Below are 72,089 nucleotides of genomic sequence, written 5' to 3'. Positions count from 1 at the left end.
TTGTAATAAAAAAACAAATATATTGTTGTTTTTCAGCTGTCCATTGTCCTATTACGAGAACTTTTAACACTAAACTGCCTCATACTTTAAAAAAAGATTTTATGGAAATGAATGTTCAAATTCCTTTACAATAATATCAACAGTTCGACAATGAGACAAATAAACTTGTGTTGAATGTGTTAATTTATAAACACCGTTTTCTTTTTGAACTTTTGCCTTATTGTGTTACAATTTTAGCTTGATATATTTCTGCTTATAAACCACAATCTTTCAAAACGTCCAGGTTATTACATATCTATTTTAATTTTGGATTTTGCAGAAACTCAAAGCAATTGGTGTGCTATAAACGATGAATAGTAAGAATTAGTTCCATCGAGGACTTTGGTAGATTTGAGCGCAATTATAAATGTGCAAAATATTCTCAAGCAGGTGCACCATGTGGTAAGGAAACATTGAACCTAATATCGCTATCGATATTAAATTTGGTAAGTTACTTAGGAACGTTCTAGTAAGAACATAAGATGATTACATATTTGAAAGGCTGCTTGTGTACGTTGAAACTTTAACGCACGGTGTTAACTCTTAAACATCTTAGAGTCGCGATAATTCTTTCCCTTGTTAATTTCCTACTTTGATACTTTCTCTTGCTGACAATCGTTTAAACTTGTAACATTTTACAAAATATATAACGCTCAACTACCTTTAAAACTTGTTCATCAATACCACTAGTTTCATTTTTTATATGTTGTGTGTGTGTATATATATATATATAATATTTACTAACCAGTAACCATGTATACATAGGGCTTTCCCATAGTAATGGTCGGATTTCACTAGTGAATTGTGGAAATTCATAGAAGATATATTAATATTACTTGATCTTAAATTTTAACTCAAACAGATTAGTTTACGTTGATAATAAATCTCAAGTTATGAACCATTTCTAGCTATATATACTCTAACCCTAAGCCCAATATAAGTTTAGTCCAATATATTTGCAGCTTTTTCTTGTCGCTTTTGACTTCGCTTCATGGGTTTATTTTAACAAATGAGGCGCAATAATGATATTGTCAGAGTAAAACGAGTTTTCACGCGACCAGACAAAATCGGCAAGCGCAGTGAGGTGTAGCCATCTTGAAGCCAAAATATGGAACCTAGTTCCCTACTCTCCCTTGCGGAAACCTTAAGGATTTAGGAAAAACATTTTTAGTGAGGGAGTACTTCATATTGTTTTTAAAAGTTTGATTACCTTTTCGTAAATAAATCGGCACCAGATTATGTTAGTTTGCTGCTGTTAGGTATCAAAATTAAATAAGAATAAGAGACATTGTTACATAAATCTAACTATGTTTTAAAGTCAAACCATTTATATGGATTAATGTGAATATTAATATAAGCTAATGTTATAAATAATAATATCAATAATACAACTAAGTACTAATGTAAGTAGGGTGGTCGGCGGAGTTAGGGATTTTAATGCCACGGAAAAATATTACTGGCTAAGAAACTAGTGAGAGTGGAAAAATGTCTGTCAGTCTGTCCGTACGTTTTCTAGAAAATAAATTAACCTGTAAGACTTAATATTGTTTATGAGTTTCATTTCTATATATGAAACACTGAGTTTGATGATGGTGTGTGCAATTGTTTGAAACTTGTCTGAGCGTTAGCAGATTTTTAAAATAACTCTTATGGTTAACCATGATGGCAACGAAAAATAGCAGAATTAATAAATATGCAAGCAGGCTGAGTGCAAACATATGAAATTTTAAGACTTATACGTAGTTAAATATATAGATATTTCATACAGTAAATAAATATTTGAGTATAAAATTAATATAAAAATAGAATATTAAGATGTGGTTTCAATGTACTTCGCATGTTGTACCCTCCCTACCTCACCAGAACTTTTATTATTTAAAAACTGCTAAGAAACCAAACTCAAGATATGGCAATCGAAATATAAGTCAATTAATTGTCTCTTTATTAAAATCAAAGTGCCTGTCATTTGAGGGCAGCATAAATACAATTGTTTATACAAATAAATGCACAAATTTATCATCGTCCATTTAAATTATAAGTTCTAAAAGGAAGAAGGGGTTGAGGTTTGTGATATGGCAATGAATGACATTATTAGCACAAATTACCATAAAGTATTGCTTTGTACATTCCATTTACATTATTGACGCTTTTGCCTTTTACTGGATGAATACTCATTAATTATTCATACTTCGCTTGTTAGATATCGATTATTTCCTCATCAATTACAAAGTCTTTCCCAGTTTATCTTTCAAGATCAGCGACAAAGAGAGATAAAGTGTTCCAAAGTTACAATGATGTTAAACAAAATCTCAGTCACATTTTGATAAGAGTGAGATTTCGAAATAAAATGTTGATAGTGATATGGTGCAGTTAAAATTACTCCTATGTTCAGCAGTTTCCTTTAAATATCATATAGATTTGGAAACTAAGAACATTATAGACACCAGCATGTCTAAGAGCTGTGATAAGGTAGTTTCAGCTATAGATTCCATTAGATTAGGACCTGAAATTTAAACTAAATTAATCTCACGAATCCAAGCAAGTGTATTTTTATCAGTATTGAATACCAATTTAGCTTGTAAATTAAATAATAAATCATTTACAAACTTACAGTTGCATTCTTTACTTTTAACACAAATAAAATATTCCACTCGGTTACATGCGATATCTGTCTAATATAAGATACAATTAGAGATAAGTTCCAAATAATTATTATTTAGGCATTCCATGGCTCGGTTAAGAATAATCACTCATGATGGCAGGAGTTTATTAGCATAATAAATACATGAGTAGCACTAAAGGTCTAGGTTTAAAAGAAATGTTTCAGTGTTTTGCGTAAATGACACGTGTTTCGAAATTCGCCATCTTAGAGTACACAAATAACAGTAGTATACTTTGGCCGTTCCTGGGACAACGCACCCGAGACCGGTTCTGGGACAAACCGTGTGAGACCGAATCTGTTAGACAGAAAATTGTTAGAGAGCGACTAAGAGTGTGAGTACGGGTAGTCAGAACCGCGCCGCGCGAATCACCACGCATGTCATCGCTGTCCCGCCACCGCGCAGACACCACGCGTTGTTACTGTAAGTATACAAGCAATCGGCACTCGCCTCGTCAGCACCGCACCGCGCGACTGCTGAACCGTCACCACCACCGCGCCGTGTGAGACACCGCGTGTTGTTTCTATAAGTATACAAACAATCGGTACGCGCCTCGTCACTGTCCAGTCACCGCCGCGCCGCGCGAGACACCGCACCTTATAAATTACTAGTTTGGTATAATGTAAGTGTATTGTGGATAGTATCAGGAATTAATGAAGCAGAAAAGTCGGAAAGAAATCCTGCTTCGAGCATTAGAGGTTCATAAACCTGTGGTTAAGCGATTCCCTAAGAGAAAAATTGTAACTTTGGGTATTGATGATTTGTGGGCTGCAGACCTTGTTGTAATGATTAGGTTTTCAAAGGAAAATGATGGATTCAGATACATACTTAATGTAATTGATACGTTTTCAAAATATGCGTGGTCAGAACCATTAAAAACTAAAAGCTCACAAGAGGTTACTAAATCGTTTGGTAAAATATTAAGAAGAGCGAAATTGGTTGGTCACAAACCCCCGAACCTTCTTCACACGGATAAAGGACGAGAATTTGTTAATAAGGAATTTAGAGAGTTTTTACACAAAAATCAAATAAAGTTATACCATACTGAAAATGAGGAAAAAAGTGCCATTATAGAGCGTTTCCATAGAACTCTCAATGAAAAAATGAAAGTGCACTTTGAAATTCAAAACTCTTTTAGATGGGTGTCACATTTACAGAAGCTTCTACGTCAATATAACAGTAAATTTCATAGCACTATAAAGATGAGCCCATCAGTAGTGAATTCAAGCAATGAACAAACTTTAAGAAACAGGTACGCAAACACTGGACGATGTCTAGTATTCAGACCCAGACTTTCGGTTGGAGACCGTGTAAGAATTACTATAAAGAAAGATTTATTTGGAAATAAATACCGCAGAAATTGGACAAGAGAAATTTTTCGGATTGTGGCTGTCAACAAAACTTGCCCTGTTACCTACAAAATCGCAGACCAGTCTGGTGAGGAAATAATAGGATCGTTTTATGAAAAAGAGTTACAAAAAACTATGTTCTAGTTTAGAGTCAAATGTATTAATAATGCTCTCATCCTTCCTTCCACTCATCCCACACACCCACCCTCTTCCTATTCTCATCCATCCATACCTCATCCTTTTCCATCGTCAATCGCCCATACAATAAGAGAGTAGCCAGCTCTATAATAATGGTGTTTTCTCCTGCTAGCAAGCAAACAGCATTTCTCAATGCTACGGATGGTCTTCGAAGATCATCAGTCAAGAAATGTTCGAATTGTGGAGAAGAGGTTACGGCATCTAACCTATCCCGCCACCAAAAAACAAAGAAGTGCATCCATACCTCATCCTTTTCCATCGTCAATCACCCATACAGTAAGAGAGTAGCCAGCTCTACAATAATGGCGTTTTCTCCTGCTAGCAAGCAAACAGCATTTCTCAATGCTACGGACGGTCTTCGAAGATCATCAGTCAAGAAATGTCCGAATTGTGGAGCTGAGGTTACTGCATCTAACCTATCCCGCCACCAAAAAACAAAGAAGTGTATGTCAGCGTCAAATCCACCAGCTTATGCTTCTTTCAACGGATTCAATGAAAAACCTCCTTCGATGAAACAAGTATGTTCAAGGTGTGGTGCTGAAGTCAGGAACTCCTCCATGTCCTGCCATAAAAAAACAAAGAAATGCATGTCCACGTTAGACAGACAAACTCCGGATTTTGATATGTCTATGTTGGAAAACTACGCTGATGCTGTGAGTGACAATCAATTCCAGAACGTGATTGCTGATTTTGATATGTCTATGTTGCCAAAGTCCTATTCAAATCTCAGACCTGAAGAACAAGACGCGATTTCTGATTTTGATATGTCTATGTTGCCAGAGTCCTATTCAAATCTCAGACCTGAAGAACAAGACGCGATTGCTGATTTTGATTTGTCTATGTTAGACACTCCAGATTTCTATTCCAAAATTAGAGCTATAATTGGTCCATCTACAGCTGACGCTCCAAAGTTTGAACCACCAGTAAAAAGGATACACCCCGATTCATCGAAAATTATATCAATACTTGGTCCACCACCATTTGAAGTTCCGGATAAGTCAGACTATTCACTGCATATACCATATAGTCCTGTATACCATTCACCACTACATATCCCAGAGAGTCCAACATACAACGTGCTTAGTCCGACCGATGTACGTGCTCAAATAAAACCCCAGAAGAAACCATGTCCAAAATGCAGTAAGGAAATAACGGTTTCCAACATGGCTCGGCACCAAAAATCTCAGAAATGTGCCAACTACCAGCATGGTATGACATATAACGAACGTCTGAAAAAGATGGAAATCAAACCAGCTCCTAAAAGTAAAATGTGTTGGATTTGTGAAACACCAATAGAGTCATCCAACTGGAACCGTCACAAACAATCGAAACGCCATATCCGTTTGTCAGCACTTCATGAAGGTCCTCGATACAGGAGTGAAATATTACCCATTACGAGACTGACACCAAGACTGCCGGCACCCACTCCAGACATCAACATGCTGGTAAAGAAATACCCAAAACGACCAAGGGAAGTCAAACAAGTACCGAAGGTCAATACAAACGATATAGCTCTTGAAGCGATGATCCGAAAACCGACTAGACCACAAAAGATTCCTACAGGTGTAAAAAAGATTATTAGTGAGACACCGACTAGTACAATTAATAGTGAGAATTCGATTAGCCCTACCATGGAAGAGAGACAGCTTCTGTCTGAAACAGAATCACCTTCAACACCTCATCTGGTTCTGGTACGTACTCCAGAGGAGTCGCAGACAATACTTGATTAAATATCAGAAGTTCAGTCGGCATTCACGGGAAGATTGAAAACGTATGTGGTTATGAACAAACGTGGGATCAAAGATCCAAAAATGTTTCTTGAGATATGCAAACCACTCGTTGTTGAAAAACTTCAGGAAGCTGTAAAAGAAAAAAATCTTAAGGTAAACATGGTTTATCATGCTGAATTCAAGAAAATAATAAACGATGTGGAGGTGACTCAAGTCATGAACTTTAAAACGAAAAATTAAATTCTTTACTCGACAACGTCTCTGTCTGACTATTATAACTCAGCAAAACTTAAGATGTTGGTTGAGATGGAGGAGTTTGAGGCAAACGGTTCTCAATGGTCACTAAAAAGTGTGAAAGACTTGGAGATCAGAGTCAACCGATACGTTCCTTTTCACGGATCCAGCTATGTGGTTCTACCAAAACAGATTCAATCCAAAAAGGCTGTTATTAATGTAAAAAACGAAGATCAGAAATGTTTTATGTGGTCTATTCTGGCAGCTTTACATCCAGTTAAGGTTCATCCAGAAAGAATCAGCAATTACGAACCTTTCAAACGAGAGCTGCTTCATGCACTAGCATCTTGCGAATGCCCCATGAAACTTGATGATATAGCAAAGTTTGAAAGACGTAGTGGAATTTCTGTTAATGTCTATGCTTATGATGACAAGTTCGATATATTCCCGCTGAGAATAACTGATAACGAGATGGAAAAACATGTTAATCTACTGTTTATCAGAAAAAAAACAAACACTCACTACTGTTGGATCAAAGATATGTCCCGTTTGGTTAGTTCACAGATCTCACGAAATGGACATAAGATGTGGATATGCAATAGGTGTTTACAACACTTTACGAGAGAAGATTTACTCATCAAGCATAGAGAAGACTGTAACACACACGATGCTGTGAAATTGGAACTACCAGAGCCAGGAACTGTAATTAGATTTAGAGATTTCAATTGCTCAATGAGAGTGCCCTTTGTGTATTACGCAGACTTTGAATGCTGTCTAGCACCTATTTCAACATGTCAACCATGTAAAGTGGATTGTAATGGTAATCACCAGTCGTTCACTATTAAATATCAGAAACATAATGCCATTTCCTTCTGTATGTATGGGGTGTCAGAAGACGGCTTTTCCAAACCACCAATTAAATACTTTGGAGACGATGCTGCACATGTATTTGTAAAATCATTGATTGAGGAGTCAATAAGGATTAATGAACTTTACAAGAGTGAAGCAATAGTCCCCATGCAGTTGATGACAAAAGAGCAACAGGAAATGTTTGAATCTACTACTACGTGTCATATCTGTGGAAATTTTCTTGGTGATGATCGTGTTAGAGACCATAACCATTTGACGGGTTTGTTTAGAGGAGCAGCTCACAACAAGTGTAACATCAATTTCAAAAAACCTAGGTTCATTCCAGTTTTCATTCATAATTTAGCAGGTTACGACACTCACCTATTCATTAAAGAGTTTGGAAAGTTCGAAAATCGCATATCATTGATACCCAACAACGAGGAGCGGTACATTTCATTTACGGTCAGTGTGGAAGGTGGAATTGAACTACGATTCATCGATTCATTCAAGTTCATGTCACAAAGTCTCGATAGGTTGGCAAAGAATCTGACTAGATCTCAATTCAAACACATCTCAACATATTACAATGGTAAGGACCTCAATTTATTGCTACGAAAAGGAGTGTACCCTTACGACTACATGGACAGTATAGAAAAATATAGTGAAACATCACTACCTAGTCAAGAAGAATTTTACAATAGACTGAATAAACAACACATAACAAATGAAGATTACAAACATGCGTGCGATGTATGGACCGCCTTTAACATTCAGAACATGAAAGAATATACAATGCTATATAACGAAACCGATGTCTTGCTGCTTGCAGATGTTATGGAGAACTTCAGGGATGTATGTCTCAATACATACAAATTAGATCCTGCATGGTATTTCACAGCACCTGGGTTGGCTTGGAACGCAATGCTAAAAATTACAAAAGTCGAACTGTCCCTATTGACTGACATCGATATGGTACTCATGGTTGAAAAGGGTATTCGTGGTGGTATTTCACAGTGTTCTCATCGATATGCGAAGGCAAACAATCCCTACATGAAAGACTACGACAAATCGAAACCAAACAACTACCTCATGTACTTGGATGCAAACAACCTGTATGGGTGGGCAATGTCTGTAAAACTACCATATGCAAACTTTCAGTGGAGCAGTACAGACATCGATGTAATGAAAGTTAGTGACGATTCACCCACAGGCTACATATTAGAAGTTGATTTGGAATATCCTGAAGAACTACACGACGTACACTCTGATCTACCTCTCGCTCCAGAACGTAGAGTCCCACCAGGATCGAAAATGGCAAAGCTTCTGACAACTCTCTACAGCAAAGAAAAGTATGTCGTACACTACAAAAATTTAAAGCTTTATTTGAGTCTGGGTATGAAACTAAAACATGTTCATAGAGTTCTTAGTTTCAGTCAAAGCAATTGGTTGCAGCCGTACATTAATCTGAATACCATGGAGCGTACAAAGGCGAAAAATGATTTTGAGAAAGACTTTTTCAAACTTATGAACAACTCAGTTTTTGGGAAAACAATGGAAAATATGAGAAATCGTGTGGACATTCGTTTGGGTACTAAGTCCAAATTAGTGGAAAGATGGGTTAGCAAACCGAACTTTAAGAGTCGAACCATCTTTACAGAAAACCTAGTTGCAGTACATTTTAGTAAGAAAAAACTTTTGTTAAATATACCTATTTACGTAGGTATGAGTATTCTAGACATATCAAAGACACTGATGTATGATTTCCACTACAATGTAATGAAAGAGAAGTATGGATCTAATATAAAAATGGTGTACACCGATACCGATTCCCTGATATATGACATCAAAACTAAAAACTTCTACGAAGACATGAAACATATAATTGGATTATTTGATACAAGTGACTACCCCAACCAATATGGGCTCCCCCACGTAAACAAAAAAGTTCTGGGTAAAATGAAAGATGAGCTTAATGGTCGAATCATGCGAGAATTTGTAGGACTACGATCCAAGATGTATGCGAGCAATATAGAAGACAACCATTATATAAAGAGGTCTAAGGGCGTGAAAAAAGCTGTAGTTGAAAATGAAATTACCTTTAGCAACTATAAAGACTGTTTGTTTAGTAACATCGAGCACTACAAAACGATGAATACAATTCGGAGTCAAGCACACAATCTCTACAGCGTAGAACACCATAAAGTGGTACTTTCATCAAAGGACGACAAGCGTTTCGTACTCGAAGACAATATTCGAACCCTAGCATGGGGTCATCATAGAATATGCGAAAACTGTTAAATTTTAAATGTATGTAAGAGAACATACTATGGAAATTCAAGTGTATTGCAGAGAGAAATTTGAAGACCAATTTTTACCTAGACCGTTACGGTGTCTTATTGTAGGACCGTCTGGGTGTGGTAAAACGAACTTGTTATTGAATTTCATTTACAAAAAAGATGGAGTTCCGTTCAAGAATCTATACGTGTTTAGTCGTTCAATAGAACAACCTGCATATGTAGATCTGCGTGAACAATACAGTAGATTAGAAAAAAACCTTAGAAGACACATTGCGTTTTTCTATTCTTCTTGTCAAGATCTCATTTCTATCGATGACTGCAAACCAAACTCACTTGTGGTATTCGATGACTGCCTCCTAGAAGAGCAAACTAAAATCAAAGACTATTTCATTAGAGGACGTCATAAAGGGATTTCTTGTGTCTACCTGAGTCAGAGCTATGGTCGGGTAGATATGCAGGTCATACGAAACAATGTTAATCTGTTGTGTCTGTTTACAATGAACAAGTACTATACAAAGAGAGTGTTCCAGGACTTTGTAGGTTCTGACATGACTTTCAACCAATTTGAGGCTCTCTGTTTTGAGTGTTGGAAAACACCTCATGGATTCATATCTATTAATACTACAGCTAAACCACAAAAAAGGAAATATATGTGTAATTTAAAAAGGAAACTAAGTGTTGAATAATACTTCGTTGTAAAACGTACCAGTATAAACGTAATTTGACGTTTAAGTATAAACGTAATTTGACGTTCATAAACGTAATTTAACGTTCATAAACGTAATTTGACGTTTAAGTATAAACGTAATTTAACGTTCATAAACGTAATTTGACGTTTAAGTATAAACGTAATTTGACGTTTAAGTATAAACGTAATTTGACGTTTAAGTATAAACGTAATTTGACGTTCATAAACGTAATTTGACGTTCATAAACGTAATTTGACGTTTAAGTATAAACGTAATTTGACGTTCAAGTATAAACGTAATTTAACGTTCATAAACGTAATTTGACGTTTAAGTATAAACGTAATTTAACGTTCATAAACGTAATTTGACGTTTAAGTATAAACGTAATTTGACGTTTAAGTATAAACGTAATTTGACGTTCACAAACGTAATTTGACGTTTAAGTATAAACGTAATTTGACGTTTAAGTATAAACGTAATTTGACGTTTAAACGTAATTTGACGTTTAAGTATAAACGTAATTTGACGTTCATAAACGTAATTTGACGTTTAAGTATAAACGTAATTTGACGTTCAAGTATAAACGTAATTTGACGTTCATAAACGTAATTTGACGTTTAAGTATAAACGTAATTTGACGTTCAAGTATAAACGTAATTTGACGTTCATAAACGTAATTTGACGTTTAAGTATAAACGTAATTTGACGTTCACAAACGTAATTTGACGTTTAAGTATAAACGTAATTTGACGTTTAAGTATAAACGTAATTTGACGTTCAGAAACGTAATTTGACGTTCATAAACGTGACTTGAAAGATTTGAAGAATAACTCTGTGTCTATTACTATAAGTATACAACATGGCGAATAAACTAGACGCAAAAGAAGCAAGGCGACTTGAAAAAATTCAGAGTGTCTTGGCTGCAAAGTTCAAACGTGCTGAACAGGATGAATTAAAAAACTTCTCAAACAAAAATACTATATCATCAAATGCTAATGAGACGTCTGCCAATCGTAACATATCAATAACACATGATCGACCACTCACTGTTTCTAAAGCTAGAAAGTTGGATGAGTTAAACCGGAAATTACAAAGTGAGTTTGCTCAGACCCATTTCAAAGAGTTAGAAGATGTTCGTGAAAATGAGAAAAAGTACGAACCAATCACCAGAGCCATTAGGGAACAACAACATAGAGAATTGGAAACACAAAAGATACGTAGTCAAAACCGTATGAAACAGTTGGTAAGATTTCAACCTCAAGCATCAGATCGTCGAACGTTTGAGGATGTAGATTACGATGATGAGCCAGAAGTACAACCTCAAGAGCAATCGATGAAACAGTTGATGGATTCTAAAGTAGTAACACTTGGTTCTCTAGGAGCCCGATACCTTCCAAAATCCAACGACAAACAGTTTGGTATTTGGTACGATGAAAATCTAGAGCAGCCGATGATCGGTTCCGAACCGATTACATTTGATTATGATGATATTATATTAGTCAGCTCTCAAAAGAAATACAAAGGGACTGAGGGTCTTTGGAGATTGTTGACGAAAAACAATATAGTAGAGAAGGATCTGTACACCGATGAAGACTGGAACTCTTACAAGGACATATTGGTGAGGACAAACTCGCTTTTCCAAAGAAACAATCCCAAAAGTGGTCGTCCCAAATCAAGTCAAGGACTAAAGTGGAAACATATGATAAAACCTATTTGGGATGAGTTGGTGAATGGAAAAGTGGCAACAATTGGTTCAGGGTTAAAGGTTTACAATGAAAGTCCGGTCGAATATAGGTACATAAAGAACTTCAAAGACCTCATTGACAGGTTACACTACATTCAAGCTCAGGAAGAAGCTGGGAACAACAACTTTCATAATGAAAAACTGTCTGTGGTTGATTTCCTTCACGATGAAATGGAAGACCTAATTGCTACACCTAAAGGGTTGAAGTACCTAGTCAGATGTTTGTCTGTTTTGCCTGAACATGTTATAGAAGGTAAAGGGCTTTTGAACGACATCATTAACAAGTTACCATTCGAGTTACATGCGCCCAAGAACTGGAATCTTGATACGTACAACTACTGTGGGCCCGGCACCCAGCTTGACAAGAGACTTGCTAGGGGAGATAAGGGAATTAACACCCTCGATGAAGCTTGTAAGAAGCATGATATATGGTATAGGGATCATAAAAACACAGAAGACAGGTGGGAGGCGGACAAAATATTACAAAAGAAAGCTTGGGAGAGGGTTACCTCAGATGATGCTGACTTGAATGAGCGTATGGTCGGCCTAGCAACAACAGGAGGAATGTGGTTGAAACGTAAACTCGGTATGGGGTTAGGAACTTCAGGATGTATCTACCCATCAGATATATAAAGCAATGAGAGCAAATATTTTTTACCCTATATATAAGAGAGGATATATTAGAACAGTGATCAGTGGTAAAACCAGTGATGGAGAAACTGTACATTGAATTTTCGAGCGGTATAGCAAGAAGTGAGTATAGAACTGCAATGCCAGTTTCAGAGCTCAACTTCAATGCACCCAACAACAATACAACATTCAAACTGGATCATGGAGACGCATTTTATGATTCACGCATAATGTACCACATTCAAGGAAAGTATGTGCAAAAATCTGATGGATCTGATTATCAAACTAACTCTACCGTCAAACTGGTAGACAACTTCGCGGCTTTCTTGTTTTCAAGAATAGAGCTGAGGAAACACAATACATTGATCGACACAGTAGAACTCCCCGGCATCACCAGCACTATAAAGGGGATTGTTAGTTACAGTAACACTGAAAAAACAAACACTCTCAAGTAGTGGTTTCTCATCATCGTTTACAGGAGGTGGGAAGTTTGAGGCACTCGGTACACTTGGGCATTTAGGATTAGGGTTCTTTGACCACCTACGTTACCCGATGTACAAGGGAGGTTTTGAAATCACATTTACTAGGAATGAAGATAATGATGCGTTGTTTCACTGGAAAGGGGCAGGGTCCACAGCAACGGATCCTGGCGATGGGAAAATTGTGATAGAGTCGTTTGTGTTACGAGTCCCCATAGTCGATTATACCAGCACTTCCAAAATCCAGTTAATTGATGGTTTGAAACATTTGAGTGACAAGGATGCTTTAGTCTACAACTTCTTTCAATGGCAATGCATCGACAAAAGAGGGGTGTTCGGGTCATCGTTCAGCTTCGATATTACAAGTGTTTACAGAAATGTGTACAATCCTAGATTTGTTATAATCGCACTTCAAACAAACAGAACAAACACCCAGGCAAAAGATCCTAGTAGATTTGACAGCTGCAACATCAAAAATGTGTCTGTGAAAATTAATGGAGAAAGGTACCCTCAGGAATTGCAGAATTTTGATATTACTAATGGTATATACAGGATCATGTACGATCAGTACCTAGGGTTCCGAAAAATAAACTTCGTAGACAATAACGTGTTAGTAAACCTGAAAGAATTTATTGATAACTCACCTTTGGTTGTAATTGACACACATCTACATCAACCAACAACAGACAGATCTCGAAGTGACATTCAGATTGAATTAGATTTTGTGAAAGCTATTGCATCTCCACAGGGGAGCAGCGGCACCACAGCATATGTTGTCGTTGTATCTGAGGCACATTTCTCATATGACATTACTCGAAACATAATCAAATTCCTGTAAAAACAAATAAAAAAAAACAACAAAAACAAAAAAAGTAAAATAAAAAATGTTTTTTTTTTCATTAGTAGGCGGCAATTATTGTTTTCATGTCAGTGTTTTGTATATAAGAAAGCGTATAGAATGGAAAGTCAGCATAATTATACAGTTCGGCTATCCGAAGCTCAAAAACGTAAGCTTCGTACAGCGTAAAAAAGACGGAAACCTACAGTAATCAGATTATCTAATGAACAGCTGTCTCACGGAAGTGATCGTATACTTCTTTCTGGAGAGCAACACAAAGCCGTTTCTAGAGCCGTTAAGAACAAAAAAGGTTTACAATTGCTTCTAAGTTACAACCAACTCGTATCTAATAAACAAGGAGGGTTTTTGAAGGAAATGGTGGATTCGTCAGTTCCTGGAGGTAAACGTTTCATCTCTCCATTAATAAGAAGAAAGGTGGCTCCTTTACTGAGAGAAAAATTTATACCTTGGTTAAAGAGTTTAGTCGATGAGGAGTTAGACACCATTATTGAAAAAGATCCTACGGGTAGAGGGTTGAAACGACGTATTGGTCGGAAGCTTGATGCGTTGTTGTCTGTGAATAAAAAAAGAGATCTTCCCGCTGTCTCTTGGTGAAATAGAAAAATTAGCAGGTATATTAAACATTAATGAGTTTAGAGGTGTTTTCATGCTACAGTTACTTCCAGACAAACCTACAAATATCGAACGTGGTATTGTAAATCTTGGTGACCTTTCATCTGGTGGTACTCACTGGACGTGTTATGTGAAACGTGGTGAAAAGAAATTCTATTTTGATTCATATGGCGATGTCAATCCTCCAATAGAAGTAGTCAGGTACTTGGGGCCAAAAGAGTTGGTTTATAACTCAGAGCGTATTCAGGGGTTTGACGATCCTCCTATCTGTGGACATCTGTGCATGGAGGTTCTACGACGAGATTCAGCTGGTGAGGACTGGGAACATATTCTTCGTAGTATAAGAAACAATAAAAATGCATGGAAACCGTGGTTTTATTTTCAACAGATTTGGAGACGAAATTGAAATTGGATCAATACCAACTCAACCCAATTCAGACCCTTCTCCTGACGAGATAATTGAGCTTGCAAGTGATGTATCAAAAGTCTCACAAGATTTATCCGAAGTCAAGAAATTATTGGAATCACATTTGGTAAAATCGGAAAAAATAATAAATGCGATCGAGATTGTCCCCACTAGTACCGTAAATGGTGAAAAGATATGGGGCAGCTTCCTACTGAAAAACCACCAGAGAATTGGTCAAGTGAGCAAAGCAGTGGAGCCATATGATGTGGTTGTCAAAGTTCAATTGAGTGAATTAGAAGGCAAGATATACATCATGCAGAAAAAATTCAACAACGAAATAAAAAATATATGGAAAGAGGTTTTGAAGACTTCCATGATGGTAGCAACTTCATCTAAAACTTGTATAGAATTATAAGTATATAAAAAACTGCAACCATGCCATTACTCAAACTAACTGGAACTGAGTCTGTACTGACTCTCCATCTAGAACACCCCATCCACTTGGATCCAAACGCAGAGTATTATATGGCTCTTGTTGGATTTTACTCTGAGAACAACATATACAACTTGTTGCAACATGCAAAAGTCTATTTTTGGGACTTGGAAATACATTTCATTCCGAAACCACTGATACTTCAATGCGGTTACTGGACCATTGAAAAACTTGAAAAGAGTTTCAGAGATTGCATAAAATCGTTGAATCTTAGTATAAATTCTGATGATTTCAAGATCTTTAAAGACGGTGACAAAATATCAACAATTCTCCTCTTGTTGTGTGTGTGTGTATATATATATATATATATATATATATATATATATATATATATATATATATAATATTTACTAACCAGTAACCATGTATACATAGGGCTTTCCCATAGTAATGGTCGGATTTCACTAGTGAATTGTGGAAATTCATAGAAGATATATTAATATTACTTGATCTTAAATTTTAACTCAAACAGATTAGTTTACGTTGATAATAAATCTCAAGTTATGAACCATTTCTAGCTATATATACTCTAACCCTAAGCCCAATATAAGTTTAGTCCAATATATTTGCAGCTTTTTCTTGTCGCTTTTGACTTCGCTTCATGGGTTTATTTTAACAAATGAGGCGCAATAATGATATTGTCAGAGTAAAACGAGTTTTCACGCGACCCGACAAAATCGGCAAGCGCAGTGAGGTGTAGCCATCTTGAAGCCAAAATATGGAACCTAGTTCCCTACTCTCCCTTGCGGAAACCTTAAGGATTTAGGAAAAACATTTTTAGTGAGGGAGTACTTCATATTGTTTTTAAAAGTTTGATTACCTTTTCGTAAATAAATCGGCACCAGATTATGTTAGTTTGCTGCTGTTAGGTATCAAAATTAAATAAGAATAAGAGACATTGTTACATAAATCTAACTATGTTTTAAAGTCAAACCATTTATATGGATTAATGTGAATATTAATATAATATAAATAATAATATCAATAATACAACTAAGTACTAATTTAAGTAGGGTGGTCGGCGGAGTTAGGGATTTTAATGCCACGGAAAAATATTACTGGCTAAGAAACTAGTGAGAGTGGAAAAATGTCTGTCAGTCTGTCCGTCTATCTGTATGTATGTCCGTACGTTTTCTAGAAAATAAATTAACCTGTAAGACTTAATATTGTTTATGAGTTTCATTTCTATATATGAAACACTGAGTTTGATGATGGTGTGTGCAATTGTTTGAAACTTGTCTGAGCGTTAGCAGATTTTTAAAATAACTCTTATGGTTAACCATGATGGCAACGAAAAATAGCAGAATTAATAAATATGCAAGCAGGCTGAGTGCAAACATATGAAATTTTAAGACTTATACGTAGTTAAATATATAGATATTTCATACAGTAAATAAATATTTGAGTATAAAATTAATATAAAAATAGAATATTAAGATGTGGTTTCAATGTACTTCGCGTGTTGTACCCTCCCTACCTCACCAGAACTTTTATTATTTAAAAACTGCTAAGAAACCAAACTCAAGATATGGCAATCGAAATATAAGTCAATTAATTGTCTCTTTATTAAAATCAAAGTGCCTGTCATTTGAGGGCAGCATAAATACAATTGTTTATACAAATAAATGCACAAATTTATCATCGTCCATTTAAATTATAAGTTCTAAAAGGAAGAAGGGGTTGAGGTTTGTGATATGGCAATGAATGACATTATTAGCACAAATTACCATAAAGTATTGCTTTGTACATTCCATTTACATTATTGACGCTTTTGCCTTTTACTGGATGAATACTCATTAATTATTCATACTTCGCTTGTTAGATATCGATTATTTCCTCATCAATTACAAAGTCTTTCCCAGTTTATCTTTCAAGATCAGCGACAAAGAGAGATAAAGTGTTCCAAAGTTACAATGATGTTAAACAAAATCTCAGTCACATTTTGATAAGAGTGAGATTTCGAAATAAAATGTTGATAGTGATATGGTACAGTTAAAATTACTCCTATGTTCAGCAGTTTCCTTTAAATATCATATAGATTTGGAAACTAAGAACATTATAGACACCAGCATGTCTAAGAGCTGTGATAAGGTAGTTTCAGCTATAGATTCCATTAGATTAGGACCTGAAATTTAAACTAAATTAATCTCACGAATCCAAGCAAGTGTATTTTTATCAGTATTGAATACCAATTTAGCTTGTAAATTAAATAATAAATCATTTACAAACTTACAGTTGCATTCTTTACTTTTAACACAAATAAAATATCCCACTCGGTTACATGCGATATCTGCCTGATATAAGATACAATTAGAGATAAGTTCCAAATAATTATTATTTCGGCATTCCATGGCTCGGTTAAGAATAATCACTCATGATGGCAGGAGTTTATTAGCATAATAAATACATGAGTAGCACTAAAGGTCTAGGTTTAAAAGAAATGTTTCAGTGTTTTGCGTAAATGACACGTGTTTCGAAATTCGCCATCTTAGAGTACACAAATAACCTTTAACAAAACAAATAATTAAATATCTACTTTAACAGAATTTGACTACATATGGTACATTCAGTCAAATTTTTAGTTTACTCTTAGTAACAAAGTTATAATTTTTATCATGTTTTTTGACCTATTTAATGCGTTTAAACATTGGACTATCTTGTCTTTCTGGTTTACATTCCGAATACTTTGAGGATGTTCATTACAATTTAATTGAATAAATAATTTTGCTTTTGTGTTCATTGTGAGCTGACCATTTATTATGAATTATCTATAATTTAACCTACAAAAACTATTTAAAAACTACCCGTAATTAAAATATATTAGCTGGGTTAAATTATATTAAGCTAAAAGTAATTCTAAGAATATTTAGTATACAAAGTAAAAATATTATTAAAAGTCTTATTTAAGAGTAAATCTAGTCTTATATTATATAAAGAAATATTTTCACGTGGTACTTTCTGACAATAATTGCGGGAATAATTTTACTAACATTACATATTGGAACTACCTTCGAACTTGTAAATTGTACCAGGTAATAAATTCTTTAATTAATTACGTTTCAAATCAAGGCATTATATTCGTAGTAACTGCCAAATGTATTCACATTTAAAGCACTAGTTTTAATCAGTGTAAAGTAAAGAGAATTATATTTCTTTGTTGAATGTTTCAGAGGAAATTACTAAACAAATCCACTAATTATAATACTCTTATAGCAATCACACTAAACAATAAAGAATAACCTTTTACCTTATTTTGTATTAGTATTACATTTATAGTACAGTATATATTAGTATAGTATGTTAGTATTACATTTATTATATAAATACTATTAGTTTACTTTATCGAAGTAAAAATTACTACACATTGGGCTATTTCGTGAAGTGCACCAACAACTAACTGATGTTAAAAGGTTTATGAGAGGTTTTCTCCAAAAGTCTACCTTCGGTTATGGGAATATTGTTGATTTTGCAATAATTAGGTAGTCAATAATTTTGTTTGATCAGAGTGGTTTCTACTTTTTTTAACTTGTGTTGTTTATCTCAACACAAGATAAAAAGTGAAAATGTTCTTACACTAACTGCTTGTTTGATGCCTGGAAGTGATGACGATGAGGAAGCTGTAAAGATTTTACAACGCTTTTGTAGAGACATCCTCACAGGGTGGGGCTCTTCATCTTTAAATGATTTATATATTACAAAATTTCTAAAACGTGTACGAACGGAACTACTTTTTGTTCAAATTTAGTGTATCCAGATCATATATTTATATATATATATATATATATATATATATATATATATATATATATATATATATATATATATAAGCAGTATATTGTACATCGATGGTCAGTTTTATCAACCTTACAGTTGTTAAGTTACATTGTAAACATTTTTTACTTTTATCCAAAAATTATTACAGTACCTCACTAACTTCATTCAACTTTATTTGTGTGTTTTAGCAATAATTACGGTAGAAATTAATTATAAAATATTGAATGAAGATTCTTTTTATTGATACTGAACTGATATATAATGAAGAGTGGACACAAATAATATGAAGATGTTGAAATACGGACGTCCGCAGTTCTTCAAAAGTCAGCACTTTACGTTAAGACATATTCATGTAATTGTTTGTTATTTGGCATGTTGGCCTTAACAATGTACTTTAAAATTGTTTTCTAAAAGTATTTTGACTTTAGAAAACACTCGTATGTCCCTTTGATATGCTGTGTAAAGATGGGCTCAAATGTTTGTAAGCAAAAATGACGTAGAATTACTGACGTAGTAATGACGTTCCAGCAGCATCATAGTGGCTCACTCCGTCAGTTGTAAATATTTTCAAACTCAACTGACCTCGTCAGAACTGATCTCTCACAGAATGTTAGTAGTGTTAGATTGGCTGACTCTCTCAGTTTAAATAGTTTCTCTCTAGTAATAGAACTGATCAAGGAGTTCTGAATCTCTCACAGAATGTTAGCGGCGTCATAATCTCTTACACTGTCAGTTGTAAATATTTTCACACTCACCTGACCTCGTCGGACTCAATTCCTTTTTCTATCGTTAGCAGCGTCAGAGTGCTTAACTCAGTAAGTTAACTGCTTAACCCTGTAAATAGTGTCTCTCAGAGCTGTTTAGTCTGTCTATATCTCTCAGAGAGTGTTAGCAGCGTAAGAGTGAGTCACTCGGTGAATAATTGGACGCAGTTTCTCACAGAGCTGTCTGGGACTGTCTCGATTTTTCACAGACTTTAGTTTAAGCAGCATTAGAATGATATTGTGTTTGCAGAGTTTTTACGCCTATGAATAACTACAATTCTTTTTCATGGCTATTAATCACATCATTAAAATGAGACACCTCGTAATATTCTACGTATATGGTAGGTCTTACATATGTATACATACTGCATATATATATGTAAGACCGTAATAGTGTTTTACATTGTTCTCATGTGCTACAACTCTTCGTAACTACAAATATTAGGAATTATTAACTTGTGTGTTTTATACCACTTCACCTGATATATTCAAATTCAAATTCAAATTAACTTTATTCATATTATTTGTACAATTACATTTGAATTTATACAAATAAGGAATGGAATCATCTTACATTTTTTTATTTTATTATATCCTATGTGTCCATATATTCTCCAAATGAATACAAAGCCTTATCTGTCAAAAATCTTTTAAAATGTTTTTTAAACATTAAATCATTTTCTATGTTAAATAAATTCCTAGGGACTTGGTTTATAAATTTAATACCTGCCGAGCTAGGTTTTTTATAATGATACATATTGATTATCATTTATAATCACATCCAAATCCCACTATATAAAGGAAATGGAAATTCCACTCAGCCAAGCATTCAGAGTTTTAAAAAATTAAATAAACGTAAAAAGAATTGAGATTTCTGCACACCCAAAATAAATGAATAGTATGAATAGGAATGAATAGTTAGGTCAATATTGGCAAGAGGAGTCACATTAAGCCATCATTGCAATATGTCATTATTAAAGAACAATGTTTATATTTGTATGCTCCACCAGAACTGCAACGGAACATAGCATTTTAAATGTTTTGCTGAAAATATAAATAATGAAAATGTATATTAAAACTTTAATATTTAAGTAGAAACCGAGCCAACATGGTATAATGGAAATTACACAAATCAGTAAGTTGTGGTTAATGGTTGAAAGTTATGGGCAGAGTTACAACATTGTTTCAAACATCTGAGACACTATTGGCAGCAAACATGTTTTGTGGAACTCCATAATAGACAGAAGATTAATTACTACAAGAGGATTGTTCTGATTCTTGTTACTCATGTTTGGGAGGATTAAAGATCCTAAATCTTATCTGATGAACCAACTAGTTGATTCTACATAATGTATTGCTACTTAAATTATACCTAAATAGTGGCATGAATCCAATTTAAATTAACATTTATAGTCCTGGCCAAACTAAGCTCTTGAAAATATTTTCTTTCAAAACTAAAAAAAAAAAATAAATTTACTCCTGTAATAAGAGGTGAAACGTGATATCGTAGTATGTGCAGGGTAAGTCAGATAAGATGTCCTAAACACACTCGAAGAACGATTAGAGCAATAAAAAAGAAACGAATTTAAACCAGTACCCCGAAGTCACGAACAGGAAATCTATTTAAAATATTTTCATAAAGTGCAAAAAGGAAAGTGTACCAAAACTAGAGTTCTCGAATTCGAAGTCAAATCTTTTCAAGTAAAACTTTTAATACATGGTATATTGCTTTAAAAGGTCTAGTCAACAAAAATATTTACGTTCAATTTGTTAAAAATATCTTACCATTTCAAAATGGCACAGTAAAACTTAAGAAATGGTTCTTTTATGTTAAATCCGATATTACTCGTATTTAAAAGAACAATTTTGGCAAACCTTGGTCCTTTAATTTGACGACAATATTTTAGATCAATGAAGAAAACCATTGTTTTAATATGTGGAATATTTTTACATATTTAAAAAAAGCCTTTTTCACTTAATTACACACTTTAATCTTTCACGGTAACACTTAATTTTTTAAAACATTTGTATACTTTCAAAGTTTTAAGAAATACTTTTAATTGTGAATATTTATAAAAATTATATTTAATTAGTTTTTTATTACATCTAAATGTCTTATATTAGTATTATATTTAAATATTTATATTTAATATTTTATTTATTCTATTACAAAAAATTAGTTGTAATATCTCTTTAATTACTGTCTATTATGAAACATTTTACTCCTTTTAAATGTTTGAATAAACGTTTTCTACGAGCATTTCTGAGTACCAAGTAATCATAGATCTTTACTTGATAATGTTTTACAATTGTTATTTTGTACCAATGAATTCCGACCATTTTAAAGACGGTTTTTTAGAATAAATTTAAGTTTAACGTGATACCCTCATCAACTAAACTTAAAGGATAAATATGTTGTTTAAGTTTATTCCAATTTCTTAGAACCAAAATATTTATTACATATTGCTGACTGTAAAAGGAATGTAAGTGCTTGACTTTTACTGTCTCTTAAGATGCTAGTTTCCTAACAATCCAAGAAAATAAATTCATAATTATAAGTTGTATATAATTGTAATTTTATGATGACACAAAACTAACAAAGCGAGTAATTTAAGCGTAGGACAAGATTTATTATTGAGTGCGAAAAAAGATATGCTATCTCTGTGACACCTCAGAGTCGTTTAGAAATAAAATACTTTATGGTCTCAAAGTAAATACTTACTAGTTCAGAATGCCTTAATACTGTATGAATACATAACCACACTTTTGTTTAACTTATTATTGACATAATAAAACAAAACATAAATGTGACATGTCACGCAATACTCCATGTTTGTATCAGGACGGGAGCAGATATTGGATAGACATAAGTGTGTTTACGTTGTCATTATATCACCAGCAAGTCATAAATAATCCAATATCCCGTATAACAATGCAGGCAGAGATTCACTGTTTATATGTGTTTTACTACTCACATTGAAGTTTACTGCTTTCTCGGTACCTGTGCAAAATCTGTGTAGTAATTAATTAGGTATCTACAGAAGTATCTTCTTTACCTTGATAACATATATCTGATAATAAAAATTAGCTTTTTGTTTCCTAACCCTACAACATAACTCAAGTATTGCGTTTAGAACACAGAATAACTATAGTAAACATTTTTATCGTTTTATTCCTAAAAACCAATGTATAACACTATCAATTTTCTCAAAAATAAAATATATAAAATCATATCATATATTTTTATATAACATACTGCTTTCTTCTATATTTATTAATAGGAAATATATAACAAAATTTACTATTTACTTAGTGGTTATAAATTCTTTGTTTAATTTCTTTAATTCCATGTTGTTTCCGAAACAAACAATAATTCTTGAATTTTGTAACAACAAATTTTATGTCATTGAAGGTTCCTTATTTCTCCTTTTTAGGTGAAAATGTATAATATCGACTCTGTGTGTTTAAATAAACAATTATACTGTATATACAGTACAGAAAATGAGCTTTGCACACAATTCTCTACCAAAAAAAAACAAAGGACATCGTGAGTACATGTTTTTTTTAATCACATTCGCAACCCTCCTGAGATAAGTGATAATCAATGAAAATAATTATAACGTCTTCATCCATTTAAAAGAAACGTTCTTATAACCTCCAACAATTTTAGCAACACCTTAAACTAGTTTAGTCCAAGGAGCAATGTTTTTGTCAAAGTGCTTAGCTTTTCAGTTAATGCACTTAGGATACAATAAATGGTGGAACTCTGTATAATCATAAAAAAGGAAGTAAGCGTGTTTTAGGTACATATTATTAAAGTTCATGATTAAGAGTTTGGAGCTCCTTCGTCACCGACTTTTTGGATCTCTTCATACGGACGTCGACTCCAGATTCCACGAGTCTATTCTGTAACAGCAGATCAGCAGTCAGATTTCAAATGCTGCACTAAGCGAAAGATAAAACGGAGCTGAATTCAACATGTAACCGCTTCATGCAGTAAAAAATAGAGTTGAAAGCCAATGTTAAAATTCAGTGACAAAATTTGATTTCAGCGCATCCTTGCGGTGTAGTATCCTTTCTAGGTCACAAGAACTGTTATTATTTAAACACTGCAATGAAACTTGTTGCATAAATCTAAATTTTTATAAATGCAAGAATGAGTTCTATGATGAAGATATTTCCAATGACGGAATTTGGCTGCACGCCATTAAGACAATTACTTTTTTATCTGCCGGAATGTGTAAACATTTCTTTTCTGTATGTTTGTACGTTTGTTTGTTTATCTGTCCGAGGACATCACTAGAATGAAAAGATTGCAATAAAATTTTGCAAGCCTTGCCTTGTATAACAAGTAACTTCTTGACTATCAAATTAATCACTCTATATTTTTCACGTCACTAGATTAATTTATACGCATAATTCTTCACTGGTTAAAACTGTTACAATATCAACCAAACCCAATAAAAGTTCTCAACTGGTATATTTCAGTCATAGAATATAGGACTGAATAAAAAAAGACTTTCAGTTCCAGTTTTAAACTACCAAGACAATCTAATTCATCAGGAAAGACAATAAAACCAGTGAACTGTTGTGTAGACTGTTTCTTCCGGTTCGTTTGCTATTACGACTGTTCTTGCCTTGATTTGTGATCCGGACAAACTTTATATCACATTGCAGCTCTACAACACCATCAGCAGAGTTGACTCTTACAATTAATTGTCAACTGGTTGGAGAGGAACCCTTAGTTGGATGTTGCTACGCTGCAATACTCAATTTTTTCTGTTAATTATGCACTCTTTTGAGATTCTCAGACAAGCATTTATTAATGGGATTGTGAAATGATTTGTAATTGTCGACTACTTAGAGAGGAACCCGCAGTGCAGATGTTGCTAGGCTACAATACTCAATTTTTTCTGTTAATTATGCATTCTTTTGAGATCCTTAGATAACAATTTATTGGTGGGATTGTGAAATGATTTGTAATTGTCGACTAGTTAGAGAGAAATCCGCAGTACGGATGTTGTTACGCTATAATACTCAACGTTTTCTGTTAATTATGCATTCTTTTGATATCTTCAGACAAGCATTTATTAGAGGGATTGTGAAATGATTTGTAATTGTCGACTAGTTAGAGAGGAACCCGCAGTAAGGATGTTGCTACGCTACAATACTCAATTTTTTCTGTTAATTATGCATTCTTTTGATATCTTCAGACAAGCATTTATTAGAGGGATTGTGAAATGATTTGTAATTATCAACTAGTTAGAGAGAAACTCGCAGTAAGGATGTTGCTACGCTACAATACTAGACTATTTTTTTAACTTTAAGTGGGATCTATAGTTTCCTATTATTGTTAATTTCAAATCTACTCCACTATTGAATTTGTAGATTTACTCTATGTAATTTCATCCGCCGGTAGACGATAGTGATGGGAGAATGAAATACTTAAAAGTATATATAGTATACAGTATATTTAATAGCTACAAAATTAAAGTACATAAATACATAAAGTACATACGCAAGCGCGCGCGCACACAAACACACACACACACACACGCACGCACGCACGCACGCACACACAATATACACACATTTTATTATATTATATTATATATTAGAGTTGCATTACAGCTAATAAGTAAAACTATTGGCAATTAACAATAAAATTTGCAGTAAATTTCTGGTTTAAATATTATCAAATAATAGAGAAGTGATCTCATCGCAACACATGTTTTTCAATGATAAATTGAGTAAAACTACAAGTAGTAACTCTAACTACACATCCTGTCTTATTAGTAATAAAGTGTAAAGCGTCGTAAACCGGAAGCTAAAGGTACTTGTTGCCGTTTCTATGGAGCCATTCACGTTTATAACGGCAACACAGTAATAAAGATGACATCTCGACCGTTGAGAGAGGATAATAAACTTAATCTCCCTAACAGCTTGGGTTTAGCCGTCGACAGTGCTGTAGGTTTGATTAGGTACTTGGTTTGCTTTGTACGTTCATCTATACTTAACTGTCTATGACTGTATGTTTTACAGCGTTGGATTATAGGAAAACATGTGTTTTAATTGTACGTGTAATCTAATTTATAAAAACCAACGAAATGTTTGAATAAATTATAAAATATTGATGATGTTATGAAGATTTCACCAAAGTTTTGATATTTACTAACAATGTTCCACTCTCCGATTTCAATGCGGACCTAACTGGTATATAAATTTAGAAGATAAACCCTCTAGCACCATAAACTGGCTGGGAGTATGACAGTACCAACGCTAAGACTATTTTAGTAAACAAAAGTCGTATGTGTCTCAAAGTCGTGCTGAGATGGTAGTGGTGTAGAGGTCTTCACCGCTCGGACAACTTCTCGTTCCGAGGCATCAACTGCTGGGAAGTACATTTTATCTTAATAAATTAGATTACGTCATTTAGGCTTTTCTCAAAGTTTCAAATATTTTAAATGTGTGTTAACTAAGTAAAGCGGGGAGTATTTGGGGGGTTAAGCTTCTATACTTTCTTTATTCAGGTAGGTGTTGATCAGATAATTACACTTTATTCTTTATTATTAGAACCGTGTAATATTATTAATCAGTATCATAATAAAATGCTCATCAGATGTGGCGAGAGAGTTAAAACTAAATTCCCACTCTGGGTACAATATCGTTGCTTTTTTATTCGACATTAATTAATTATTTTTAACAAATTTCGGGGTCATAGATATAATGTAATGTGGTATAAATTAATTATTAATTATTCCCATTTGCACCTTGCCTGTTACTTCAATCCTCTGAAATTTCATGCAAGAATAAAACATATACTTTGCACAGATTCGTGCCATGTATATGAATGTAAAATACATATTTATAAATATTACTTAAAATACGCGTATTGTTACTTACGTAATTAACTATTAGCTATTTAAAGTGCATATGCAGGGAAATATCGTAAACATATCATGCATCCTCGTCAGCAAATATTATGTGCCAGTGTATCAGGAATTACGTTTCTACAAATTTCATTTTAACTTTTCTGTCAATGTATAGGTGTATTCTAAAGCTAACATTCCATTACTTCTTTCTATTCACGTTCTCTGTGTTGATGAATTGCAGTCTAATTAACTATTATTGTTTTCACAATGTCCAATAGTAACATGTATGTAGGCAATAATAGCGTGTAATTAGCTAATTAATGTTGATCTGCTGGTAGTTGTCACTGATTATGCTCAATATAGTGGGAATTACACTATAGTGCCACCAACTAATATATTATAATTCATATGTTATATAATTAACTAGGCTATTGGGAATGTTTACACGTATGTTTTTTGGAACTGAACCGGTAGGGTTTAAAGTACTGGTGTTTATTTGTTTATTACCATACATTGCACAAATATTGTATTTCTTGTCTTAACACTAGTAATAATTGTTTGGATTACATTAATTTACAAGAAGAGACTGAATGTTAAGATTACACACGATATTGATAATGCCGAAAATCATACAAATATGTATTGTAGCCGCTGGAATAGTTCTGATAACTGACTTTTCGGGATTTAAAAATCATTCCCAATGAATGTTTCTTTATTTTGCAACAAAAATCTACCTTCACTAATAAAATTAACCAACATTTATTTAGAAAAAGGAATTTCAACATGAATTTTAAAACTGCATGTGTAATTTCACTCTTGAAAAAGAGCTACCATCATAGCCAAGTAACTATTGTCTGAATTTAAATACTCCCAAATTTAAGTAAAGTTTACAAAAAAAGTGGTTTGGGAAAGGTTGGTGCTATTTTTGGAAAACGTGAAAATCCAATGTCCGGAATAGTTTGGATTTAGGAAGAATAAATCTGCAATATATTCCATTATACAACTATTGGACTCTGTTGTCGATAGACCGGTCAGGCGTGAACTAGAGCTAAGCATTTTTCTTTACATGTCTAAAGCGTTTGACTAAGTGCATCATGACACAGTGTTGTACAAGTTATTGTACATTCGAATTATATACGTGGTTTTCTACATAGATTGCTCAGACCTTTGACATAATATCAAATAAAGGTAGTATGTTTTACTGTCTAAATCGTCAGTCCAAAACAAACAAGTGCTTCAGGACGTGGACCATGGAATTGTATTTGCTAAAAAGTTCTCAAGATTTTGAAATTAACTCTTGCTTAAGAGTAAACTCTTACGTTTGTACAATTCTTCTCTGAGATCAATGTACAAACGTAGGAGGCAAAATTAAATATCATTAAATTCTCTGTTGACCAGCATGAAAGAATATTGGAACGTTTTATATTTGTGAAAGATGTATTTCTTCATAAATAAAGCTATTAGAATCAATTCAAGTTCCATTTGTGATAATTGTGTAATGACGACTTCAAGAAGGTTTTTATTACTTTTTCTGGAAATGATTATGCTGCTTCACAAAAGATACTTTGTTGCGGGATGTGGAAGTCCACAAATATAGGACAATTAACAGCCGTCAATTTCAACAACACCATTTTCACAACTTCTGAGGCAGATCTGTGTAAGATTATCAATGTTCTAAAAAGTATTAGAAATTTTAGTCAGTTTAAGGCTCGTGTAAAAAACCTCCAAAGGTGGTGCAATTGAGATTTTTTTTGTTATTTTAAGTCCTAGAAACATTTTCTTGGCTACCCTACGAGGAGTTACATGCACTTAAATTAGGAATTTCGGCCAATTTTTTAATTAGGTCTAAATAAAAACTGCTGAAGATAAAAATTTAAATACTTAGAGTATTTTAAGCTATAGTGCAAGGAATTGAGATATTTTTCATTAATTTATAACTGAAAGAAATTATTTTTTTTAATTAAGTATAATAATACAATTATATAGTATTTAATCATTTTTATGGTAATCTTGTTATGAATAAAATTAAGCAATCTCATATCGTACAAAGTATATCAACTTATGTGCCAAAGCTTTGCTTTAAATTTCTATCCCTCTTATTAGAGGGATTAATCACAATCTTTTCTATTTTTCCTAACATCATATGCCATATCTTAAATGTCTGTGGTAAAAATATTCTTTTAAAATTTAGAAAACCTATTGCACTGCCTTAATGCATTACACAACTAGTTGCCGATATAAAATTTGAATCCGATAATAATAATTGTGAGAGTGAATGGTATTGCCATAAATGTTTTAATTTGGTAAGGATGTTATTTATTTATATAACATATTTATATTTATATAGATATAAATAATATACAGAAATTATTTATGTATACAATCCATATCTCTTTGTGCCTATGACTCTTGCTTGTTTTCTATAAATTTTCTGGCTGCAATAAAGAAATAATACTATTACAACTGAGCTCGGTATAAAAAAAGGTATAAAAGTGATAAGTTTATTTCATACAGTGTTTCTTGTTATTTTAGATATCTATATAGTATGGCATATAGACATATTACACGAGTTGTCAATATGGATCCCAGTATTAAGTTTCGTGTAAAACAACAAGAACAAAACCAACACAAAATGTAATGTAGACCGTTACAAAGTAGAGGTCTGCAGTGTTACTCGTAAATGTGTAAATCTCAATTTGCAAAACACGTATACGTGACAGATATATTGCGAACTGGCTGAATATATATGGACCTTAAACAAGAAATATGTCGCACTGTTGTGGTTAAAGTGTAATACACGACTATTGAGTTATACAAGTACTCTATTGTGTTGTTCATAACTGTTTGATAATAGCAATTATCTTGTAAAATACGTAAAAATAAATTAACAAAATAGTAGTATCAAATTCAAAGGATTTTATTAATTATTTTATTGATTCCTTTCTAGGATCCTTATGGTTAAAACATCACTTTCAATAATTTTTATAACATTAGGTTATGATAAATGTTCTGCATGTTTATTATGATGAAATATTAAAACACCTTTTATGACAATTTATAGTATTTGTTATTTCGGTTGTTAATATTTCTTTGTGGATATTGTTATAAACAGATGTTTTACACTGACATGAAGCAATGGTTTCAGTATTCAATTTATGAATTAATATAGAAATACATTGTAAGCATTTCTTAAAATTAAAATATTATTACGTTTAATTATAGCTTTACTGAAAACTGGTGTTCAAATCCCTCTTGTCACTTTTTATTACGTATATAAATTGATTTGAATTTTAATATAGTATTATTGCCATTCTTTTATTCTATTGTTGTCATGTTTACTACCACTTCATTGTTGTCCTTCAAAACTAACAGATATGTCATCATAAAATATAAACGAAGTTTTCAGATAATTATAATACATTTTTTAGATAATAACAATCCTCTAACTTCCCAAGTCCATAGCCAAGTCTCCCATGTAAAATATGCTACAGGTCACGAGACGTAGCTTCCATTCACGTGCAGAGTCAAAACTGGATTAATGACTAGATCAGATTACAAATTGTACTCTAAATTGTTTATTTACAAGACAATCACTATTTTTACGATCATATTTCTGATGTAAAAGTATGTTACATGGTTACAATACATTTCTATGCTATAAAAAAAGTCATTAATTAAAAGTCCACAGAAATTCTCAATATTGTTAAACCATTTGCTTGCAGTTACAGTCACAGTAACTACAAATCATATTTTTACTGTTTCATAGTTAATATTTCAGGGATGTTTATTAAAATAAAATATTGGCTTTTGATATGAAATCCCTTATAAATTATGTCGTAAGATCAGGTGTCCAAAAATGCTTTGTGGCCCCTGCATACCACAATTGAGAAATATGAGGCACTTCTAAAATAAGATTAATTAGTGAATAAGCTATATACTCATTATTAGCTGAAAACAATTTAATGTTCCATGAAAACTTGCCAAATCACTTATTGAAATTGTTAAAATTAATGCAATTATTTACAATGCAAGTGCTCTTAATGACCGTGATATATGTTCTAATAATTTAAAACGAACGGGTTTCTTATAAGAAATTTAAATTCTGAAACTCAGACTTATCCTGCATTATTTTAATACATCGCTACCATGTAACATAATCTATGTAAAATCAAGTCTTCCATAGTTAAACAAGCTACAAGAGGAAACGTCGACATTTCTTTCAGCTTCTACATTAGTGCAGTCAGTCACAAATAGCAATGAATTATTCTAGATCGATCATCAAATGATCTGTGAAGTAAGAATTATAAGAGACATTGCAGGATCCTTGTAACTCCAATCCAGAGCCAAGATAATAACCCAGAGTTGTAAGCTTTCAAAAAGAGATAATAACGGAGTTCGTAAAACTGTAGTTAAAAGTCATATATTTTATAATATAGAATTTTTTTATAGTATGAAATTAATTTTTTTGAGAATTAATTTTAAGAATATTGGTTTTGAAGTACTCAATCTCTTATTTATTTAAAGAAGATGTAATATTTCTCAATTTGATTCGTATAATATTAAAACTTACTTATAAGTGGTTACTCTACGTTTGGAATGAAAGGGGATAAAGCATAACGAGCAATGGATCTATCCCTCTAGAAATCAATTCCAAAAGTAAGCCGGAGTCTCCGACGCGACAGCAATCAGCTTTTCTTCAATGCAACTCATCCCTACAGTTGGTGATCAGCGACCATACTTGGTATAGCCCGCCGCGTACTCCCGGTTTTCTTGGGCTGTCCAATAAATCATAAGTACCTCTTAAACTCCCTTTTTAAGAAGTTAACATATGAAAACCCCCTTTTTCCACCTCTCCAAAGTGCTAGTGTCCAGTGTGGGTCTCCACTACTTCAACTTTACAGTACAGCTCCCGCGGCTGTACGAACTGTCTTTCGAATTGCCCAATAACTGTGCCTGAAGATAACTTTAGCTAATCTCTTTGCCTTTAGCTAACCCCGAGGTTTGGTTTCTCTCTTTGGTTTCTTTTCGTATCAAGACACATATGATCCCCCAACAAACAAAAGTATTCTCAACCGAAGTTACTCATAGTTTTAGCCCTTTTCATTATAAAATTCACTTAGCTCATTTTTTCGCTCAACGGTGGGCAACAAACCCCTAGAAATAAAAGAATTCGGCAGTCATAAAAACTACCTAAAAGTCAGATTGTTGTGTAGGAATAAGATGGCAGACTTATTTTAGATGTTATATCCATTTTGTGACATGTTGTATCTAGATAGAACTGTGACATATTCAAACTACTCATAAATTTTATAACAAACCTATTCTATGCCTGAAATAAAACCTATACCGAAGATGGAAGAAGACTCATACTAGCTGTTGTCCGGAGGTTAACGTTGCGCATTACGAAGCTATATTTCTTCAACTCAATTTTCCCCAGCAGCGTCTCGAGATAAGTGTCGACGACATTAGGGTGAACTCAAGGAGAGAAGAAATTGCAAGAAAATAAAAAGTTACTGCCTCCATCTGCACGAGCCTCAAACCAGATGCTGCCAGGAAAAAATAATACTGAATATAGCGATCACACAATACTTATATACCGTTTTTCTGGAACTTTACAATTTAAAACAAATATCCGTTACACAAGTATTTAGTAGATACCGCAACAGATGGTGCAATGGCGCACTGAATATATTAATACAGTATTATTAGCAAATATATTATATTAAGCGTTCAGATATAGATATATATATATATATATATATATATATATATATATATCTTATTTACTTCCTTATGAATAGATATTAAGTTATTTACTTTAGACCATAACTATATAACCAACTGAGAAATTTCTTTACATGTAAAGATTTGCGACCGCCCCTCCAAAGTTGTTTGGGGAGTGAATCAAAGTTTTTAAATAGGGACCCCTAGCAAGTTACACCTCATTTTAAAGTTATTATTAGTCAATCTGTTTAGGTACTTATGGAGGTTTATGGGGAAATGGAATGAAAATGTTGTGAATACAGAGCATTTTAAATTATTACAAATAGAAGTATGAAGGATTTTCTAGATTCAGTTGAACTAGATTTACTATTTATAATATTATGGTATCCTTTATATTCATTAAGTTCAGTTTTATATTTAATGTTTTTTTTTAGTATTGATATTTTATGCAATCTGGACAGTAAGGATTCTTGTTACTAAATGGGAATATAACGAGACCATTAAAAGGCAACAGACTCCTTCTTTTGAGTTGATACGAAAGAAAGAATGTTATAAAACACAGTTGGCAGTATCGAAACAGCTTATCAGGTATAACAACTTCGCTCCAACCCTAGGGGAAGTATTACCCTGTTATACGGCTTGCACTGTCAGGTGATGTTATTTATTATAGTGTTCATTCATCTACTTGAGTGTTCTGTTTGGATATTTGAAGTTTGTGACTTCTTGACTGTTGTTAATTTGCATTGTTCCGAGTTAGTGAAAAATAACAGGAGGTCTCGGAAGCGCGCCCCTCCAAACTCGGAGCAAAGCAAAAAAAAAAAAAACAATCACCTGCCACTAGTGGGAAGAGACACAAAGCGAGACAAAATTTCCAGAACAAGATATAATTATTAGGTGGCAAACATCTTTACACAAAAGTACAATGGACTGCCGCACCACGGTGCACCGCGTAACTTAAAAACTAAATAACAACAATAAATAGAAACCCAGTAATGACAATAAACATAATAAATAGAAACAATAACATAATTAATAAATAGATAATATAATATAATATAGAAATTTTATATATAAATAACAATTTCAGGTACGGCAGTAGTAAATATATAAATTTTTAACAGGTAATTTTTTTTTATGAACTGAGGGGAGGGAAAAGGTTATAGAAATTTCTAAGCCCACTAATTTTTAAAAAGTAATTTGGTTTCAAGTTTGTAGCCGAAAATTAAAAAAAAAATATATTTAAAGCCAATTTTCGAAGGAGGCGGGGGCTTAGTTTGCCTCCACGAATCCGAATTAAAGATGAAATCCTCCCCTTCAGTTCATGTAACTAAAACTAAATAATACTGGCTAGGTACTGGGCCCTCCTCCAGATCTAACATCTGGCAGCGCTCCCTGCACCCCAGTCCTCGCAAGTTCAGTATAAGAAGTAAAAAAAAAACATTTTTGATCCAACCTTGTTCCAGAAGAAATGAATGGGAGCACTACACTCCGGTGGATGCCGGTCCAATAGCGCTGGCAGGGCGCGGGCATTCAGTTGGCTTCAGTGCTGTGGGCAGGACTCGCCGCATCAGTCCCGCTGACGGCACTCACGGGGACCCTAATGAATCCCAAACATAACCAGTAGATATTTAGAAAAATTTTATTGTAACCTGAGAAATAATAAAAACTTAATTATGTTTGCCACAAAGTATATATAAATTTTTTTTAATTTAACAATAAAAAAAAATAACAATCTGTAACTAACAGTACCTTTTAAGTATCAGAAGACTATTTCCCAAAAATACCTCAAGACAACACAGTATTATATTAAATATTACACTTGGTGACAATATTAAATATTACAAACAAAACAAAATTTTCAAATATATAAACATTTACTTATAGGCTAGAACAGCCATACTAAATGATTAAGCGTGATAACAATTACTTGTAACTATAATTCGCTGGATTTTTTAATCATTCTATTATAATAATTTACATTTTGCTATTAAATATTAATTGTAAGGTAGGCCTAATAATAATTATATAATTTACCAAATAATAACAATACATTATTTCCCAAATAACAATAATTAAATTCTAATCAGTTCACGCTACTATAAAGGCAATAATTAAATAATAAAATTGAAATCATGAATGTTGCCACCAATTTTGCACGCAACACAAAACACGAGGTAACAAAAATTTGCAAAAGCCTGTGTACCGTCTCGCTTACACTAAATAAAACAAAGTGGTGTACACGGAAATAATTTCCGTTCGCCGAACGGATCAGTTAGAAAGCACTAGAGCAAAAATAAAAAACTTAACTTGCATAGTAAATAAATTAACAAATTTTAGAAAGTTACGAAAGACAGGAACGAACACTTAGCGACACGAACACGTACACGAGGAACACAAGTTACAAAATAGTATATATAAATTACTTATAACTAATCTACGATAAAATATGTCTGGGTGGGAGAGAAAACCCCCAACTAAATATAAGTAAAGAGAGTGGAAAAAGACAATTTACCTGCCGAAAGTCGGTGAATTAGCCAGCCATGGTGAACGGGACGAGCAGTGAACAGACAGAAACACAGTAGCTTCTCCGAACGTCTGACCGCTCCGAACAGTAGCCGGTGCCGGAGCCGGTGTCGGGGAACAGCTGGTCGGTAAACTAGTCAAGGTCAACCAGCTGACCTCGACCAATCAGTCCAACCAGGCAGAAAAATCAATACTCTGACGGAGTGACTCCCCCACCGACTGACAAGAGTGGCCGAGGTGGGAAAATAATAGACAAAAATAAATTGTCCAACCAAACTGAGCCCCGGCTCAACCTCCCCCACTAAAAAGGGTGCAACCCCAAACAAAAGCTCTCCCCACTGAAAGAAGAACCAACAAGCTCTGGCACAGGATACGGGAAGTCGAGAACCCTAACAGGAAACGAAAGTCCTGAGCAGGAGGCAGACAAAACACGGTCCTCCTGAAATTTTGAGAGGCGCCTCTCTTGGAGAAAGAAGAAAACAGAAAGAGAGTAAAACGACACTACAGAGAAAACCAGGGGGTGATCAGTCCCGGACACCCCCGCAGCGCGCACCAGTATCCAGAGCATGACCAGAGGTGTCACCAGGAAGGCCTTCAGATGAGAAACGTGGGCCTTCCGCCACAACCTCCCCGATACGGGATCAACCAACTCAGCAGTAACTGGGGAGAGAAAACGAAGAATCCGGTGAGGACCTGTCCACCGATAGCAAAGTTTGGCTGCCGTTTATCAACGGCCGAACTGACCGGATGGGGCCTTACAAAAAGACAAGATCCCCCACCTGGAAGGGGGTTAGCAATACGTCCCTTATTGAATTTTTCTCCTCACCCTTTCCCTAGACTGTAGGAGCTTAACCCTGACTGCCTCCCAAGTGTCACTCACATTGGGAGTACCAGGCACTGGTAGAAGACTATCCAGACTCCAGAGATTAGACAAGGGATCAGAAGGAGGACGACTAGACATGACCTGAAAAGGCGTGGAATCATGACTCTCGTGAAGAGCAGAATTGAAGGCTAACTGAAGCCAGCTCAGGTTTTTCGTCCCAGGTAGTTTGTTTCTCAGCGTGATAAGCGATGAGGGCGGCTCTGAGATTGCGGTTGAACCGCCTCAGCATGAGAAGGCTGGGGGGGTAGTAAGGAGATGTCGGTAACATGTTTGATTCCATGCCCAAAACAGAAGCGATGAAACTCCCTCGACACGAATTGTGTGCCGTTGTCTGAGACGAAGGTGGCGGGCACTCCAAAATTCTGTAGAAGGCGGGACTTGAGTGCCTTGACGGTGAGCGACGCCGTGGCACTCCTAAGAGGAATCAACCAGCAAAACTGTAGAGAAAGCATCCACAGCGACAAGCAGGGAGGTGTTTCCCTGACTTGCTACGGGGAAAGGGTCCCACATAGTCAATGAACACCTTTTCAAGAGGCCGCTCCGCCACCTCGGAGGAAAGAAGTCCTAATTTGGTATTTTGTGCTGGTTTACTGACCGAGCAAAGATGACAAGCTCGTACTCTACAGCAATGTCTCTGTCCATACTCTTCCAGATAAACTTTTCTCTGATTTTAGCGATGGTCTTGTGAATCCCTAAATGACAGTCCCACGGGAGAAGAAAACATGAAAATAGGAAAAGACCATCGGTATAAGGGCACTCGGCAGAACAATCTTGGGACCCACCTCCGCGTCGGGCACGACAGCAGAGGACACCCTTGGACAAGAAGTAAGGAGAGTGGGCTTCTCCCTCCTGGAGCTCACCAATGATGTTTGACAACTCGGGGTCTTGAAGTTGGTGAGAGCCAAAACTCTCAAAGGCAGCAGGGAAATCCAACATCACACTCCCACACAACGGTGCTTGAGAATCAACAGGATCGCTGGGTAGATGATACATTCTAGAAAGAGCATCGGCGACGACGTTTTGGGTGCCGCGAATGTGCTGCACCCTGAATTTAAAGGCCGCAATTTTGACAACCCAGCGACCAATCTTCCCGAGTTGTCGAGGATGGGCCAATAGCCAGGAAAGAGCCTGATTGTCAGTTTCCAGCAGAAATTCGGAATGCTCTAGGAACCCTCCGAAACTTATCCATGCCGAAAACGACCGCCAGACACTCCAGCTCATAAATAGAAGATTTCTTTTCCTGAAAGGTCAAAGTCCTAGATGCAAAAGCTATAGGTTGCCGAGCGCCGTCGAATTCTTGAGAAAGCACAGCTCCTACAGCACAGGATGAGGAGTCAGTCTGCAAGATGAAGGGCCTACTAAAGTCCGGTATTCGCAGCACAGGAGGTTGGATAATGGCCTCCCTAAGCAGTTGAAAAGCACGTTCTTGATCTTCACCCCAAACGAACTTTGCCTCTTTCCTTCTTAAAGCGTTCAGAGGGGCGGCCACCTCGGCAAAGTCAGGAATAAACCTACGGTAGAAATTAACCATGCTGATGAATCTGGCAACACCCTTGGCATCCTTCGGAGAAGGAAAATCCCGAATGCCTTGGGGTCCTGGCAGGGTCTATAGATACACTCCTAGGACGACACGAGGTGACCAAGAAACGATATTTCAGACTTGGCGTAGACACCTTCTCCGGATTGACTGTAAGGCCAGCCCTACCCAATCTAACCAAGACCTCCTCAAGATGTTTAACGTGTTCCGTGAAAGACTCACTGTAGACCAGAAGGTCATCAAGATAATTAAAGACATACCTGAACTTCACATCGTGGAAGATGGAGTCAAGCAACCTAGTTAACGTTTGGGCCCCCACAGCTAGCCCCATCGGCACAGATCGGTACTGATACAAATTCCACGGAACACAGAAGGCCGTGAGAGGACGTGATTCCTTCTTCAACGGAATCTGATGATAGGCTTGGTTCAAATCAAATATAGTAAAAAAATTTCGCCTTACCGAACCAATCAAAAGCAGAATGGAGATCGGGGAGAGGCACTGAGTCTATTTCAATCTTGGCATTTAAGTTTTCTTAGGTCGACCACCATACGATTTTTTCCATTCGGCTTTGGAACCAAGAACGCTGGACTGGCATACGATGAGTTTGAAGGCTCAATAACTCCTTGATCCAAGAGATCCTTGATGATACCACGCATAAACCTCCATCTTTGGAGGAGCCCAACTTGTATGGGTGGGAGCGTACTGGCTGAGTGTCAGTCAGACGAATTTCATATTCAATAAGATGGGTAGAACCGAGCTTGGGGTGTGAGGACCTCCGGAAATCTTGAGCAAAGCTCACGGAGAACCCCAGCTTGCTCCTCATCCAAGTGACCGAAACGGGTCCCCAGGGGCAGAACCTTCCTCACACTCCACCTCACCAACCTGCGGTGTCGATTTGAAATTATCGGAAAAGGGGACTGACACTCGCCGATTGAATTTGAAATAAGACTGGCCCGCCTGAAGATCCAGCACCAAACCAGTCTTTTGAATAAAATCCGCCCCCAAAATACAATCCATACTCAGGTCCTGGGCCACAAGGAAGCTCCACACCCATGAAAAACATTCAACATTAAACTTGATTGAAGCCTTCCTCGAAATTGGAAGAGGGGAATTAGAAGCAGTCCAGCAAGTTAAAGAAGACTCCTCGGTGTGCTTCACCAAACCTACCTTGAAAATGGCTTCAAAAAAACGGGAAGAGATGAGGCTACAGGCTGACCCGGAATCAACTAGGGCCTTATGCACTGAGTCTCCCATTAAGATATTGATATAAGGGCACACCGAAGATGCTGTCCTAAGCCGTAGGTTTCCCTTCTCTGCTAGGCTCGTAGTGTCCAAAACTATTAATCACATTTTTCGCACAGGTACTATTTTTTTTGAAATTTTTTTAGACCTCGGGGGAACTTCAGATAAAAACCCCCCTTTGATCTAGTTTTTTTTGAATCAGTGCGATATCTCCTAGGACACTCCCGACGAGTATGACCTCGTTCACCACAGGCATAGCAGATGGGTAGACGAAGCCCACCTGAGTGGTGTGGCCCATCCCTGGAGGGCTGGATGGAACGATGATTGTTCCTCTCCGCCCTCTGCCGGTCAGCAAACTGCACGCTGCGCGAAGCAATGCACAGACGGTCCAGTTCAGAAAAGGTGGAAGGGCGACCAGCAAAAACTAGACGGGACCTCTCTTCAGGATTGAGACCCTCAAGGATGGTGGTGACCACAGTACTTTCGGGGATGTTGAGCCTTAACACCCTATCAGTGTCCCTCACCTCGGCCACAAACTTTGCCAAACTCTCTCCGTTGCCCTGAGGCCTAAAGAATTTCTCCACACGGAGACGTTCCCTCAACTGACCAGGAACAAAGAAATCCAATGCCTCCCTATGAAAATCATCCAGGGTACCACCCCTCTGGAGAACTCGAACCAGACAGTCACCCAAAAGGTGGCCTACAAAACGGAGAGATGACATGCAGGAAGCTCGCTCCCTGAAGACCAGGCAAGTCATGCAGTCGCAGGATCTCAGATAGAAGAAACCGCAGCAAAGCTTCCGTATCCAGACCATCCACCGTTGGTAGTCGCTGCAGCAACGGGGTAAGTCTGTTTGGGAGCTTGTGATACTGAACAAAGGATCCCGTCATCACAGCTCCCAGTCCTCCAGATCCAGCAGGCATTTGGGTCACAGGCCCCCGGGCCCCGTCCACACCAGACACCCCCGACGCCACGCCCCACATCAAAATCAGTAACAACTGACCCAGGGATCCGGCATTCACCCTTAACAGCCGCAGCAGAGTCAATCGCAGACAAAGTTTTTCAGGAGCCTTCGCCCCCTCGTCCCTCTCGAGTACAGTCAGCAGGCCGTCAACCAAGGTGACGCGTTCCTCCAACCACTCCTTATCACCAGAACTGGTAAGCTTGGCTCTAAGTAGCGACAGCCTCATATGTAGATGGGTTAAGCCGAGACAAATACCTAGCCCTCTCTCGGCCAGTAGGCGGCGACTCCAACCAGTCCTCCTGACTATTCTCAAACGTCTCCAACTTAGCCTCCAAAATAGGCCTCTGCTTCTGGAACGTCAAATCTCTAGGCCAGGTCGTGTCCAGTTCCATATTATCACGCAGTTGCTTCCGCATGGACTCGCAGTCGGAACCCGGAGTAAGCCCACGAGCCAACAACTCAAAATGGAGATCCTCCTTCAACAAGTATTCAGGCACCAGAGAGACAGGCATGATAAATAAAATAAATGACACAGACTAACAAGTAACACACACTGACTCGAAGTCAACGACTAACAAAGCAAAACAACTAAGGCGACAAGTAAATAACGCAGTGAAACAACACTCTCAGCAGGGTCCCAGAATTCCTGCCGTCCACGAAACACGGCAGCGAAACCAAAAAAACCACAACAAAACACTACGCCGTACCAGAACAAAACCAGAAAAAAAAACAACGAAGACAAGATATAACAAAAACACACAAGTAACAATAATCAGAAAATAAATAAACAAGTTCACACACTTCCTGTCGATCGGCGAAAAAATAGCACAGCGAGACGGCACAGGCGCAGGAAGTCAACTAACAACTTCAACTCGTGCCTCTCACCACCAGTGGCAAAACAAAAGCCCCGGCCCCGCAGAGGGTAAAAACATGTAAACCACGCTCTGCTACCATTTTGTTCCGAGTTAGTGAAAAATAACAGGAGGTCTCGGAAGCGCGCCCCTCCCAAACTCGGAGCAAAGCAAAAAAAAAAAACAATCACTGATTTTTATTATGAACTGAGGGGAGGGAAAAGGTTATAGAATTTCTAAGCCCACTAATTTTAAAAAGTAATTTGGTTTCAAGTTTGTAGCCGAAATTAAAAAAAAATATATTTAAAGCCAATTTTCGAAGGAGGCGGGGGCTTAGTTGCCTCCACGAATCCGAATTAAAGATGAAATCCTCCCCTTCAGTTCATGTAACTAAACTAAATAATACTGGCTAGGTACTGGCCCTCCTCCAGATCTAACATCTGGCAGCGCTCCCTGCACCCCGAGTCCTCGCAAGTTCAGTATAAGAAGTAAAAAAAAAAACATTTTTGATCCAACCTTGTTCCAGAAGAAATGAATGGGAGCACTACACTCCGGTTGGATGCCGGTCCAATAGCGCTGGCAGGGCGCGGGCATTCAGTTGGCTTCAGTGCTGTGGGCAGACTCGCCGCATCAGTCCCGCTGACGGCACTCACGGGGGGACCCTAATGAATCCCAACATAACCAGTAGATATTTAGAAAAATTTTATTGTAACCTGAGAAATAATAAAAAAAACTTAATTATGTTTGCCACAAAGTATATATAATTTTTTTTTTAATTTAACAATAAAAAAAAAATAACAATCTGTAACTAACAGTACCTTTTAAGTATCAGAAGACTATTTCCCAAAAATACCTCAAGACAACAAGTATTATATTAAATATTACACTTGGTGACAATATTAAATATTACAAAACAAAACAAATTTTCAAATATATAAACATTTACTTATAGGCTAGAACAGCCATACTAAATGATTAAGCGTGATAACAATTACTTGTAACTATAATTCGCTGGATTTTAATCATTTATTATAATAATTTACATTTTGCTATTAAATATTAATTGTAAGGTAGGCCTAATAATAATTATATAATTTACAAATAATAACAATACATTATTTCCCAAATAACAATAATTAAATTCTAATCAGTTCACGCTACTATAAAGGCAATAATTAAATAATAAAATTGAAATCATGAATGTTGCCACCCAATTTTGCACGCAACACAAAACACGAGGTAACAAAAAATTTGCCAAAGCCTGTACCGTCTCGCTTACACTAAATAAAACAAAGTGTGTTACACGGAAATAATTTCCGTTCGCCGAACGGATCAGTTAGAAAGCACTAGAGCAAAAATAAAAAACTTAACTTGCATAGTAAATAAATTAACAAATTTTAGAAAGTACGAAAGACAGGAACGAACACTTAGCGACACGAACAGTACACGAGGAAACACAAGTTACAAAAATAGTATATATAAATTACTTATAACTAATCTACGATAAAATATGTCTGGGTGGGAGAGAAAAAACCCCCAACTAAATAAGTAAAGAGAGTGAAAAAGACAATTACTGCCGAAAGTCGGTGAATTAGCCAGCCATGGTGAACGGGACGAGCAGTGAACAGACAGAAACACAGTAGCTTCTCCGAACGTCTGACCGCTCCGAACAGTAGCCGGTGCCGGAGCCGGTGGTCGGGGAACAGCTGGTCGGTAAAACTAGTCAAGGTCAACCAGCTGACCTCGACCAATCAGTCCAACCAGGCAGAAAAATCAATACTCTGAACGGAGTGACTCCCCCACCGACTGACAAGAGTGGCCGAGGTGGGAAAAAATAATAGACAAAAATAAATTGTCCAAACTGAGCCCCGGCTCAGCATCAATGGTAAAAGAACTATTTTCAATTATTTCTTAATGAACATCAGATTAGTTTACAAGTAATGTATTATTTGCAATTCTAGGCCTTTCTGCGCAATATTTTTTTTAATTTTTTATCCAAACGCATTAGGAATAATATATCTTCCTTGAATACTAATATGACTTTTTTTTCATACATGTATCTCTGTTTTGTTAAAGAGTTGATAAATCCCAAATCCAGAATAAATAACTCTGAACTCTCTGAAAAACATGGTTCTTTATAAATTGTTAACGGAACAACACTTGTGAATCGAGTTGGAGCTTCTAATGCCTTCATTTATAAAGACGGCAATCCGTCCGTCAGATGTCCCAACATATTGCCTTCTCTGCCACGGAGAGGCGTAATTAACTTGCTTTTGCTGTTATATATCTGATCAATGTTCGCCAGTTACATTATTAAGTAGGTATAATTGCAAACTGTAAATTAGAGTTTAGGCGTCTAGGAGATTAGCAAAATATATTTTAGAGCAGATTAATGGTATAATCATTGTTGTCATTATTGGAAAGAGAGTATTAAATAAAATGCATACCCTAGCACTGTATACTTTCATATTTATTTAGATTTGTATTACCAATGAAAATTTAATCAGATATTTCAATATATAACTTGACAATTTTTTATTGTATTTCTCAATTTTGTATGCAATTTTAATATGTTTTAAACTAAGAAATTTTCGGAACAATACAGATTTTAAATAACATAAAACTAAAAATTATTATCAAATCTGGAATTAAATACTGGTGTAACCAGCCAATAACACTCGGAGCGAGAAGATCTCTGAGGCGAGTGACAGGTACGCGCCGGGGCGGCACAAATCAGTTCATTGGAGCAGACATCGTCACGTGATACGTCTTCGGTTTCGTGAACAAAGAACCAGTTTTAGAATATCCAAGTATATAGTATTACTAATACTAATATTACAGCAAATCTGTGGCCATTAAAAATACGTAAATACATATATTGCACAGAAATAAATTATCTCATTCATTGCACTGTGTCCTGGAACATGTAATATAACCCGTTGCCGGAGCAACACAACAAGCTTTATAAAAAGCAATAGTAGTTAATCTGCGTTTTTGCTTGAAAATGTGAACGAATACCTTTAAGACGTACTTTTAAATTAGGTTCTTTATAGTTCTATTTATAAATCTTAATAGTTTTCTATGTGTTTTGTTTGTTTGTTTTATATGTCATTAATTATTACTAGTTTACACACTTTGTTATAAATCCTATAAAATTCGATGGGTTAGAATTATTCTTCTATTAATTGGATACTACATTTATTTATAAAACGTTTGGGTTACAAGTTCAAGTACTGTACTATATAATATTTTGATACACAAGGACTGCGGCCGGTCAGTCATGGTATCAAACGGAGAGGAGCGTAACTCATTTACTATATTATATCCACTATTCAAACACAAAAATACATCATCATACTATAAATATATGTATTATACTTATGGAGAGCTTATAAATGATTCAAAAACAATTATTTTAAGAGTTGGTGAAAACAATCATTTTAGTGGAAGTCCATTAAAAAGGAACTTAAAACGCAATTACGTAATTATTTATTAAGCTATTAAGCTTACCAAACTATTATAAGTAAAATCACCTGATTTCTAAAAAAATCAGCAAGAATTAAAATTTTAAAACTCCCTTATCCCATAATTAATTGTAACAAAGCTATGAGCTATAAACCTAAACCTGCAATCGGGACCTCTAGGGCGTTGGAGAAAGTAAGAGGAGTAGTGGTCTTTTAGCCAGACACTTGTCTACACTGCAGTAGTTGATGGGGGGAGAATTAGCATTTTAATAATTTTCTCTTAGCAAATAAATATTTTCTTTATAACACACGTCAATTATTATATCAATAGACTACAGACTTTAGATTTTGTAGTATCAGGACGCTTGCATTGTTTATGCTATTTCCGTGTTAATTTTTATTCCATACTAATAATATTTATTCTTACATTTGTTTAGGCTCGGTGACCACGTATAAATTACATTACATTACTTATCACATACCAGTGAGCGTTATAAGATCCAATTCACTTTCACAAACGCTACGTTTCCAGAGCATCAAGTTTTCTTAATTCACAAGACATAATAAGAATGCCTCTTCACTTATATTACAATATGTTTTGTAGTCTAGATATTTCTTCGCTTGTATACGTCACATGTTATGATATTCCACGTTCTGTAGTGATCATTAACACTATTTATTTTTGAATAATCACAGTTCATGAATAAACAATATTTGTTCCTAAACTACATAAGTAATCCAACACGTAGGTTTCAGCAGTAGCTGATAGTATATAATTCGTCATTTTTAATAATGTCAGAACAAAATACAAATTTTCATTACAAGAGAATATTTTTAAACTATAAAACCCATCAAAGAAGTTTAACATTTCCGTAATTAGTAAACTATTGTAATTCGACCCTTATTCAATACCGAAGACTCATCCATTTAAGAGTCTTATCAAGGGCGGCATAATTAATTACATCTCTATCACTTTATCGTAGAGCTTTCAATGAGCTTAATACATTATAACTCTGATAAATATTTTTGTAAACTTATTATGATGTAATAATAAAATTTTAATGAGAAATTCGTCATTTCACAATATTATTAATGTTTAAATTAGTTCAGTAAATTAGCCTTAGCAACAAATCAACTTGTGTTTTTTTGCTTAATACTCATCATCACAAAAATCTCATAAGTTAGGACTATGTATTAAATATTTGAGTGCATATAATAAAACCTTTATCAGATATCAATGAATAATAAACCTAGATTAAAATGTATTCCACGTCCAATATGAGAAATAAATCAGATTTACATACTGTTTAATGTCAACTCAATCAATCATGAAAGAACTACAGACGAACGAAAACGATCAGCTGAAAAAGTTTAAAAAGACCTTAAATTGGATTGAATTTTATGTAGAAGGAATTATGGATTATAGTAATTTTATCAGACTGTAGATTTTATAAAGACTTAAAAAAGAAAGAAATTACATGGGGTTAATGAGACTATAGATAAGCTTTTTGCCAGCAGGTTGAAGTAGATCTGCATTTATAAAGGTAAGGCAATATTTCTGGAGTCCTTTACATGGTTTAGTTTAAATGGTTTAAATTCTAACCTCAGAATCTGCTAAGAAGGAATGGACACAGCAATTTGAGAAAAGCGAGATCGGTACTGGTACTTGGGATAGTGATACTTCATGCACAACATCACTATAATTGTCATAGGTAGAGGCAGCTTTTCCATGATGTGTGCAGACTCAACCTAATAAATAGTTATATATTAAAAAGGTTATAAATAGGCATTTGAGCATGACATTAGGAGTAATTATGTTAGAAATTATATCGCTCTTACTGCCACAAACACACCATCTTCCAAGGATTTTAAGCTGGAGCAATTGTTTATGAGTAAAGTTCACAGTTGTAGCCCTCCTAAAACTCATCATTGAATATCTACCATTAGGTTAATCTTTCAGTGAGAATCATAGATGCAGCATATAAAAGCATTTCCTAATTCAAGTAATTTAGTACAAACCGTTCATTCTGAAAGTGAATACCAACATATTGCGCCTACATTGGATAATTTTTTGTTTCCTATGGGAACTCCATTAAAAGATTCTACAGTTGACTTGTGTTTCCCTGCTTTAGTACAAGCTTTAAGTTCTCACTAAGCTTGGAAAAGTTTTGCCTCTCTGCAGCAGTTCAGTCTCTGGTCAAAAATATGCATTTTAATTACTCATCCAGATCATTTTAATTGAGGAAACTGAAAATTTATAACACGTAGTTCTCGGATGGAGGACAGAATCTTAGTGATCTGGATTTATTATTATTGTTTCCAGTTCTAGAAATTTGTGTAACAATGTAGTGTAAAATGTAGATGCTGACATTCCTTAAACATTGGCTTTAATTAAAATTATGACCACAAGTACTTTGACATGTGTTTGATTGCATTAGCTGAATATTACTTACTTTCTATCAGTCTATGTACAATAAGATAACAGAGCGAAGGTTTCTGTCTCTCATTTCATCAAGTAAACCGTCGGAATTTATGAATCTGTTATTTTTTATTATAAAATTGATCTTCGACTAATTAACATAATTTGCCATGCTGCTCCAAGTTTTAGAATCGCAGTTAAGCATCGTAGATTTTGGTACTATATGTAAACTCGATTTCGGCATTCCATGTCAATTTGTAGTCGCCGTTATTATCGAGAACGCGTTCTTAATAATGGCTTTACATTTTTCTACATTACCCAAAACTAAATACATTCATGAATATACTTTATACTATACTGAAGTGTAGTAGCTATAGATCCAGTCATGGGTAGGTTATATTAAAATTATATCTGGAAAATATTTCGTCTCTCCAATAAATTCACGCTCCAGCCAAGGAAGATTCAAGAGATTTGAGAGTTGTGATAAAACGTAGAGTGAGCCACATTGTAGTTATAGTCAAGCAGCTTGTGAGCACCATGAGAAAGTCACTATGACGTATTCAGCGTAAAATATAGTTGGAGGAAAATAAACATATTTACAATGCATGTAAATTAACATTCTTCAGATTAAAAATATTTGTCATGTGTAGCTCAAAGGAGACAAAAAGTACGCGTTTTTGCTGCGTATAAAACAGCTAAATGATCAAATATCTTACAATTAATAATTAACCATGATTTAACACAATTTAAAGAATTATTGACTAAAATAGGAATCATTTGTGAAGTGGAAAAGTAGCGTTGAACTATCAGTCTGAATTAAAGATAACTCGGGTTCAAATCCAGGCCAACCACTGCACATTGTATCAGCACTGACAACCTTGTACTGTACCGACTCTCCCCCTTGTTTTATTTGATAAGATCCTCCAGTGGGGCACAAGAATGGGCAGAATAAGGCCTCTCCTTTTATAACAACCATGAAAAAACAAGTGGTTTTAACAAAGTATAAAACTAAATTACGTTATTTAGTAAAACGTGTCACCAGGAATTTTTGTCTTTCGAGTTTTTATTAGATATTTCATGATGATAAGACAAATAACTCCAAAATTTTGGCATTAACTAAACTGGATAAAAAAGTACAAAAGAAACTTACATACGTAATGCAAAGAAATTAAGGTTTATCCAGGGTAGCTCATTATTTGCTCAGTACATAAATGTGACATAATTTATGAAGTATTTTGGGCACTGTCTCATCTTACTTTATTTCAGGCCATTATTTTAGAAGAAAAGAAGTTTGCTCTGCAATAGGGAGGATAAGGTTATGATGACGTTAGTGAGTGTGGGAGGGAAACACAGATAGAGTCTTACGCGACACGTGGTCTGGCGTACACCTAACTTTATAGAATTAAATTATTGACCTCCTTAACTGAGATATGAGATCACTTTTACAACATAGTAAGAAATATATTTTAAATTATAATATTTTAACGATTCCATTGGTTCAGAAAAGTGTATCATTAGGGCACACTTTATCACAAAGGTATATGAAATCTTTTCATAAACTGCTGTTATGACCCTTGTTTACGGCATTTCCAGACTTTATTTCGTTGCTTCATAAAATAAAATTGGAGTCTTATGAATTCCTCTTTCAAATAAAATGTAAACTTAAAAAGCAATATCATTGTAATATATTTTACAATAGCGCTTTTAATTTTCACAGTAAATATGACATTCAAGGAAGTTTTACTTAAATAAATAATTGTATAAAATGTGAAATATTTACAAATTCTATTACATGGCATTAAAAAAACATTTTTATTAATAAAATCTATCCCTCTTAATTTATCTAAAAATCTCCGTTTATTAAAAAAAACAGCTAAGAACAGCATATAACTAATTTGTTTCTAGTTTCCAATGGTGATAATTTAAATCATGGAACGGTAAACTAAATATCTTAGGCTAGATCCTTAAATTGATGAGGGAACTATTCCTTTAAGTTTTAAATTCCTATAAGACTTCATATTTACATTTCTTCATCCTACAATTTTCTTTGAGTAAATCTTGTGAATAAACATTTTTATATTAAAAGCCAAAAGAAAATGCACTAGTAATTCAATTAATTCATTACAGACTCAGTTAAAATATTTGTTTAACGAGATTATTTTAAACCCATCAAGCTGTAGTTGGCATAATTCTCAACAGTCAAACCATCTTTCCGATTTAGTGAGACATAATCATGTTTTCTGTCACCTTTAGAGTAAATTATTTTTTGTTAGTGTCTTAACATGGGAACACAAAATTGAAAGCATTAAATTACTTGAATTACATGAAAAACATAAAACCAATATTTAAAACTTTTATTGTTTTGTTTTATGTTTTTCATGTAACTTAACAGTGACCAATATAAGCTCCATCTACAGCAATAAATTACTGTTTAAATAGTTACGTAGAAAGTTTGTCATACTATAATTATCAAAATTGCATTCCAAACATATTGCGCCTAGAATAGACGAATTGCTTATAATTAAGTGCGTAATAATAATACGTAAATGTATAGACATGCAGTTAAACCCTATTTGAATAGTTAATCAAATATTGTAAATAATTATTCCGTGCAATAAGCAGTTGGTAGGCTGTTGGAAATGTTTTCACATTAGTTTTAACAACACTATTTTTCTAAGGACCGTGGGGTCGTTTTTATATTGCAACTAAAACGATAAAGAAATGCAAAAGAAGGGGAGGAGAGGGAGGAAAGTCGTCTAAGTGGGGGGGCTATAGGCACACACAATGACAAGGTGAGATCCAAATATGTATACCGCGACGGTGGAGCGGCGTGGTGGCAACTTTCGGAAGCTCATACACACACGCACAGTATGATAAAATCCAGCAGGGTGAGGACCAACTCAAATCTGAACAAATCGCGTATACCCGTGATCCCTGAACCGCAAGGAGTACGAAACAAACTCAAACTGTTCATACTGAGCTCTGGGGTGTCGGGCCTCACTGTGAAAACGGACGGCCGTGTACCACAGTTTTTTTGTTGGCAATAAATTATAAAGGTCCGAGCAGCGTATTTCTTACAAAAAATATTTTTACATTGGGTTTTATAAAAGTCGTTAAATCTGTAGCAAAAGCTATATAGTAACATTAGCTTTAATTCCTGCATCACGGTAATGATCAAGCTCTGCATACTTAATACTTACTAAGAATTTAAGTTAAAATTATATTTTACTAAAAGTTCCTATTTTTTCTGGGTAACCTATATGCTCCAAAAGTCGTTACGGATAATGTATAAATAAGAAGTGATGTTATTTTATGCTTGCTCTATGCTTTCAAGACAATTAATATCAACGCATTAAAATTGTTACTTAAATTAATTAAACATATGATTGTGCTGTAATATTATAATGTTTACATGGAACGGTAGATTACTTGTTGGCAGGTTATTTTGATAAATAAAACGTCTTTCCTGCAATGAATTTCTTATGGAAAAGTTTCAGAACTTTATCACCAGACCTGATGTTGTAGAGAAAACTCATTCTTTCTTGAGCCTCTAGAGTGTAATATGAAAATAATTTCAAGCCTCTAACTCTCATACTAGGCGTTGATAACTAATACAGGTCACTTCCTTGTATATAGATGTCTTGATGGAGAATAAAATTCCGTCTGTTTAAATTCACTTTCTTCCTATTATATTTCCAGTACCGTTGTAGAGTTTGTCTTGTGCCCCGATTAAGAAAATATACACCAACGAATACCAATTTCAATCATAAAGCGTCTTTTTTCGGCTCAATTTACTTTCGATTATCTTAATCTAACTAGATTTGATTACCTTACGTGCAAACATTCATAGCTTTTGTACAGTAAGGAATTTTTATAAAAGCAGTTAAATAGTATTCCTATGGCATTAGATGGTTTATAAATTAAATTTTAATAAAATAAAACAATATAAATGGGACTGAGTTGTAAATCTATTCTTGAATAGAATTCTTGAACTATTCTTGAATCCACCTGAAGACAAATAATTTAATTACAATAACTCCAGCCGTTTAGAAGGAGTTTAGTGGCATACATACGCACAAAATAAGTATATATATGTATGCCACTAAACTCCTTCTAAACGGCTGGAGTTATTGTAATTAAATTATTTGTCTTCAGGTGGATTCAAGAATAGTTCAAGAATAGATTTACAACTCAGTCCCATTTATATATTGTTTATTTTATTAAAATTTTAATTATATAAACCATCTAATGCCATAGGAATACTATTTAACTGCTTTTATAAAAATTCCTTACTGTACAAAAGCTATGAATGTTTGCACGTAAGGTAATCAAATCTAGTTAGATTAAGATAATCGAAAGTAAATTGAGGCCGAAAAAAGACGCTTTATGATTGAAATTGGTATTCGTTGGTGTATATTTTCTTAATCGGGGCACAAGACAAACTCTACAACGTACTGGAAATATAATAGGAAGAAAGTGAATTTAAACAGACGGAATTTTTATTCTCCTTCAAGACATCTATTATACAAAGGAAGTGACCTGTATTAAGTTATCAACGCCTAGTATGAGAGTTAGAGGCTTGAAAATTATTTTCATAGTACACTCTAGAGGCTCAAGAAAGAATGAGTTTTCTTTACAACATCAGGTCTGGTGATAAAGTTCTGAAACTTTTCCATAAGAAATTCATTGCAGGAGACGTTTTATTTATCAAAATAACCTGGCAACAAGTAATCTACCGTTCCATGTAAACATTATAATATTACAGCACAATCATATGTTTAATTAATTTAAGTAACAATTTTTAATGCGTTGATATTAATTGTCTTGAAAGCATAGAGCAAGCATAAAATAACATCACTTCTTATTTATACATTATCCGTAACGACTTTTGGAGCTTATAGGTATATATATATATATATATATATATATATATATATATATTATATATATATATATATATATATATATTATTATATATACTATAACATATATATTTATGAATATATTTATGAATATACATTAGTTAAAACTGTATACTACTATGCTACATTGTTACTATTTTACATGCAAATATTATGAAAATGTGTAAGGCAATTGTACCTCTGAGTAATAACGTTGACTTATGCAGTTCACTAATCATATAATATAATTTTTGCTATATTAAAGGGACGCCATCTATGATATCTATATGAAGCAAAAGTAATTCACGAACTTATTTTTGCAAATTAGTGCATTGGATTGACTAAAGAACATCTTACTTCAAAAGTAGGAACGTTTTAGGCGCACGATTCACTTACAACTTCGGGTTCAAAATTATTCCTTCTCCCACCACACGCGGAATTTTTACCAGTATTCTGCTAGCTTTTTAGAAGAAGAATTTTACATAAGTTATTCATAATTAAAACACTGTGCTGATATTGTAGTCGAATTCGCTTACAAAATAGCTTTTTCATCAGTTTTCTTATCTGAGACATTTGATTTTTTTTACTATGCATTGCACAATTCAAAAATTTGTTTTTAAAATGGCTATTTGTCTTTACCTTATACCGTGCAATATAAAATTGTTCAAGCTTGTTTAGGAATAACCATGTATATATATATTTTATATATATATATATATATTATATATATATATACATTACTATATATATATCAACTATGTGTCCAATATTGCATTATTAAGCGATATTTTAATATATATGGTAAAATACCTTGACCCTCTAATACCGACACTGTGTTCTGTGATTAAAATAGTCAAGGAACATTATTTTTGGTCTATTTTTATTTTAAGTGGAAGATTAAATATATAGACACATATTGTAGTTTCTTATATATTCAATTCTATAATATTTAAACGGTAGAAGAGTGCTAAAAAGATCTAATTAATGTTCATGTTAAAATGGTATGCTTTCATGTTTTTTTTTTTTTTTTTCTGGAAGATTCGTGTTAACAAAACCATCAAGGGTTCAACTCAATTTTCACTTTGGTGAGTTTAAACGGGACAAAGGCTATTATAACACGTACAACGTAACACTTATTGTATAAAGCAGTACAAACAATAAGGATTAGATTAACATCACGAAAAGCTCAACGACCATTCTTCTCCCAATTAAATAAAGCTTATTTGAAACAAACCAATCACAATAAAGGCGAGTCGGCTAACGAAGAAGAGTGTTTACAGTCGAGGTATTGAGGATCGCTTTGAGTAATCTTATCTCTCTTCCTTTGTTTTTTTTTTTTTTTTTTTTTTTTTTTTTTTTGTAATTGCATAATTACTTTTTTACCTTACTTAAGTACTCTCATTCAGATACTCCACCATCGTTATTTTATTCTATTTATACTCTTTGCAAATGTTAATGTTCATTTAATCAAATGGTAGTGATAATTTAATATCGGGTTTTTATGAAGCATTTCTGTTACAATCCTTATATAATTTATTATTAATAACAGTACTAGGTTAACCTCACGCAGTAATGCCAACCAAATTATTTTAATACAATCTCAAACATGTATTTATTAAAATGCATGATAACATGTTTGATACATGATGTAACGTTTATTATTGCGATTTGTATTATAATATAATTAAGAAGTAAGTTAAAAAGGACTGTGAAATTAAATATATTGATAACCCTGTTATACCTTGTTAACACTTGATTGCTCGTTGCTTTTTGATAGTCTTATTATGGTTACGCATGTGATAGATCTTCAGGTTTGGAAGGGGCTGTTCTGCCCCCAAACAACAAATTAATATTTTATTTAGAGTTCTAGTCCTATTTTGCATTTTTTTTTTTTAATTTAACAAGCGTTTTTATTGAGTTTATAGTTTTTGTCTCAACGCAAACTGCTAATAAATAATGTACGACTTCGTCTAAAACAACATTAATCCAAATTACATTGTTATTTAATATTTTCATACTCCTTAAACCCGATCATACTTCCACACCATACATGTCTTTCTGCATTTTGGAGCTTCTGAAACCTTAAGCTGAGGCTCAGTGTATTAAACTGTATAGAGGGAATAAATTGTGTTTGATGTTATCAGTTCAATCTAGGTTTCAAAGTTGTTCTGTTTTTAAATAATAACAGACTATGTTTTTTAATTATTTCTAACTATTTGGCCAGATAATTATCTTAAAGAGAATAAAAACTCTACAGCTGATTTGTCAACGACAAAAGGATATTTTATTGTGTTGGACAATTCCTCTCTCATATACGCTAGCTTTGTTTCTTAGCACAAAACTGTCTGTATGTTTATTTAAAGAGTTAATAAACATTTTAGATATTAAAATTGGCATTGCATATAGTCAGGGGAATTTAAACGATGAACAGCCATATAAAATATCCATTTATACAATAAAGCACTCTAAATAAGGTTTCTCAGAATACTGTAGAACAATGATTATAAAAATATTTATTTACATTGATATGTACATTTTGTTTAAATAATATATAAAATAATACTTAATCACAGGCGTATCAGTCTATAGTTTGTACGTGAGAGTCTCTCGTAAGATCAGGACAATAGCAATCCCCTCTTACTATCCTTTGCAAGATGAAAACGATACTGCAACATGAAATGGCACCAAAATAAATTAGTAATTCCTTACAAATAGTTGAAAATTTGTAAAATTTATATTTGAATACAACTATAACATTACATAAAATTAATTTAGATATTTTTTGAAGAGGCAATTTTTTATGTGTAAATATTAAGTCCTTACTAGGGTTTTCGTCTTAAATTTCTAATTTGATAATAAATTGTTATAATAGGAGTACTATTTAACTAGGTTAGTACCCATCTCGATTAAATTTTTAAAATGTAACTGTGATCATTTTAAGTGTGGTATTGATTATGGACGACCTGAAAGGATAACATGATTTTAGACATTTGTCATCATTATATGATACAAAAGTAGAACACTACATTTCAAGAATTGAAATCAATTTTCTTCCTCAGTGGTCAAAACACTCTAGGACATAAGTTTAAACTTAAATACTATAAACTGTGACGACAAAAGTACATCTCACTAAACTAGCTACAAACTAAATTTGACAATCAGAATGTGTTGTATGCCAAAAACATCAAGCATACCCCTACTGGTCATTAAGTTCTTGCATATGTTTATTCTTATGTCTTAGAGGTTTTTGAAACCCGAAGAGTATAATATATGTTAATCTCTGTAGCGTTTGCTGTATTTTCTAACATATAAGGTTGAAAATTTCCGTTTTTATATCTTTTTTATACTTTAATTAAATAACTATTAGTAATAATTTGACTTGAAACAAACAATCCTACATCAATTTTATATTTGTTTATATAAATTAGTCGTTTATGAGATAAGACAGTTATATTAAATAATTAGTTGTGATATAATTAATGATGACCTCATTGTACATACAGTATTCCACATCGGATAAATAGTACTAGGTTGACTTACGTGGCCAAGATCAAGGCGACGACACATAGGGCTGTAGAGAAGATATAAACAGCTCCAGGATATTCAAGGAAGGTGAGCTGGTATACGAGAGTGTAAAGAGGAGTGGATGCTATAGGAGTTAAAGACTCCAGGAAAGACATCAGTGCGAAAACCTTACCTGGAAACATAGGAATTTATGTTACAAACATATTGTAAATGTAAAGGTAGTACATACGAAAATTACAGAATTTAAAATATGTTAATATCTTTCACTTGTGTCAAGTCTTACCTAGGTCAGGTCTGGGCACCATGCGGCTGATCTCGGTGCGGCAGAGGGCAGAGTAGGCGGAGACGAAGGTGGCGACGGCGGCCCCGATGTAGAAGTCAAGTCCGGAGCGGGCGAAGACGAAAATTAGGGAACGGGCCGTCCGGAATATGAACAACAAGACGACAACAAGCATGTTAGAGAGACCCAGGAGCGAGGCAAATAACCAGACCCCTGCAAAGGCTCCTAAACCTGGATAAACATAGTGAAAGTTAGTTTTTGGGAAAAGAGGAAGGATAAATTCCTCCAATAAAATAATGTTCAGGAGGAAAGGTTTCCTTAAGCTATGACTCACGTAATTTTGACATTCATGACTTATTCGATATGGTTCTACACTTAGATATTAGATGTTACATGTAATTAACTTTAAGTGTGCTTTTAGAAACTTATATATCATATTACAAAACAGAATGTCGCGACTCTTTGGTTTAGAACTAATTGAGGGAGATGTCTTACATTATTACTACGTATAGACAGAATTGAACATTAACTCCAACATTCATATAAACCAATGTTTATCACAATATGGAGGTAAGAAATGTTATCAATCAAACTGCACACATTGTATCAAACTTGCGTAATTTTGGTGTTCGTCTTACATCATTGTAGACTGCTTAAACATTGGATTTATTAATATTTCAACAGCTTTGTGGCATAGTGCATCAATTAAGCATAAGGTGTTGGATGTACTCCGGTGACCCTTCATCCTCTGAGGCTTGCCAGTACATACATGGTTCTTTCTACGTGGGCAAGGGAGTTTGTTCTTAATTAACAGTTTACTTGTATTTTTTAATATACCAACATCTCTAAATAGCCCACCACTATTTGTGGAGTATTACCTTCCAGGCGATTTGCATTATGATTCATAGTAAGATATAAAAAAAACAGGTGTAATGCTTTTTTTTATTTTAAGTGCTTTTCCAAATTATATTTTACTTTCCCTCGTCAACTTTTAAACACACATTTAATCGTTATAGTTTTATTTTATATCCTATATTCTGTTTTATTTCAAGGTAATAGTGATATTATTGATTATTTTAGATTGTATATGAATCCAATGAATTTGTTGAAGGTGAAGATTTCTCGTTGGCACCATCAGTGATTCATAACATTATTACAAGGTTATTACTTCTACACCCAACTACACACAACTGCATACGAATAGCTATGAAATAATTAAAAGTATGAATTGTATTATTTGAAGCAGTGTAAATATAGCTTTACAAATGTTACATTTTATACATTCCCATTCCTGTTGAAAAGATTGGCCTGTACTTTTTACCCTAAACACATCATTTCTTTGAAGTTACAGGTACTAAAATATGTCCATTTTCTTTACTGGGAAAGGGTATTTGTGCTAAAATTACAAGATATAGCTAATAGCCCGTTTACCCTTTATCGTGCGAACTAAGAAAAAAACTATAGACGACCTTTTCAAACAATAAGTGAAATAGGCTTGCCTACGCTCATCCCAAAAATAATATACTTTTTTGATCTAATTATCGTAGTGAAATTACTACCTGAAGTGACGTTAGCAAAACAGCTGAAGGTCGAGAAATCCGACAGTTGCCAAGAGAACATTTCCCTGAGCGATAGGTACATGACTGCTCCTTCTCCTGAAAATTTACATCAACATTTCGAATTTCAAAATAAATTGTTTTGATAGCTGAAATTAAAATATTAATTTGCAACAAATTAACATTCAGTTCAAGTTCTAATCTACCGTTAATGTTTTTCATCAACAGATTGCTGTATTTCATCCCTATATATATATATATATATATATATATATATATATATATATATATATATATATATATATATATATATCTTAAATTATGACTTCTTCAGCATATGCAAGACACAGAATAATACTGTCATATATAAGGTCACAGTCTTCTTCCTTTCCTCCTGAGCATACTCTTCAGTTAGCCAAAGACGACGTACTAGTCCCTAAGGGTTGACCAATCGTCAGTTGGAGATAGGATGCGTGTCAGATATGAACCATATACAGACGGAATGCTACCATCCAAAGGATTTATCACTGACAGTTACATAACTGATGAGTATCGCGCCGGATGCTTGCGACTACTGCTCCCTCTTGATCACGACGATCCTGAGTAAACGTTCTCTATCTTAGGTCAACGATATGTCCTATTTGTGGAGTTACCATTCATTTCATCAAAGCAAAACAATTTGTTTAGAGCGTGTAGTACCATTAAAGTTTTATTGAGTAGCATGGTAACCCTTGGTGGGTATATCCTTCAAGACTGGCCAGGGCGTTCATTGTATAAATCTCTGGATGTGCCAATAGAGAAGACTCGAAAGTCATTATCAGAGACTATATGACGGTTTATTTATTTATTTATTGTATACGGTTAACACCATTTTATATTACATGATAAATTTACAGTTTGGATTTAGATGGCTAACAATACAGGCATCTAATTCTATGTATATGAGGTTACCTCCGCCCTTATTACTATTAAATACATACTCTTATAGATCAAACACAAATTAACAGACCATGCAATTGATTTAAATAAACAATTAAAAAGACGTAGTAAATCATTACAAGCATTAAGAAACCTTATTATATTATAAATATATACAGAAATGGTTCTAATCAACAGGCAAGTTCAAAATATGTCTACACTCTACATATTCCAGAATAAACAGATCGACATTCAAAAATAAAACTTGGAGAGTTCCTTTTTAAAAGTTACCTCAGACATAGTAAAGAAATCAATGTGATCTGGTAAGCTATTTCCCAGGCGGTGAAGACGTGGCACTGAGCTGTGGTAAGAATACAGAGTCTGACAATATTTCCTCTCAAACATATGATTTGTTCTGGCCAATCTTGAGCAGCGAAAATCTATTCTCCCAAGTAGATCAGGAGAATCCACTGAAGATGTAATAATCTTTCGGAGAAGAAGTAAATCATTGATCCTCCGCCTGGTGCTCAGAGATTGAAGACCAAACTGATGGCTGATGTCATCCAAAGGAACCTCCGCATAATGAAAGTCAAGTTTCATTCCTAGAACTCGAAGAAACGGTTGAAGTTTTCTCCGCTGTTTTATACCAAATATGAAGGGTACAGTTTTCAAATGTAGTAATCATAACTTTATATTATGCGTGACTAATTAACAAACCATACCTTCACTGATAAAGACGTTGATTGAAAGCGAGGCCATAATTAGAAAAATCATCGCCCTGGCATGACCACTTCGACGCTGAAAGCACGTCAAGAAACTGTCTTTGACGTGACTCCATTTGAAAAAAGCTTTCTCTCCTCCCTAAAAATAGCAAAACAGCCATTTTTGTACACCATTCTAAGTGATCTTGTTTATATGTAAATTATGGATTATGGATATAATTGTAGATATTATCCTAATTTAAATGGCTTCTTACCAGGTCGATGTTGATTGACTCCCTGAGGTACCAGTGGGTGTATAGGGTACATATGATTAATAGAGAAGCACTGAAAAAGAATATCAGCGGATATGGGTTGAGAGAATGTTGCACAGCAATCAGCACAGGTGCCAGGGCTGATCCGAAAATGAGGCTACAATATATGGCCATCGTCAGCACCGACATTCTGTACAAAATAGAATGGTTCAATTCATTGTACTTTATTCTTAATATTCTACCAATATTCTACTAACGAGTAATAAGTATCAATAAACAAATTAAATAAGTAAGTTAACTTGCAAGAGCTAGTGACTAATTAAAATATACGTTTTATAATAAATTACATTGTGTCTGAAGTTTTAAATAATATTCTACGTGAATTAAATCCCATTGTTTCAGAGATATGGTATCAAGAATATCAAGAATTTCATTAACTTTTTACGTATGAGGTTGGTACTATGACAAAGATCTTAATTTTAATGTACCAACTTTAATTTGGATACTATTAAAACCGTTTACTACTCAACGTTAATTTTTTCAAAACTCACCATTATAACCACTAATAAAGATTTGCGACATCAGATTTGCAATATATTCTTTTGTAATATTTTATAATTAACAAATTTTGAAATTATAAATAGACGTAATCGGTTAATTTACCATGGAATCGAACTAACCTGAAGGATCTGGCGCGCTCATCCGTGACGTCACTGACATAGCAGTAAGAGAGCATGTAGAGAGCCCAGGATCCGCCGGAACCTGAGAGAGGTAAGGACGCCAATAGGAAGAGAAAAGGGTTGAGATTGGGTAGCAGGGCGAGGAAACCCCAACACAAATACGCCAATGACATCCCTGATAGTAAAGAATCCTGGTATTATTATAACAATTAATACTTTATCCAAAATGTTATATGTTTCTATTTAGGCTATAAAAAGAGCATTATCAGTGGTAAAAATGAAGTCACAGAATGCTAAATGATTTCACCGCTAATATCACGCTATGACTCAGTTAATATGATTGTGGTTCCGTCGTGGTATCAAAGATAAGAAACGCAAACGTTGGCACGCAACTTCGAACAATGTGTATTGTGTTGGGTTTGTAAACTGTACTGGTATTGTTACTTAGCCCTTTGTTCAGTTACTCAATAAATCGTGAAACAAAGTCAACTCAAAGTAAAGTTTTTGCAATCTAAGACAAGAAAGGGACAATCACGCAAATTTGAAAGTTTTAACAACGAGGAACACATGACACAACCTTGAACTCCAGTGTTAAGAGTGGTACAGGACAATGTATTTAATTAGTAGCTTAATTGCCTGGTAATTAATCTCTACTAACTCAAATATTTTACTAAACACCATTTTAGTACTTACTAATATTATTTTTATATAATACTATAATGTTAGATTTCAGAAAACATAACTAATTCAGTTATGTACTTGGCGTTGTATTATCAATTACTGAAACAGTCAATTATTTTCCATTTAACCTCCACAGATACAATGATGATAACCATGTACATCAACGAATAAAATTGAAATTTAAGACCAGTCGAGTAATTAATAATTCCATAATGCAACACTATAAAATTTTACTAAAATAATGTCCAATCACTGCTTTGAAAATACACCAAACAACACTTATATATTTTTATCTGTGAGGAGTTTCGATAGCAAAGCTATCTTCTTCAGACACATCACAAAAACTTTTGTTGACTCTACAACCCATGTTACACAACGTACCTAACGTATGTTTCATCGAAAAAGAGTATAAAGACAAAGAAGATAAAACATTAGTATTTTTCATAGTAAATTATATCGGGTAAAAACCATGCAGAGTTTTACTCTGACCTCCCAGAGCGATGACCATGAAAGGTGTACGTCCGTTGGCGTCACTCCACGGGCCGATGAGAACTGTGAGGCAGGAAGGGATGAACGCCTCTAGGAGAGCCCTGCCCATGATGATTTGGGCTGTGGTGGGTTGTACCATGTCCTCTACTCGGGAGGTGATAGGGTCTGAACAGTTGGCTTCTGGTAGACCTAACTCCACCTGGCAAACCCGGTACTCCAGAAGGTTGGTGATCACCGAGTCTAATGCAAAATGATAGGTCATTAATAAAGATGAACTACTTTTAACAAACAAACAAAATAAATGTACAAAACATTTTAATAATAGGGAAATGTACTGCATATTCGCTGTAATATAGTAGTTTCAGGTTAAAAAACTGTTTAAGTTTGGGCATTGCTAAAAGTGTAGTCTAAAGTTAACCAGGACTAAAAATCTAACCTAAAAATGCCCCGTAAAAATTAGAATTATATAATAATAGTCTTAAAGTTAGATTTAAAATTAAATTTAAATAAAATTTAAAATTAGATAATAGGCTTTGAAATCTGCATTACACTATTGATCAAGCACTTAACAGTAATGTAAAATTTTCTCAAATTTAAATGTAAACAGATGTTTCTGCATGATTGATGAACTTCAGCTGAAAGTGTTAAAAGCTGTAAAGTGTAAAAGTCGTAGCGCAGACTGCCGGATCTATTGTAAAACATTCTAAAATCAACAAAAAATTATAAATAAAAATGTAATTAAATAATCATTTAAAACAGAGCCGAATTGTGCATCTAACCCATTTTCGAATCCACCTGAAGACACTCACAAAATTGCATTCAAATCGATTCAGTCGTTTAGGAGGATTTTAGTGACATACACACGCACACCATGGAATAGATAAAAGATATAAATAAAATCTCTCTCTCCCTCTCCCTCTTCCTCTCTAGAAGTGAATTAAAAACTCACAAATTAGCAAGGTTAAAACCAGTCACTTACGAATGAATCACTTAGTTGGTTGTACAAATATTCACTGCACACGCCAATGCAAAACAAACTTAGTTTCAACCACGAAAACCCTACAATAAATGTAACTTTAGCGGAGCTCGAACAGCACACGTGTTCACTCTAGAAACATCAGAGAGAGAGAGAGAGAGAGAGAGAGAGAGAGAGAGAGAGAGAGAGAGAGAGAGAGAGAGAGATTGATTAATTTCTTTATTAGGACCTCATGGTCCTTTCTTACACTTAACCATTATTATATTTACAAAGCGAATTCTGTTCCTACTTTGGGAGATATTACAACTAAAGTTTTAAACTTAAACCAAAACTACTATAAATCCTATGATATTTTTTGTATTCACATATTTTATTTCACAAACTAAATTAAATCACATACCACATCTTCCATTAAAAAAACATACTAATTGACATTCACTCTTAACACTATCCCACACATACATCGTACACGAACCACAAGCGCGCGCACACACAGAGCTATAAAGGTCAGTTGCCCTCGGGCCCGGCGGCCACGGACATCCGCTCCAAGAACTGTCCTCTCACGGCTGACACGAAACCTGCCCGACTTTGCAGTGATTATAATGGTTTCTGGTAAGGAATTCCACCTCTCTCTCTAAAAAAAATATGTAAAACCTTATTTTAAATGTATTGTATTTAACAGGTATGCCAATTTGAACTATTTTTTTTTTAAAGCATAATTTTATTATTTTTCAATAATTAAAATTTTAAAATGGTTGATGTATTTAAATATGATCTATTTTTATGTTAAACCCATTCTTAAATTGTCAGTTATAATTAACAATAAAATATATAACTTTATTTTATATTTATGTCGTTTTTATTATAATTTTGAGCTGATCACATGTGGTGAATTATACTTTTTTAAATAGCCATTCGTCAATTCTAAACAAACACCCATTGTTTTGCTGGCCGACAAAGAATAGGAGTCCTGCTTCCGGTATAGTAAGAGTGTTTTACCAACCATAACCTCCTTAAGTACCAGTTCTATCATCGATGTTAAATGGGTCGTCCATGGGTTATTACCGTGTATGTCTAGACTCAGCCAATCTTGGCGTGACATACAACATACCACAGTGTTTCTTCACCACATTATTAATGTAAATGTACGTCAGACTTAGAGTGACCTTGGGAGAGTTCAGACTCATCCTGAAAGGAGACGCGTGGCGACGAGGGAATTGTGTGGCGGAAAAACCAACACGCCACATATGATTACAGTGCGACGCACGCTAGGCGGATGCTGTCATCAAATCACAAAACCTCAGGCCAGCAATATTTCAAAGCATCATCTAACTTCCATATGCACTACATTTTGTCACCTATCTCAGGAAACGGCCCTATTAACATACTTGGCTAACCACAAGACTCAATGACTATTTATTTTTATCATTGAAAAGGGAAGTTTATATATTTTTAACAAATTTTAACGTGTAAAAAGTGACGATGAATACATTTGGAGTCTAAGAAAGCGGAGAAGAAACTGAAGCTTAAGTATAAAACCAAGCAAAGGAGTTCCTAAATAGAGTTAGTTATACTTGCATTTATTGTATCCAGTTTTGTTTATATACATAAAATACATATATCTTTAGGATTATAACTATTGGCTTTAATGAAATGAGAGTAAAGATTACTGCTACCTGCTTCAATTCGACAATTTTTTTTTATCGTATCTCATTTTATCGTATTTACTGTTCAACTCAGAATTTATTGTTCCAACAATTTTATTCTTAGTATACAGAATATTAACTAACCAAATTTCTTAGTAATTTCATTGGTTAATTTGGAGCTATGCTTGAAACTCGAATATCGATAGTTTTTATTCTGTTAGTAGTGGTGGGTTGCACTAACTTTGCACTCAAGCGGTCAGCGACAAGCAGAACTAAGTTCAACAACAAGCCATCCTGGTGTTGTTCGGTAACTCGATAACCAGCTCTCAGCCATCCGTATGGGGAAATATCACTCTGACCCTCCAACTGGAGAATTTGTTGAACAATGGAATGCTATTTACTACAAAGTAAACTTTGTACTTAATGATGAACACATCGTTCAATGCATGTACAAAATGTAAAAATCAAATCTCTGATCCTTTATTTCGTCAATTGTTGACAATGGATTGATTATTTCAAAGGATAACAGGATTACGTATATTTACCATACACATATGCAACAATAAAAACTGCGTTGTTTCTATAACAAGTATATGTCTTTCTTCGGGTGTAGTAATAAATCACCAAATTTAAGGTAAATAAAACAAATACAATATGATGGAAATATTAGTACTAAATTATTCCACTTTGCTGGTTAATTCACTCGACGGACATGTAATTAAAATAACATAATACATAGATCATTTTTCATACAAATACTATTTTAAGTAACAGAAGTTTCTCACATAAAATCAGGAGACAATATTCTCAGCTAACCTTTCATTGACGTTTGGGCACTAACGAGTATCTCGTGACAGGTATCGCTCAAGTGTATTACTAATTTCATTCTTGAGATTTCTGGGGGATAGACACGCAATTAGACAGAAAACATTTTACAGCCTATGCAGACAGAATACTCTGAAAGATAGACTTCAGTGGCGCTAAACCAAATCCCATGGATAAACATAAGCCTTCACCAAACCCATTTAAAAATTAAACCAAGTTTTTACAAAATATTTGTAATATCACTCAATGTGACGATATGACACCGGAAGTTTACAAAATAGATATTTTGTAACAAATTTATAAGAAATATTAGTAAATAAATAAAGTTAAATTATTATTTTTCTTTATTTTTTACATCTATGAAATGAAGTTTATTTTTATGTGTAAAAGAACTAGTAAAAGTTCTATAAATATCTCTGGAATTTTCTGACAAACTAATCACACAAAAGTAACGCGGAGCAAAAACACCCCTCATAGTTCTTTTCATTCAAGCAACAATATACTTTCAATAAGTACGTATTTAAAGAATAACAATACGATGTAATATCAAAATGTTAAGATAGATTTGTAAGAGAGAGGAATTAGTGCTGTGCCCCTGAAGTTATTTAATACAGTATTTAACTAATTTCGTGCTAAAGTCAGCACCAATAGTACATTATGATCTTCATAATACATAATGTCAAATATTAATCTATACAGTTTGTGTTAACACTACATTCATAACCTCTCTTCAATCAGCATTTCCTAGAAAGCCACGATCAATCTCTTGATACGAATGTTATCTTAATGGTTAGGCTACAGTGGTTCAAATCCATCAGATATATCGTTCCTCTACGCTCTCATTAGTTCCTACAAAAATACTACTATATCCATATTGACGTCTAGGGACATCGTAATTGCAAGAGCAACTGTTTTATTACGACGGTTTATGAATATTCAATGTGACTGACACAATAGTTCAGATTTAATTTTAAGTAGATAGTTTATATATTTGAATGATGCTTTTTTAACAAAAATTGCTTTATCAATATAGTGTAGGACTTGATATAGGTTACTGAAGCTACCTGAGAGAGTTTTCGCCATAACAAAGATAAACATGACAGGCTCCACAAGAGTTGACCGGCTCCTGACCTGCTGTCTGTGTCCATTGATCGGCTCTGTGTATTCCGGGTTCTTGTTGGACCGCAGTAGTCTTCTGTTTTCTTCTTTGTCTGTCTAAACGTTAAAAACATGTCATTTTCATTCTTCATTGAAATGTAAACATTAGTAAAAAAAGAAAGCGAATTATAAATGTGAAGATTAACTTTGATGTTTATAGCAAACACAGTCAATTATACTAAGGAAACAACACTAAGAAACGAATAAAAATAAGAATTTTATTTTATTGTTTCTTTGACTGCCAATCACAAACCTATGCCAACTTTATGTTGGGTTTTACTTAATCTATAACAAGAACACTTAATTCGTATACCAAACGCTCTTCATAGTATCTCATTCTTTTTATAGGCAGCAATTCGGAATTGTATTTTGGGAAGCAGTTAAGGTTTTATTTTGAAACATAGGTGTGTAAAAGATTTAACTACTTTGTATTATGTCAAGTGGTTGAGTAGGTAAAATTACGCTCTCAATTCCATGCTAAAGTAATGATTTGCGTGATCAATAAATGGAGAATCACAGGTCACAGCATAAGTGATATGATTTCTAATTGCTTGATAAATAATCTACATGCATGAGGATATTGTTATGTCTTTAATAATATTAACCCCCCGTAATGGAGAAGGGCATCATATGCTTAAATACAATGCGTGTATACTGGATTTACGAGTAATAATGGTACCACTTTCTGACTGCTTTAGTTAAAGTTATTCTTGTGACACTAAATGTATAACATTTCCGTTTCATTTCTCAAAAAACAAAAAGGGAGACATGTTTAGAGGAGCAGGAGGTTGGTTTATATTAAAAAGAACTCAATGTCGCGTTGGAAGATTTATTGGCTAAATACTAACCGCAAACTGAAGTTTGCTTAATTGAAGCTAAAGTCAGTTGTGAGTGACCTCCTAATGGTAAGTTATACGTAGATTATAAACAAAAGCAAGATTCCAAACATTTTTAAAACATGTATATGCGAACATGAAGGGAGAGCTGAAGTGGCTAAGCCCACCTCCAAATTCTGTAAAATTCTTAATAAACTTGCGCTATGTACCTTGCTGCTCTTACTGTACTCCTGGCCTGCAGAGTTTCTATCAAGGATTTTTACAACTAATTGCAACAAGCACCCTAACAGCAGCTACACACTAAATTACAGGCTTTTTGGCAACCACATTCACCTTCACATGATTTTGTACACCATCAAGAAATGTGTTCAACACAGAGCCAGGAACTAAAGCTGTCAGGGTGGCTAACCGGTCCCAAAATCCTTCAACTTCTTTGTTTCTAGCTCCACTTCCGAGATCGTGATTGGTTTTCCAGCCATTCCTGTGCCTGATTATATGCTGTGTAGGAATGCTGTTTTGCACTACTTTGGTTGGTGGAAAGAAAGACAATTTATGCTTCATCTTGATTGTTGGTTTTATTAAACCCAAATTTTCATAATTTTTATCTGATTGGCTAGGGTTTGATATATACTTAGAACAATTTTTTCCCCTTCCTTCCTATGATTCCTTGCCATTCCTGTATTGTATTACAGAGTTAATATCACAGCCTCTTAAATAGTGTAGACTAATGATAGAAAAATAAAACGTGTATTGAAAAAGTAGCTGGTAAGCAAATAAGTTTGTTCTTCTTCTTGGTAAAAAGCCTAAACCAAAATTCTTCACTTACATATTAATGGCATAAAAATTACAACAAGATCGTACGACACTATCTTTTGCAATAGCATCAACGATAGTTTGTTTAGCTTTCTCGATCACAAAAATTATCAATGGCCTTCTAAGATAAAACAATACTTTCACTGTACCTATAAAAATATATTTATCAGCTACATTACAGTCAAAACAAAAGGTCTATAGCTTTATCAGTTGTAATGAGACCCGCTAACCTCTTGCCTTGATAAATCCATGAACTGAGAATACTCAACTAACTCTAGCTATCACTAACGAATTCTAGTTTCAGGGTCATTTTCCGATAGGATATTTTTATGGAATACTTTTCTCTCTTTTTCCAATCAGACCAATAAAGGTGCACAATATTTACTTGAAAATGTACTGTCAATATCAGTATTGTCAAACATCTTGGACACACACAACTACTTTAATTTAGTAACATTCATTATTGACAAAAACCATCCTTTTCACAAGTGCCATTTTTTTGTGTGGACGTAACCATTTTTGAGATTGTTATATTCGTTGCATAAATACTTCAGCAGATAATAAATGTATTATAGTTTCAACTAAAACAGCTGCAAAAATTGAATTGGGGCTGTTTGGAATGATTTTTTTATCATCAATTTCATCTATAAATGATTTCTGAGTAAAATTTTAGAATGATGTCACATTTAAATCTTTTTGATATAAGCCTTAAGATTCAAATCTGCATGGAACTGCACAGAATTCTCTTTAACCAAAAATTATGATCTTTAGAGCCCACGCTGCTGTACCGTTTTTAATATGCTGATAAAGTTTCGCCCATGCACATTTTAACTGTCAAGGTTTGAATAATGATAGCCGTTTAACAATTGGAAACATAAATGGTAGTATCACATATATTGTGTGTTTACACAGTGAATGTGTTTACAGACATAATTTGTAACTAATAGCAACCAGATCAATACCGTGTGTTAGACACTTCTTTATATGCTGATAACTATTAATACATTATAAGGTTTTAAGATGCTGGAGTAAATACTTAAAGTGATACAATTTTAAGTGTCGTTGTATACTAATCAGTGTTGAGAAAATTACCCTATGAAGTTAAGAGTTCCCGATAATTCACACTGGCAGTAACACATTTAAATCTAAATTTCTTCTTTTTGCGCCAAAAGGGAATTTGTAAAATTAAAAGAAGTCAGTATTTAGGGTACTAGCTACTTACTTCCTTCCCTTTCCTCCCTTTTCCCCTAATATCAATTTATGACTACTTGTGCTTTATAGCGGCTCCTTCTTTACGTTTTCGGTAAAAGAAAAAAGGAAGTATATATTGCACAAGAATAAACATTTCCTTGTGGTTGTAATACTATGTTTTAAAATGTCAATTTAACTTATTTCGATGAGGAAAGGTCAGGCGGGGCAAGTGTTTAACGGTAGGTAGTTATGTAAGATAAGTTTTGTAATTGTTTTCTTTGAAAACAATGTATTTATTTATCCAGGGTCATTGTTTAAGATACGGATATGGGAATTTAATATATGGTTTGGGTAGGTTAAAATACGGTTGGTTACTTTATATTAGTATGGGTTGCATTAGTTAATAAACGTGCATTACGTAATTTTTTTATCAACCGAAAACATGCAAAAGGTAAGGTCGTTCATGGTTCTGTAAATGAAAACATACTCCTAAATATCTGTATACTAATTCCTTAACTGTTACCTATGTCGTTAATTACTTTTGTGATACGTGAATTACCTGATAATAATAGCAACAAAATAAATTATTGGCTATGGAGTTGAGAGTTAACATGTACGTAATAACTATACAGAGATTTATTCCTCTACTAGAATTTGTAATTCGTATTCCAAATAATTTTTACTCTAGAGGTGAGTCCAAACCACAGGTCTTAGAATTCACTAACAAAATAGCAGGCCAAGTTGAAAATGTACTCCGAAGCTCTTGAAGTGGAACTACCAATTAGCGGTGATCCCTTTTTAAATTATGGTTACAAATGTGATGTTTATCCTAACCTACCCCGAAAAAGAGAACTATAAAAACCAAACATGAAACAGAGCAACCTAAGTTTTCGTAGGTTCACTCTATTATTTTCAAACCTTTATAAGTCCAAGTGATTGAATATTTGTGTGTTAGGTTTGTACTCTAAAAGCTGCATTGTTCTATAAAAATCCAGGCCTATTTGTATTAGTACTAATTTGTTAAATTAGTTGGTTAAAGTCTATTATTACACAATAAAAGTCTTGAGAGGATTCTAGTTACAGACCATATTACTACAATAATTAGTTGGCTGGGTGGAGCCGTAATTGAATTGAATTACTTCCCATAACAGAGCGTGTGTTAGCTTGCAGTTATTTGTTATTCAGCACTCGCCTGTCTATTAATCATCTACACTATCTTAGTCACAAATGGCAATGCAATTTATTATTTTATGACCTTTTCAAATAATTTTACACTATTTACTGACCGAAGATGGTTTAGGTCATTATCATTTAATCAAAATCCACATATGTACTTACTTAATCTTGTCTATAAATTTTAGAAAATCATATGATAGAGTCTATCTACTATAATATGCAGTATAGAGTACCATATTATTTTTTATATCTAACATATTCTAATGAAATCTATTTTATAAATAATTATATTAATGGTAGCTACACAATAGGAACATTATTCCGATTTATAATTATTCTGTAATTACATTTATAAAGTTAACCTTAAGACCGTATACATTTTCAACGTTTTAACTTTTACCTATGGCATTTTTGTTATAGATAGAAAGTAAAACAATTAGTGCTACATACATTGTATTTATAACATGTTTTATTAAGGTATATAAAGTATTAAATATACGACACAGAATACATATAAATAATTGGTTTGATATTTTCAAAAAGTTTTTGGATATATTGCAGGTCATTTTTTATTTTATTATTTTTATGAATAGATATCTAATCGTTGTAATTTTAATAAAGGAAATAAACTGTAAGTAAAGTATGTTATATTTAACTAAATATTTATATACTGTAAGTGATATTTAAAAATGTTAGTTTTGGTTATGCATATGCTCTTTTAGGACTTCATGGGACTGCTGTAAATTGCTATTGATTCATTTCTTATTTCCGGAATACTTAAGTGGCTGAGAACAGCCCACACTATAGAAAAAAAAACAGAATTTAAACTTTTAAAAGTTTATTTACGGTGAGAATTTTTAAATACCTTTATATTTGGAAAGGTTTTAAACCACAGAAACTGTCATATTGACATTCCATAATGGTTTCCTTTTTATATTAGATATATGTTATCCATTAATCAATTATTATATCTGAATTTTTGGAGATAGGGCAGCCCATTTTCGTACATTTTTGTCGTATTTTAGAAACCCCAAAGGTTTTGATATGCCAATCAACACAGTATTTAGGCAAAATATAATTCAATGTTATTTTAGATTCTTTTTACCCATTAATCAATTATTTCATCCAAAATTTTGGAAATAGGGCATCCCATTTTCTTATATTTTGTCATATATTAGAAATCTTTAAGATTTTAAAATACCAATCAACGCAGTATTTAGCCAATATGATACTAATACTAGTGCACAGTTTTACTCAAATAAAAATCTTTTATTGGGCGCTAGATTTGTGGATGGTCACGAATCTGAGACAGAGTACATGAAATCCCAAGCCAAATTTCACATCAACGCATCACTATTCCCAATCATAATTTGTTCGCGAAACAATCAAATGAGAGCAATTTAAAAAGTGTAAAAGGAATTCCTTACTTTAGATTTCAACTTATATTTTGAAAAATTCATAAAACAGTTGATAATAGTAAAATTGCACATGTTTTGGCGTTTTAAAACATTATATTTAAAACATTTAAATCACCAAGTGCCTGAAAAAGCTAAAAAGTTAAATAGAAGTAATTATTGTTCTAGTGTACAAGCATAGTATTCATTTGCAAGAAAAGGGGTTTTAATCGCCCATTGATTAAGAGTTGTACATTATGTATTAAAATATATTTTTTACTAAAACGGTAAATTTTTTAGTACATATAATATTTTATTTTGTCACGTTATCCATTAATATTCGTTATGAAAAGATGATAGGATACATTAAACATTTCAGTGTAAACCAAAACCATAGTAAAATTAAAAATTCATAAAACCTACCCTGTTGGTAAACATCATCGTTACAGGAAGAGTCGGTCACGTGACTATGTACAGGAACATACGAGAAGTCTCACTCTCTTGTCACCGCTGCTGGTACAGTACAGAGAGCCGCGAGAACTGAGCTTGTAGCTGCTATCTTGACCTTAACCATCAATGGACTACAAGGTCGAGATCAGAGATGGCTGTACTAGCGCTAAAACATCAACACACGCGAACATTGGGGACCTAGAACAAAGAAATATTTTTATTGTGCAGTTGTATAACCTTCAAGTATCATATCGCAAGCGACTGCCCTACTTTCTTTCAGATAGGCGAGTTCACGGCTAATGAACGGTTACATTTTCAAGTTGCGTATTTTATAATACTGCAATTTCAATAAGTTTCCTTCAAGTCATTGCCAAACTGGTACTAACTGTTAAAATATAGTACACATATGATAGTCAACTCTTTTATAGTTATAATCATCATAACATGTAAGAATATTTTACACTGCTTATATGAATTATAAAACTTATGAAAATAAATATATGATTTTAAACACATCTACACTTAACGTTAATAACATCTTTGATACAGAAACTATGGGGCAACTTACTCTGTATCCCTCCATTTCCACTTTTGGTAGTAGTAATGTGACATGGGTCAAAGACATTAACAGTACAGGACCGTAGCACAAGTATTTAAGAGTACTAATCAAATTAGGCTCTTATGTGGATAAATTTTCATTCAGAAAATATTTGCTACTTACAAATCTGCTCGGTGGAACAATTTATTTTACTTCTAATTTTCTTTAGATCGAAACTTTCCTTTATTTTCTTTAAGAATATACTATTTCTGTACATAGGTACCACCTTTCTTAAGTTTTACTAAATATGAAGGAGGTAGGTTCGTAATATTATTTAACACAACTTCTTTTTTCCAAGTAGACTCATTCACGTCGTACCAAGACGTTTTCATTCTCTTCATTATTTTTTTTCTTGGCCGACTTCGAAGGTTGTAATAAACCTTCTACTTGTGTTTATTTTATTACACTCATTGTTAGGATTTTAAAAATGGTGGCAATTGCATAAATCGTGTTTTACACGATGGTTAAAAATCAACAAAATAGTTTTTTCTTGCAGCACTGAACAGCATAAATGCAGTAGTAAAAAGGGTTTATCAGTGAAAATTAAAATAGACTTTTAATTGTGAAAGGTAGCCACAAAAGTGAAATATTAATGTCGATGCGACTAATGAAATTACGGGTGAAATGAAGAGGACGGCTGACCTATTAAACCTGGACGATAATGGATATCAATTATAGGAATCCATTAGGGCCCGTCGGAAGTATTTCACAGAGAAGGCCTGCTCTTTCCACGGAT

General features: G+C 34.0%; 1 protein-coding gene across 1 annotated transcript; it reads right to left on the bottom strand.

The window, feature by feature from the left end:
• Nucleotides 1-53,686: 53,686 nt before the first annotated feature.
• On the bottom strand, nt 53,687-70,895 carry LOC124357262 (proton-coupled folate transporter-like). Its single transcript, XM_046808834.1, has 10 exons — nt 70,729-70,895; nt 64,802-64,952; nt 60,291-60,530; nt 59,121-59,295; nt 58,444-58,630; nt 58,190-58,328; nt 56,553-56,648; nt 54,997-55,224; nt 54,729-54,885; nt 53,687-53,854 (listed from the first exon to the last, which is right to left on the bottom strand). The coding sequence occupies exons 1-10, from the start codon at nt 70,744-70,746 to the stop codon at nt 53,767-53,769; spliced, it is 1,479 nt and encodes a 492-aa protein (XP_046664790.1). The 5' UTR covers nt 70,747-70,895; the 3' UTR covers nt 53,687-53,766.
• Nucleotides 70,896-72,089: the final 1,194 nt, after the last annotated feature.

The sequence above is a fragment of the Homalodisca vitripennis genome, chromosome 3 (assembly GCF_021130785.1).
Source record: "Homalodisca vitripennis isolate AUS2020 chromosome 3, UT_GWSS_2.1, whole genome shotgun sequence".
Classification (NCBI taxonomy): Eukaryota; Metazoa; Arthropoda; class Insecta; order Hemiptera; family Cicadellidae; genus Homalodisca; species Homalodisca vitripennis.
Note: the sequence above shows the minus strand (reverse complement) of the source record. Positions and strands in the feature narration are given on the sequence as shown.

Bases quoted from the DNA above. Each gene is read 5' to 3' on its own strand.
- LOC124357262 (XM_046808834.1), bottom strand. The intron at 58,631-59,120 runs GTTAGTTCGATT...TATTTTGTACAG, and splicing joins GAGCGCGCCAGATCCTTCAG to AATGTCGGTGCTGACGATGG. The intron at 54,886-54,996 runs GTAAGACTTGAC...CTATGTTTCCAG, and splicing joins GGTGCCCAGACCTGACCTAG to GTAAGGTTTTCGCACTGATG.